The sequence below is a fragment of the Primulina eburnea genome, unplaced genomic scaffold (genome assembly GCF_022965805.1).
Source record: "Primulina eburnea isolate SZY01 unplaced genomic scaffold, ASM2296580v1 ctg1167_ERROPOS3272328+, whole genome shotgun sequence".
NCBI lineage: Eukaryota > Viridiplantae > Streptophyta > Magnoliopsida > Lamiales > Gesneriaceae > Primulina > Primulina eburnea.
In genome coordinates this window covers 25,079-97,167 of record NW_027330706.1, presented here as the reverse complement: position 1 = coordinate 97,167, position 72,089 = coordinate 25,079, and the positions used below count along the sequence as shown (strand labels likewise).

At 36.5% G+C, this 72,089-nt stretch overlaps 1 protein-coding gene across 4 annotated transcripts; it reads right to left on the bottom strand.

Moving 5' to 3' along the window:
* Positions 1 to 33,294: 33,294 nt before the first annotated feature.
* On the bottom strand, positions 33,295 to 40,077 carry LOC140820535 (exosome complex component RRP45A-like). 4 transcript variants are annotated; one of them, XM_073180828.1, is made up of 10 exons: positions 39,920 to 40,077; positions 38,927 to 39,036; positions 37,891 to 38,100; positions 37,319 to 37,414; positions 37,102 to 37,216; positions 35,696 to 35,776; positions 35,395 to 35,583; positions 35,058 to 35,311; positions 34,110 to 34,168; positions 33,295 to 33,817 (listed from the first exon to the last, which is right to left on the bottom strand). In XM_073180828.1, the coding sequence occupies exons 2-10, from the start codon at positions 39,031 to 39,033 to the stop codon at positions 33,618 to 33,620; spliced, it is 1,311 nt and encodes a 436-aa protein (XP_073036929.1). In that variant the 5' UTR covers positions 39,034 to 39,036; positions 39,920 to 40,077; the 3' UTR covers positions 33,295 to 33,617. The 4 variants fall into 4 exon arrangements, with proteins under 4 accessions (XP_073036929.1, XP_073036928.1, XP_073036930.1 ...); XM_073180827.1 differs by having other exon boundaries at positions 33,296 to 33,817; positions 38,927 to 39,033; XM_073180829.1 differs by having other exon boundaries at positions 33,301 to 33,817; positions 35,106 to 35,311; positions 38,927 to 39,033.
* Positions 40,078 to 72,089: the final 32,012 nt, after the last annotated feature.

The following is a 72,089-nucleotide window of genomic DNA, read 5'->3' as shown; positions in this document are numbered from 1 at the left end:
ACCTATCAACTGAACAATCAGTGAAATTGCTCTTGATACATCAGTTGGACTGATTCAGTTTGATCAGTCAGTTGGCACTTTCAGTTTGCTTCTCGATAGCTTCAGTTTTGGCTTGATAACTGATCATTTCGAATCCTGATCAGTTCGAGTATTTGCGCACTTAGGTAAAATCATTAGAAACAAAATAACAAGTTTTGTTATCATCAAAATCAAGATTGCGAACATGAAATGTTCCAACAGGATCCATACGAGGCACTCTACAGAAGAAAATATAGATCGCCCATCCATTGGTACGAGGTAGGAGAAAGAGCTACAATGGGACCCGAGATAGTTAAGCACACCGCAGATATAGTCGCCAAGATTTGACAGGATGAAAACTGCTCAAAGTCGACTGAAAAGTTACGTGGATAAAAAAAGACGAGATTTCGAGTTTGCAGTCGATGACCATGTATTTATAAAGATAGCACTTATAAAAGTTGTTATGAAATTTGACAAGAAAAACAAACTCAGTGATTCATCGGACTATTTGAGATACTCGATAGGGTGGGAGCATTAGCATATTGAGTGGCATTGTCGCCCAATCTTGCAAGAGTTCACAATGTCTTCCACGTATCGATACCCCGCAAGTACATGTCAAACCTTTCACATGTACTAAATTTTGAGTCACTGGCCAACTAAAAGCTTGTGCAGATATGAGAGAAGGCTGCGAAACAAGGTGATAAAAATGGTCAAGGTCAAGTGGCTGAATCACTCGAAGGAATAAGCTGCTTGGGAGACCGAGACAGAGATTAGGAGTCACTACCCTGAATTATTTGGTAGGCCTTAATTTCAAGGACAAAATTTTATTTGCCGTGGGGGGGATTTGTGACGTTCAAAAATCAGTCCACGCAAACCACATGCATACAAGTTATTTAAATTGCATAATTACTTTATTTAATTGATTTTAAATACTTAAATGATACATATAACATGATTAAATGTTTAGATTTTCATGGTTTCAAGAAATTAAAGATTTTAACCGGATTATCGATAATAGGCTGGGGAAAAGAGACCAAAAACGACCAATATGAAAATATTTTTTTATAAATGTTTTAAGCTCGATAATTTGATTAAATAGGATCAAAATTTTCTAAAAATTCTGGAGTCCAAATTATTTTATGAGTCGAGCCCTAATTATCTGAGCAGCCGGTTTTAGTCAAACAAATGACTTTTTAATGCCCAAAAATTATTATTTTTGAAAAGGAATTTTTGTAAACTTTTATTTTACAATTAAATATGTCTTAATGAGATTTATTTACCAAAGATTATTGAGCCTAATTATTCCTAAACTTAAAGCCTAAAACACTAACTTATTAAACACTAAATTCGAAAAGTATAAAATCAAAACTAGGGATTTTTAAGACTCCTAGCAGCCGAAAATCACACACAACACACACACACACTAAATTTCAAAAATTTGAGAGCAAAAAATTCAAGGATTATCGTCGCCTATTCGTTCTTCTTCCGAAACCATACCGACGATTGAGTATTCGAGGGTTCTAGATGCAAAGACACGCTTTGAAACCTTTCTTTTGCACCATTCAAATCATATTATGCGTGATTTTTGTTTTAAAACATGAAAAATTATTTAGATCAAATTATTTAACGTTATACGTATATTTTTCAAATTTGCGACGTTTCTATACGTATATGAATTTTGTTAGATGTTCTAAGGGACATGCTGCCAATAAGTGACGTTTAAGTGTCTTAAAAGAGTCGTTTAACGGAGGAACATAGGCTGGAAACGTGCATGGTTAAGAAAAAATCGGAACCTAGGGATTGTAAAGTCTTCCATGGAACCTTTCGACACATGGGAGTCTCGGTTAAGGAGGGGCATCACCAGGGCTCGGACCAGGCCATGTGCGACTGTTGCTGGACGGTTAGGAAGGGATCACGGTGGCTGGGCAGAGGGTAGATGAAGGATGGCATCAACCGCGAGCCCTGGGGCTCACTTGGCACACACGGCTTGATGGAAAATGAGAGAGAGGGGCCGTGCGTTATTCAGTTATGGTTCAATGGTTTCCAAAAAAGGTCCTAGGGGTGTGTCTATGGGTCTGGTCGGACTGACTAGGGTTTGGACGCGGCTGGTGCGGAAGAAAGGTCGAGGCGCACGTTTGCAAAAGGGAAAGAGTGATCCCACGGCTCGAGGCTGGTGCATGGCTAGCCATGGCGAGTCCAGGAGGGTAGGCTCGTGGTTAGGTCGAGGTCTGGTCAAGGTGGGCTCGAGGGCGGCTCGAGTTTTGAGGGGTGTTGTTTGGTTTTGGGGAAAAAAAGGCTCAATCATGGATAGAGGAGGTTAGGGCTTGAACCATGGTTTATAGGGGTTGGTTCGTGGCTCACGGGAGTATTTTAGGTATGAAAAACTTAAGTTTAAAGTTTGAGAAGAAAATATTAATTTTTAAATTTATAAACGCTTCACGGTTTAGCTAATAAATCAATAAATCGAAAGACTCTGATTTACGTATGATTAAAATGTTAAAAGTGAAATTTAAGCTTATAAGATGATTTGGATATGCTCGAGTCAATAAAAGTGAGACAAATTCAAAATCGAGAATTTTGGTGTTCTTAAATGGTCATTTTACGACCTGGGTAATATGAAAGATCTGGCGGTGTCTCGAGGAATCATAATACATGATAAATGATATTTTAAACGGTTAAGATTAAAATATGGTATTTTACGATATATGCCAAAGCTGTTCGATTTTTCCTCAAAAATGTTATTTTACGAATTTGAAAGATACGATATTTTATAAAATAAAAGGAAAGAAAAATATTTTGAAGGATGTGCGTTGAATTTGACAAATATGATATGATATGATATGCTTGGGGATATTGTGAGGAATGATGTGAATTGATTGTGATAAATATGATATGATATGATTGGGGATATCGTGAGGGAAAAAGCCCCGGAAAGAGTCCGTTTATGGGAGAAGGCTCCATAGGGAGCCTGACGATCGTATTTCCATATATGGTGACGGCCCAGTGACAAGAGTTGCTGACGCCCCGCCTCCATCTACTTGGTGAGCTAAGACTGACTAGTCGACCACATGATGATAAGATTACAGCTAGTCTTTTTCAAGTATCGAACTTCACCCAAAATTATATACGATGATGGAAAACTTTACGATTTAATGATTATTATTATTTACACTTAAAAATTTATTTTAGCTTATTTTAAATAAAAATATGATTTTAAGGCATGCGTCTGTATATGTATTATTTGCTACGTATAGTTAGAACATGCTGAGTCATTAGACTCACTAGATTTGCATGGTTGTAGGTGAAGACGATTTTGAGAGAGGCGCTGACGCTTGAGTAGATTGAGTCCGGTAGTACTCTCCTGAGGAACTTTATTTTCCGCACTTACTTAGTATTTAAAGTTTTTACGTAAAGATTTGGATAATTATTTATTTAGAGATTTTATGCTTTATTTTTAAATCTAGTTTTGGATTATTCTAAAAACTGACATATGATTTTGGTGGCTGACGATTTATAGATTTTTATTCATTTAAGATTTTTTAAGGTTGGGTTATTTTAAACGAGTGTTTCGAATTTTACGATTACAAAAAAATTAGGATTTTAAAGTTAAAAAGTAAAGAACGTTTCACATGAAAATTTAGTTATTTCAATTCCAGTATTTAACGAGCCCACTCAAATTTTCGTTTGCTAAAGAAATACATAACTGGAATTAACAGTTGTGTAATACAATCTCGTGGTACCTATTATATATTCAATGACTTTATTTATGTTGCTTGATTGTGTATATAGATAAAGTAAATATAATAAATAAAAAATATAAAATATTATTAAAATAAAAATATATAATCAATAAAACAGAAGTCTTCTGAAATTAGTTAATTAAACACCTATTCTAACACGTGTGTCTCGTTCCCTCAGAATTTATGAGCAGGGCGAACGACGGAAGTGATGAGGTGTGGTAGGTATCTCACGTGAAAATGACTTGTCATGGGAATCTGTATCGGGAATACATTATTCAGAGAACGGAGTGGCTCGAGGGGTAATTTTGGGAAATCGTGAATTTTCAATGAGCTGTCATCGAATGCATGGAGATGAGTGGACAGCTAATGCCGACACCCCACTAACTACCAATTATACCCAAACCCTTTTAATTAATTTTAATTTAAATCACAATTAATACCCAATTCCGAAAATATAAATATTAAATTATGGGGAAGAATGATGTTGTCCGAGAAACGCAGAGGTGAGAGCTACCTGGAATCGAAGAAGTTGAAGCAACTGCCATCTTTTGAACTTTTGGTCTATCACTGAATATCAGAAACAATAATCTTTCAAAAATTAAAAGTTATGTGTGGATTTTGTCAGACAACAAAATTTCAAATTTAAAATGAGATATTCATATTTGATTTGAGATCAAATTGTAACAAACTCTTCTTTCAAAAATAAAAAGGAAATTATAGTTATCTCACAAAAGCAGTTAGATACTCCATTTCTAGTAGAAGCAGTGTTCTAAAAATCCCGGGCTTAAGCACGCTTATAGCTTGAAGCTCAACAAAAACACCCTACTTGAGAGAAAAGTAGGAAAAAACGGTCAAACCATATTTTGACCAAACTTAAATTTATCATATTTATGTATTATTTTATCTATTTATTAGTTTGAGATAATTACAATTATACTAAAGATAAAAAAACGTTTCTCCACGCTTAAGCATGTGCTAATCTCGCTTAAGCTTGAAAAGCTTGGAGCTTGACATCCTTGTTTCGGGACGCTTCACGCTTTTTAGAACATTAAGTAGAAGAATATTGATGACATACTGTTTTTTTTTCCTTTAAGACAAGAATCAGTCACTAGTAGAATTTTTAGTTTTTACTTCGTCACTGATTACTTCGACAATAGAAAAATTTCATAGAAAAAACAACGTTGGATTTGGATGTCATAGCCATCAAATTATCATAATAAATTTTATTACTATCTAATGGGGCCGCAACTCAACCAAAAATAAAATCCTCACAAATCACACAGATGTTTTTTTGTATTAAAGTCATTGATGATTCTAGACATATTTGGTTCTCTAATTACCAAGTTAAAAATATCTATAAAGATAAATTAACGTGATATATATAAAAAAGTAGACAATTCCATATTTTTGTGCGGGTTGAGTATTTAGTAAAGATAGATTTATTTTAATTATAATATTTTCAGAGGCTCGGAAATTCCATTTATATAATTATTTTGAAAATCCTATTATCTTCATGCATTGTTAAAAAGACGAATAATTGAATGATCGAATTAAAATCTTGAATTTTTCCAAATCGAGGATTAGAGGAATCGACTTGTGGTTGGACATATATACATGTAAAAGTCGACAGTAGCCCTAGCATTTGTAAATTGAATCCAAGTCCATGCTTAAAAAGCAGTAAATTTCAACCATTGGATACATAAAAAAATTAATTATAGATTGGTCCTGATGGATTAATTATGGCCACTTGACCCACAAGGCTGTCTAGGGACATCAACTTGACAACGTTAGCATCCCATGTAAGATTTTTTGTTCTGTAACGCTTATGTTATTCGAAAGCTATCCTTCGCTTTTACATCCTTCGAATAGTCGTAATTCACCCTACTTATAATTGTTCGTGTCAAATTACTATTCATATTTAGGGGTGAAAAGAATATCGAAATTTTAGCATTTTGAGGTTATCGTAATGAAAAATACTAAATTTACATAAATTTTCGGTATACCGAAGATTTTGGTACGGTATGATAAAGACACCGAAATTTTCGATATGATAACGCTATGAAATTTGAAAAAATTTGGAATATACCTAAATACACAAACAATATATAGAAATTAAAAATATATAATTTTTATAAATAATAAATTAACAAATTTAAAAAAATATATAAAACGGTATATATCGATATCGTACTGAAATTTCGATATAATTAGTATATTAGTTATACGTGTCGAAAATTTCGATCTACCAAAACTCGACGTACTGAAAGTAATTTGACACGAAGAATTATAAGTAGGTATGTTGTTTTTCTCCATCCAGTCTTTCTAGGGAGAAATAATGATCTTTAATTCTTCTTCTTTTCCTATATATGCAAGTTATTTAATGACTTTTCTCAAGCTTTTATTTAACGTAGAATATTCAAAATTTAAATGGTTCCCAAGTCTCATAATATGATATCTAATAATCATTGGCACGCCACGAGGTATGGTTATTTGACCTTGATGTTGTTTCACTATCACACAATTTATAAACAACAAGCTTCGAAGTAACCAAATATACAACCCGTCTATTTCATAAATCATATCAATATTTTTACAAAACTTGAACGAAATGGAGAAGTGTAAAAAAATAATAAAAATGAAATAAAATAATTGCTCTCCTTATGAATTAACATCTTCACCACTCCCAAAAATATTTTTGTTCTTCTTTCTCAATTTGTTAATTGTTCTTATCTGAGAGGAGGAAGTAAGGGCCGGATGAGTATTTAAGTGTGTGTCTATATATATATATATATATATATATATATATATATATATATATATATCGTATATCATTCGAATATAGACAATATGTTCAAATCATATCATATCACATTAAATCAAACAAAGGGCATTGAAATTCATCTTATTTTACATGGCTAACTGATTAGTTCACTAAGTTATATCTTCTAAGGGGGTGAGGCAATAACATCGATTATTATATTCCATCGCATCAGAGTCAAATCAAATCAAATCAAATGTCAGAATTTCTTGACTATTTCAAATACAAATCATACCAATGCCTTCAAAAATATTTTTCTCAAACATGTTTTCAAATATCATTTAGTAAATCGAAAAAATAACATATGTCGATCGAATTTCAAGAAACATGCATAATATATATATATATATATATATATATATATATATATATATATATATATATATATATATATATATATCAAATAGTACACTTATGAATAACAAGCGTATATAAAAGTATAACAAAATCCACTTACGAAGAAAAATATACACAGAAAAAGTTCACTTACAAAGAACAAGTGTATCAACCTTTATATATATAGAAAAACTCACTTACGAAGAGCTATATATAGCAAAAGTCCACTCATCGAACAAAATAAGTGCGCAAAACTTTATCGAATATACATATATAAAAGCACACTTACAAAAAACAAGTGCGCCAAACTTTATATATACAAAAACCCACTTACGAAGAAATATATATAGAAAAAGCACACGTTCAGTTTATAAATATTTAAGATTACGAGAAGGAATATTGCTCGATTATTACTTCGAAAACAGCTGCTGCAATGCTTCGAATTTGTACAAGAATTAGCTCAAACTTGCCAGTATCTTGGATCGTAAAATGGACAACAACTTAGATTGGATAGAGCTCCAAGATGCTGCTAAAATATTGTTGCTAAGGGGCTCGAAAATTTGCTGCAGATGCTTCTAAAGTTGGAAAACTTTTGTGCTTGGTTTATGGTGTGACTTCTCTAGCCTCTGGCCACTGACCACTATTTATTAGCTAATATGAGCAGCTGAAAGGTGCAACCTTCACAACTCATTCAAGCTGTTAATGTTCATTGAATTTATTGTTTCAACTCACTCTTAGCAGTTGCATATACCCTTTTGAATTTCAAATTTTGAGCTGTATTTCTGGATCCTTCTTTCATAATTTTTATAGCTATTGCAAGCTTGGTCAAAACTCTTATTTAATGGATATCAATCTTGGTTTTAACGAAATTTAGTGGCTACTAATGGTGGTCAAATGCTCATTAAATCGGCTGTTACAACTCGTTTCAATTTAGTGGCTATTAATGGTGGTCAAATTCTCATTAAACCAGCTCTTACAAATCGTCTCACAATAGCAAATATTGGGTCTTCACATCACTCCCTCCTTGTTGGAAGTTTTATCCTCGAAAATTGAGTTTTTTTTCTCATCCAAAGAGATAAGGATATGTTTACCTCATCTTTGCTTCCAACTCCAAAGTATTTTATATTTTTGTGTGATTAGACCACTGTACTTTGACATAAGGAATACTCCTTCGTCTCAATACATGGTCTTTGATATCCACAATTTTAAGAGGAACTTCTTCAGATCTTCATTCTTTGTTCAAGTTCACTTCGATTAGTAGCGGTCCTGCTTCAAGAACGTGGCTCGGATCAGAGACATATTTTCTTAATTGCAAAATGTGGAAGACATTGTGGATTCTTGACATATCGGGTGCTAGCGTTAATCAGTAAGCAAGTGTTCCCTTTTTCTCTAGAATTTCAAAGGTCCAACATATCTGGGCTTCAATTTTCCAACCTTATTGAATCAGATCACACCTTTCATGGGTGACATTTTCACATATGCTTTTTCGACTACTTCAAATTCCACGATCTTCTTTTCAAGTCAACCCAGCTTTTTTGTCGATCTTGTGCAGTCTTTTTTCTCTCTTTGATCATAGTAAATTTATATACAATCTCTCAGATTAGTTCGGGTCTTGTGATGGATTTTTCTCCCACTTCATCTCAATATAGTGGTGATTGACATTTCCGCCCATACAGAGCTTCGTATGGTGTCATTCCAATAATGTTGTGATAAATATTTTTGTAAGCGAACTCAATCAAAAGAAGAAGTTCACTCCAGTTACTATTGAAATCTAAAGCACATGCTCTCAGCATGTCCTCAAAAGTTTGTATTGTCCTCTCAGTTTGACCATCAGTTTGGGGGTGATAAGTCGTACTAAGAGTGACTTTCATTCCCATAGCTTGTTGAAAACTCTTACAAAAATGAGATACAAACCTTTAGTCTCTATCTGATAGTATGCTAGCTGGAACTCCATGTAATCGTACAATATTATTCATGTATATGGTAGCCAGCTTTTTCAAATTATAGTTCATGCGGATGGGTAGAAAGTGTGCAGATTTTGTGAGTCTATCTATAATTACCCATATACCATCATGACTTTGTCTAAACTTTGGTAAACCGACTACAAAGTTAACGAAAATATGTTCTCCTTTCCATTTCGGGATTTCCAGTGGTTGAAGAAGTCATCAAGGTCTTTGGTGCTCAACTTTGACTTGTTGGCACCAGTGACACTTAGAGACAAACACTGCAATTTCCCTTTTCATTCCACTCCATGAGAAGTTTTTCTTCAAGTCCCTATACATCTTTTTACTACTAGGATGGTGTGAGGGCATGTACTCCTGATTAATTTTTAGTTATCAAACAAACATGATTATTAGCGTAAATAGGAAAAACGAGTAAAAAAATTTCATTTTAGGCCTACAGAAATTTCGATATGACCTCCCCATAAATAGGACATACCAAAAAAATCAAAACAATTAAAGCATTTACACTCAAAAATAGAGTCTAATAAACCAAACAGAATATCAATCGCGTGTAGAGCCAGTCAGGCTCAATCACACCAAATAAAATACAACCTCAAGAATACAACCATACAAATATACGAGGCATCACCTCGGAAAATGACTCAATATACAGTATAAATATCTAGGGACTCCCAACTCAAATCGACTCACTGGGCTCCACTGGCAGATGCTCCGTCAGCAGCATTAGAACCATATGTATAACCTGAAAGGATCGGTTGGTAAGATGATAAGTGTTTAGAAATGGGGTTGAATAAACACTTACTGATTTTTTAAATTCTTTCCGAATAATGGGTGCAGTTTCGTTACAAACTGACACTCGGTATCTTGTCAGTCGATATCAATCAATTCAACTGAAATACAGTTGCGGAAGTGAACTGACTGAAAGATAGAATAACTCAAAGTAACTGAATATGAAAAACCACGCGATATGTTTCTGGATGTTCGGAGAATAGAATAACTCCTACGTCACCCCTTCTATCACAAGGATATGATTTTTACTAAAAGACTTTGATAAAATACAAACATTGTACTGACCCACTTCAGTTTGGACTTAACACTGCCAAACTGAAACTCTTAGTTAACAACACTTTTACAGTATAACACAACTGAATGAATCTTAACGAAGATCTCAAAATGCTAACAAGCTCGTAAGGTAGCCTTGATAGCTACTGATAAATCTGATAAGAGTGAGCTTTGAAATCTGAATGTGAGTTGTGATTTTAGTAGAGTAACAGCAAGCTTGAATATAATAGTAGTTCGCGTGATTTTTAAGAGTTGTTTCTCAGCTGTTCTCTTTACTTATTTATAGGCTTTCCTCTCAATGGTAATATTAAATATCATTTGAATCTTTATATCCGTTGATTGCCACGTCTATATCTTCTGACATACGTACACTGCAATCTCTGAAATGCGGCGTCCCACTACTAGTTGCAGTCTGTTGTACTTTTTGTCGGTTGTCGTTGTCAACTGATGATATGTATAGTTGAGGGATCATCTGAAAGATACATTGTTGGAAAGTTCATAAATGATTTGTTTCATCTAATCAGTTCCCAAACTGATCAGTCAGTTATAATGTTGCTTCAGCTGATTATACACGTCAACTGATCAGTTCCCAAACTGATCAGTCAGTTATAATGTTGCTTCAGCTGATGACGTGTATAATTTATAGCTGGTACGCATTAATCTTCAGCTATTGGCAAATAGATCAGTTAGCTCGTTGCTTCGTTTCCTTTGATCAATTATACAGATACGTTTCGAAGCTTATTTTGTCAAATCACTGAAATTTAGTTTCCAACAATTTCTCCCTTTTTGGTGATTGACAAAAGTTAGAATGTAATAAGACGATTTGTAGATAAAATAATTTCTAATGTACATATTCGTACAAAGAAAACAAATAATCTTCAAGCAATAACTGATAAAAGAATGTCTCTTCTCTTCAGCTGTATCCTCTCTTATTTTTTCATTGACCTAGCTGCTTCCCCCTTTTTGTCAAGCACATCGACCTTGAGAGAAAGAATCATAACATCAGCTGCAATGTCTTTGACAACAGTCAATACAGTAGTCTGCAGCAAATCGATATTCTTGGACACAGATAGTTCCATGGAATCAACTCTCTTGCTGATTGAGTCTTGAGTAATAGAAAGACTTTCAGATCTATTATTTTTGATTTCGTCAATGGCAAAGATGATGGAAGTCGCAGCTGTTTGAATGGATTTCAGTTTGTCTGAGTTAAATTCACTGGAGGAGTTCAACTGCAGAGAATGAGAAAACAGAGTGTGTTGAATCTGCTTTATTTCTTGTATTATTTTGGACATTTTGAGTTGAATGTCCTGAATTTCTTCCAGAACCAAATCCATGTCTGAAGGTGGAGGAGGTGATATGGGTTCAGATGGCCCTGGTTCCTGTTCCTTGGATGATTGATCAAATATTACCAAAGTTCGGTCAGAAACCTATGTTGCTTCAGCTGATTATACACGTCAACTGATCAATTCCGAAACTGATCAGTCAGTTATAATGTTGCTTCAGCTGATTACGTGTATAATTTATAGCTGGTAGGCAATAATCTTCAGCTAGTGGCAAATAGATCAGTTAGCTCGTTGCTTCGTTTCCTTTGATCAGTTATAAAAATACGTTTCGAAGCTTATTTTGTCAAATCACTGAAATTTAGTTTCCAAAAATTTCCTCCTTTTTGGTGATTGACAAAACTTAGAATGTAATAAGACGATTTGTAGATAAAATAATTTCTAATGTACAGATTATTCACCTGAAATCTAGCACACATACAGACAGAAAATACAATATCAGGACGACTAGCAGTTAGGTACAGTAATGAACCTATTAAACCTCTGTAAAGTGTCGTCTCAACTGATAATCCCCCTTGATCAGTGTCTAATTTTACTGATGAGCTCATGGGAGTACTTGCAGCTGAACACGATTCCATGCCAAATTTCTTCAGCAATTCCTTAGTGTATTTAGTTTGACTGATTAAAGTGTCTGTCTCCAATTGCTTCACTTGTAATCCAAGAAAGAATGTCAGTTCACCCATCATGCTCATTTCAAATTTCTCCTACATCATCTTAGCAAATTTCTCGCATAATTTGGGGTTAGTTGACCCAAATATGATGTCATCAATATAAATTTGAACAAGTAAGTTAGGGATGTAAACGATCCAAACCAAGCCGAACAGTATCAGGCTTGAGCTTGGCTCATTTAAGATTAATTCAAGCTCGAGCTCGAGCTCGAGCTGGATTCGAGCTTTTATTATCTGGCTTGAGTTTGGCTCGTTTAAGATTGATAGAGCTCGAGCTCGAGCTTTATTCGAGCTTTTATCATCAGGCTAGAATTCGAATTGTTTTGAAATTACTAAGCTTGTGAAAAGCTCGAGTTCGACTCGTTAAAAGCTCGTTTATCATGTTAATCAAGCCAGGCTCGAGCTTGGTTTATTAATAGCTCGTTTATCATATTTAACAAGCCTGACTTGAGCTCGGCTCGTTTTCGAGATCGTAAAACATACAATTGTGCTCGAATTTGAGCTTGATTCGAGCTTGTTAAAATTAAATATATATATGAACTAATTTTATATTAGACATAAAAGTTTAACTTTTATTAGTACTAATATTTTTATTTGTCAACTCAACAAATGAGTGAAGCTCGAGCTGACGAGCCACCTAAACGAGCCGAGTTCGAGCTCGCGAGCCTATTAACGAACATGTTTGCGAGCTCACGAGCCGAATACGCTTAGGCTTGAGCTTGGTTTGATTAAGTTGTCGAGCTCAAAATCGAGCTTGAGCTTGGTTTGATATGATTAACAAACGAGCTCAAACAAGTTTTTTATCGAGCCGAGCTCCGAATAGCTCACGAACGGTTTGGTTTGTTTACATCCATAAGTAAGATGTGATCATTCTTTGAAATTTGAACAATGTCTTATCAACTGATCCAACAGAAAAATCGTGATCAGTTAGGAATTTTGAAAGAGTCTCATACCAAGCTCTTGGAGCTTGTTTAAGACCATACAATGCTTTGTTCAAATAGTAGAGACATGATTAGGGAAGTGATGATTGACAAAACCTGGATGTTTTCAACGTAAACTTCCTCTTGCAATTGGCCATTTAGGAATGCGATTTTTACATCCATCTGGTAAACTTTGAAATTTTTGAATGAGGCGTCGGCAAGGAATATTCTGATAGCTTTCAATCTTGCGACTGGTGCATATGTATCATCGTAATCAATTCCTTCTTCTTGCCTATATCCTTGTGCTGCCAATCTCGCCTTGTTGCACACAACTGAACCATCTTCGTTCAATTTGTTCATGTACACCCATTTTGTACCTATAATAGTTCTTGAAACTGGTCTTGTAACTAGGTTCCAGACATTGTTATGGGTAAACTGATTTAGCTCTTCTTGCATTGCATTTGTCCAGTTTGGATCAGCAAGAGCTTCATCAGTTTTCTTCGGTTCCAATTTCAATACAAAAGCTGAATGAATGAATAGATTAAGCATTTGGTTTCTTGTTCTTACCGGATCAGATGGGTTACCTATCACTAGTTCTGGAGGATGTGATTTCTTCCATCTGAGTTCGGCGTTAGTTTATTCTATATCAGCAATTTCTTCAGTAGGTGGCTGAATATTTTCAGTTTTAGTTGGAGCTATTTCAGTTGGTAACTGAATATCATTTCTTTGCTCTTCCAAGTGATTGTCAGGAACTACTTCTTGTTCAACTGATTGATCTACAATTTCAGGTTCTGGTGTTTGAAGGATGTTTTGATTGATATGATTTTCTTCTTCATGATCATCCTCCAAACTGATATCTGTAAATCTATCAACTAGCTCAGCTGGATCAGTTGGCTTATCAGTTAAAACAGTTTCATCAAAAACAACATTTATAGACTCTTCGATATTTAGAGTGCTCCTGTTAAAGACTCTATATTCTTTGCTAACTGAAGAATATCCTAAAAATATCCCCTCTGCAGATTTAGCATCAAAGGCTTTTAAATACTTTTTGCCATTGCCAAGAATAAAACATCTGCAGCCGAATATTTTGAAGAAAGAAACCACACTTTTTCGTCCATGCCAGATCTCATACGGTGTTTTCAAATGATTCTTATTAATCATTGATCTGTTCTGAGTATAGCACGTAGTGTTTACTGCCTCTGCCCAAAACATTTGAGAAATACCAGAATCAGCCAGCATTGTTCTAGCAGCCTCTTTAAGCATTCGATTTCTCCTCCCAGCTACACCATTTTGCTGAGGATTTCTAGCTGCTGAGAGCTCATGCTTAATTCCAGCATTTTCTAAAACATTTGAAAGAATTTGATTGATAATTCAATTCCTCGATCGGATCTGGTTCTATCAATTCCAACTGATTTCTCATTTAATATTCTTTTGAAAAGCTTGATCAGTTGAGCAGCAGTTTGTCTTTTGATTTGAGAAAAATAACCCAAGTAAATCTTGAAAAATCATCTACAACCACCAAGGTGTATTTCATCCCCCCTAAGCTCATGACTGGTATTGGACCAAATAGATCCATATGCAACAGTTCTAAGCATCGGGAAGAAGATTTACTGCCCTTGTTTTCAAAAGAAGATTTAACTTGTTTACCAAATTGACATGCTGGGTAAATTTTATCTTATCCATTTTGGGCAAACCAATGACAAGATCGTGATTACTCAGATATGCAATAGATTTGAAGTTCATGTGGTTTAATCTCTTATGCCAGAACCATTTTTTAGAAGATTTTGAAGCTATAAAACATACTGGTGCATAAGGTTGATCATTCCAACTGACTTTGTCAGTGTTTCCACATCGTTTTCCAGTTAGTATGACCTCATCAGTTGCATCTTTGACTGAACAAGAATGTTTGTCAAACTGAACTGAAAATCCATTATCGCATAACTGACTAATGCTAATCAGATTATACTTGAGATTCTCAACTAATAGAACATAATTGATGATAAAGTTACCATGAATAAGCTTAACCTTACCCACAGTTTTACCTCTGGAATTATCTCCAAAACTGATGTTTGGACCATTGAATTTGATCAATTGAGATAGCAAGTTTGCATCTCCTATCATGTGTCGTGAGCATCCACTATCCAAGTACCAGATAGATTCTTTGCTTGTACCTGTTACATGTAATCACACAAAATATAACATTGGTACCCTTTTCTATTTGCGTCCAAAATTGATTAGTCCTTTAGAAATCCAGACTTGGATCAGTCTAACTGACTATCCCGTTGCCGTATTCCAGATGGTCTTTCTCGATCTGTTTGTGCTCGTCGTGTGGTGCGCAGGTGAGACAACATGTGATTTAGCTCTGTTCAACTGATTGTTCACCCGATATCTTTTCTGAACCGGCTTGTTGTTATAGTAATTGGAATAGCCATTTTAATGATTCCTGATGAATCTTTTTGACTTTTGACTGTGTGAGTTAGTTGAAACTTTTGGACTATAACCAATACCATATCTTTTAGCTTTGTTCGTTCTTTCAGTAGGATGTTCAACCAGTTTACTTGGCTCAATTTGTTCTTGTACCGCAACTGATTTGACAAAGTGAATGTATTTCCCTTTATCCATATTCAGTTTCGATCGAGTATCATTTGAAGACATTTCATCTTGGTTACTGAACCCTAATACAGTTTTATCAGTAACTGATTTTTGTCAGTTTTGTATTTTAGTTAATGCAACAGATGATTTGTTCCAAGCCTGAATAAGCTCAGTTTACTTTGAATTGTCAAGCATCAACTTTTGAATCATTGATTGATTCATGCTTCTTTCAGCGTTGAGCCCAGCAATTTCCCTTTTAAGACTCAACACATCAACTGATACATCAGTTGTAGTTTTATTGTTCATAGGATCATTTGCTTTGCTACAGCCTTTTCAAATGATAAGGCAAGCTTATGATACTCACTAACCATGTCATGCAGAGTTAAAATAAGTTCTTCTTTGGTGAAATCAGTTGAACTAAAGTCAAATACCTGTTGCCTGCTTGACTCCAGTTCTGTATCACCAGCCATCAGACATTTCACTTCTTCTTCACTATCACCAGAACTGAATGAGGTCTCTGGCTATGACTCTTCACTGTCAGTTTCAGCCCATTTTGATTTGCTTTCTTCAGCTAAGAGCACCTCATGCTTCTTTCGGAAGGACTTCTTATCATCTCTGGGTCTCCTCTTGTGCTCGTAAGACTTCTTCTTTCTTTCAGTTGAGCCTTGAATGTTCTTCTTGGGTTTGGTACAGTCAGCAATGAAGTGTTCGGGTTTTCCATAGTTGTAGCAAGCGTTTGATTCCTCCCTGGAATTGCCTCTCTGATAGTGATTCTGGAAGTTTCCATGATTTTTCCTCATAAATCTTCCGAACTTTTTGATGAACAATGACGTAGCATCATTGCTCAATTGATTAGCAACCAGATGGTTCTGTTCTAACAACAGCTAAGACAGTTGTGACTACTGGAATAGAGGGTTCTCCTTCTCGAGTTTGCAACTCGAACTCATATGCCCTTCACAAAGCTGGATTAGCTTCTCCCAAATCTCTTTGGCTGTCTTGCACATTTTGATTTTACTGAATGTTACTTTGTCCAGTGTTTTGTACAGTATGTCTTTTTCTACGTTTTCCAGATTTGCTTTTCGTTTGTCCTTAGTAGTCCACTCATCTATGGGTTTTTCAATCCTGCGAGGTGCCCCATCTGTGATTGCGACTGCTGTATTGGCTTTCAGAATCTTCATTGGTCCGTCAATGATGACGTACCACATATCATCGTCTTGTGCAGCTAAGTGAGCATGCATCCTGATTTTCCAATCATCAAAGTCCTCTCTGGAGAACATAGGGATCTTGTTGAAAGAAGACATGATTGATAATTTGAGTAAAGATATTCTTAGACAATATACAACCGCTCTGGTACCATTTGAAAGGATCGGTTGGTAAGATGATAAGTGTTTAGAAGGGGGATTGAATAAACACTTACTGATTTTTTAAATTATTTCCGAATAATGGGTGCAGTTTCGTTACAAACTGACACTCGGTATCTCGTCAGTCGATATCAATCAGTTCAACTGAAATACAGTTGCGGAAGTGAACTGACTGAAAGATAGAATAACTCAAGGTAACTGAATATGAAAAAACACGCGATATGTTTCTGGATGTTCGGAGAATAGAATAACTCCTACGTCACCCCTTCTATAACAATGATAAGATTTTTACTAAAAGACTTTGATCAAATACAAACGTTGTACTAACCCACTTCAGTTTGGACTTAACACTGCCAAACTGAAACTCTTAGTTAACAACACTTTTACAGTATAACACAACTGAATGAATCTTAACGAAGATCTCAAAATGCTAACAAGCTCGTAAGGTAGCTTTGATTGATACTGATAAATCTGATAAGAGTGAGCTTTGAAATCTGAATGTGAGTTGTGATTTTAGCAGAGTAACAACAAGCTTGAATAGAATAGTAGTTCGCGTGATTTTTAATAGTTGTTTTTCAGCTGCTCTCTTTACTTATTTATAGGCTTCCATCTCAACGGTAATATTAAATATCATTTGAATCTTTATATCCGTTGATTGCCACGTCTATATCTTCTGACATTCGTATACTACAATCTCTGAAATGCGGCGTCCCACTACTAGTTGCAGTTTGTTGTACTATTTGTCGGTTGTCATTGTCAACTGATGATATGTACAGTTGAGGGATCAACTGAAAGATACATTGCTGGATAACTGATTTGTTTCAACTGATCAGTTCCCAAATTGATCAGTCAGTTATAATGTTGCTTCATCTCATTATACACGTCAACTGATCAGTTACCAAACTGATCAGTCAGTTATAATGTTGCTTCAGCTGATGACGTGTATAATTTATAGCTGGTACGCATTAATCTTCAGCTAGTGGCAAATAGATCAGTTCGCTCGTTGCTTCGTTTCCTTTGATCAGTTATACAAATACGTTTCGAAGCTTATTTTGTCAAATCACTGAAATATCACTGAAATTTAGTTTCCAACATAACCTGTTATGGAATCACATAACAAATCACAGCAGACCCGAGGGACAGGGTTCAAACCCAGTATGAAGATCAAATAAATTACCTTATATATAAATGACATGTAATAAAATCAATGCTATGCAATGCATGTAGGATACTAAACAATCTCGGGTATCAAACTGGATCCAAAGAAATGATAGCAACAACTGTGGCCACATGTGTCATGGTTGTGACGTGTCAAATATGCCCTCGGCCCTACACATTTGCGTCAGGAGTGTCAGTATGCAGAACTGCTCCGCCCTTCCGCTAGTCATCATAGGTGTGACGCTTAAACGCCTTCGGCTCTGATCTCTAAATAACACATCCAAGAGTAAACAGAAATCTCGGAAACAACGGAGTCATGGAACGATATAAATACATGTTCAATAATGTATATAAGTCCACATATTATTCCAATATATTTAAAATCATATTTCTTTTAAGAAATGATGAATAATTTAAAAAATATATATATGAATAGTACAGAGAGCACATAAACACATAATTCATATGGAACCAATCAATTCACATCAATTAAATTACATGTCGTTATAGATGCTGCACAGAATCGATCAATCTGTACCTTAACCTTCAGATTAAATTGCCAAAATAATTTATGAACTCCTTGGCACTTCCTGGCTACTAAAACCTGTGGCAAATAATTTATTTCCATCAAATAAATATTCAACTCTTAGCCAAATAAAAGTTACTAATTCCAGTTTGTACCTAAACTCGGTTTTAAGGTCATAACTCAACCAAAACGTAACCAAATACACTTATCATACATGGCTGGAATCCTAACTTAAAATATCATATTTCATCAGAAGACATAAGAAATAAATTCGATAATCTCGACACTGAAAAACGTCCAAAACCAGAAACCATGAAAAATAAATTTTGTAACATATCCAGGTTCGACACTTATGAGTATAAAATTCATATCTAACTCATTTTTTACTCAAATCAGTATCCACCAATTGGAAATGAAAGAAACTCAGCTATCTAAGTTTTCCTAGAAAAAACCATTTTCACAATCTCAGTAGATTAATCCAAAAATTAACAAGAATACACTACTACATATGCAATTCGTAGGCAGAAGTATGTAACTAAGCAGCTTCAGTAAAACGGGCATAACTATTTCAATTCTTAATGTAATTTAATGATTCATGTTTCATTTTGAAGGTAATACATAGCTCTACAACTTTTATTTGAACCAAGTCTAGAGTTCGAATGCATAAAGGGCATAACCTCGAATTACAGTATCTATTCTACATAGCTCAAACACAGAGTTTGATTGTGACATCTTTTGGTAGAAAAATCATATTAAATCCATTTCTAATTGGAATTCTATTTTTCCAGTGGCTACAGTAAGCTAACAAATAGATATACAAGTTCAATTCGAAGCAAAAGTCGAGAATCTTAGTCCACAATATACATAAACCCGAAAATCAGAAGCAAAAGCTGTAAACTCATAACAGAACCCAAAATCTACTTCCATGAACGAAATTGAAACCCTAGGCTTAGAGATTACCTTCAATCAACACCTATAAATGAAATAGAGTTGAAAATGAGATCTTCAAGCGCTTAAATACACGATGGAAGCGAGGAAGTAGGATGGAAATGGGGCATATGCTCGCACACAGCAGGTAGGAAGAAATGGAACAGCTTAGAAGAGCTCGGTTTATACTTTTCAGACTGAAATCGAACAAAGGACCACTTGGAATAGCTTGAGAAGATCTAGGAGAAGCTTTTCCAGTCGGATTTGATCAGCAACAACAACTGAGAAGACAAGCACGAAAAAGAATAAAATGGCGCATGGTTGGAGGTGTGAAGCTTGGGGAGGAAAAAAGAATTGGGCTCCTATAAAAAAAAGCCCACACATATATACATGTATTTTATTATTTAGCCCAAAATGCTAGAATGTGGCCCTGTTAAAAAATTACAACACCCATAGCAACTTCCACAACTGAAATAGAATATCTAGCTGTTGGAAGCTGCTGCACCCAACTGCTCTAGATTCAGCAACAATTGAAAGATTATAGAGTCATCGTAGAAGAATCACCAATCTTTTGTGACAACACTAGCATAATTGCGATTACATACATTCTAGTTCTTTACTCTAGGACTAAGCATATCGATTTCAGACATCACTTCATCTGAGATCATGCTTTCAAGAAGGAGATCAGAGTGGAATACGTCTCAATTAAACAACAGGCAACAGACATATTCACCAAGCCACTAGCCGAGACTAAGTTTTCTTATTTCCGAAATATTCTTGGATTGATTGATTTATCTTAACTTATTTAATATTTTTATATATTGATTCTTTGCCAATATTTGGTGCAAGAAATAATAAAGCATTAGAGGGAAAACAACATTGAACTAAATAAATTTTTATTGATAGAGTTGAAATTTTACGATATATATTTCTCTATCTACTGCCTCTCTCTAGTTGGTCAACCAAGTAGTTAATGCACAAGTAGAGGTCTTCAGAAAGTCCTCTGAGAAGGCGATCCTTCTCAGAACCTTCAGCTCTTTGAGGAGCATCGAGAGATAGACACCTTCATCCTTGAAGATTTCAGCAGCGTGGGCAACATAGAATCGCCGCTGATACTTATTTTCTGTTGCTACTCGTTTTTTCGTGGCAACAAGTCTTTCCTCATGGAAAGACTGCAGATCTTGGATCTTGTTCCATGTAGACAACGTCTTCTCAAAGACATTGTCCTCTATCTTGAGCGTCCTCACAACCACTATGGATTATATGAACTCTTCTGCCATGTCCGGTTGCTGAGAACTGCTTGCTTTATCTATTTGTTAATGCTTTGATAAGTATTATCTGATTAACTAGTTTGTTCTTATTTATAGACTCGATACCATACGAAGAGTCGCAATCTTTACTTTTGACAGGAGCATATGAAGAGATTTCTGTCAACCAACGACGGTTCATTCTCCAAGGATGAGATCTTTTAATATTATTTAAATATTTAATGCATATATTTATGGGGAACGTCAAATTAGAATTTGTTAACTAATAAGACAGCTATCAGTTGGTCTTAAACTGAACTGATTAAGTTTCCAACTGATCATTCAGTTCTCGACCTAACTTATCTTATCACATATGTTAAATGATTATCGATTCAGTTGAAGTTCCATAATAAGTGTTGTGACTTTAAGAATTACGTCATTAATTGTGTTATTCACTTTTAGTCTCATTAATTGAGTTATTCATTTTTAGTGATTGGAAACTTGGTCACAAGTAGTTCAATAGACTCATTTTCACATTTACATATGAAGTACACACGTCTTTATTCAAATTATTCTCGGACTGTAACGTGTCCTAAATTTGAACAGTCACAAAAATAAATAATTGTGCCGCCCTCTTTCAATTCACTCTACTCAGTTCTAATCTCTCAAAGAATTCAAACTCTCAAAGCAATCTTCTTTGCATAAATATCTAAGAAAATGGCAAGACATAACCTAGCATTCTTTCTCAACGCCATGGCCATCGACTTCGACTAAGTCCTATCTGTTTCTGATGAAGCTCTGAGGAGCATATTTCAGAAGCTTGACTCTGCTAGACTGAAGAAATTCTCGGGATTGGCAACCGAAGTCATCTACCCGAAGGAAATTCAAGAAATATATGCCAACAGTAAGATTTTGGATGACGGAAAAATTATCATGACCATCAACAATCAACTGCTGATTGTGGACGAAGAATCTTTCAGCAGTCTCTTTCAACTTCTAACTGATGGTTTATCTCAATTATCTGAGATTAAACTAGACGATATCGAAGAGATGCAGACTCTGTGTCTGCTGATGGGAAGAAGATTAAAGTGTTAGATCTCAAGAAAGAGCTGAAGCCAGAAATCCAACTGCTGGCAGATATTGTTGCCAAGGGCGTTCTCGCAAAGGCAGGTTCATTTGTTACCCTCACTCTTGAGAAATTCCAAGTCATGAAAACAATCATGTACGACAAAATATTGAACTGGTCAACCATAATTTTCAATATTTTGAAGAATATGGTTCAATCTTCAAATCAGTCCAATGGCTTCACTCTGCAGCTCAGCTATTTGCTGAAAAGCTCGGCCTCGTTGATGACTCAGCTGAAAAGTTATCCAAGTTCAAGGTCTTCAAAGCCAAAAATGTTCAGCCATCCAGAACCAAGCTGGACATCTCCCCAGAGAAATTTGTGTAAGGCCCTGGGCCTGCCACTTATGGACCCTGCAATCACAGTTCCTGGACCGGTCCAGCTTGCACTTATTCACATAACTCACCACCCCTAGGAGTGGTGTACGTGCCTCCCCAGATTTCGATCCCATGACCTCTAGGCTAAGTACATGGATCATTGAAACCTGGTACCAATTGAGCTACTACTTGCCTCCCCAGGTTTTGATCCCATGAGCTCCATGCTAAGTACATGGATCATTGAAACCTGGTACCAATTGAGCTAGGGCATCGAAACCTAAGGAGCCACATACACCACTGCCAGGGGTTGTGAGTTTTGTGAGTAAGTGCAAGCTGGGCCAGGTCCAGGAACTGTTATTGCAGGGTCCATAAGTAGCAGGCTCAGAGCCTTACAATTTGTAAAACTCAAAACAGAGATTGGGACGTTGTCTGCTCCAAAATCTATGAAGGTATCCCCAACGCCAAGGATATGGATAAGAAACTGATAATCAAAATAAATTTATTGTCAAGTGAAAGTGATTCAGAGAAGACACCATCTCCAAAGATTTTGAAGAAACCTAGGTCACAGAAGACCAAGCCTACAATTCTTTAAGCAATACCAGCTGCTCGACTGATGTCTACTGGAGCTGAAACACCAATAACTGCTATTCCTATTCGGTCAGCTCCAGTTGCAACATCAGCTGAAGAGACTCGGCTGAAGAAGCCAGCTGATCATCCAAAGAAGATCGACACCGAATATGGTGAAAGATTAAAGCTTGTTGGAGTCCGCGTACCACCTATCACTATCATTCACATCAATCCTTGTAAGTTTCTAATTCCTCAGGAGTGCAGCTAGTCGGAGCCTCAAGAAGGGGCGACTCAGTCAGTGTATATGCTATCCTTTCCGAATTCAAGACGATTTTTAGGTTTTTTAGCCAATTGAGGTAATTATGTCCAGTTAAAGCGTGTTTGTCGAGTATTGCAGATAACGAATTGTGAATCGAAGACATTGTCAAAATTTGTACTGAAAAGTAAAAAATAGATAAATGTTAATAATTATTTAAAAATATTTAGTAAGATATAAAGTATGGACTTTTACTTCATAAATTTTTGCTCCCACTGTTTTGACATTATTCACTACCCTCTAGTGAAAACGGAAAACTCCTTTCCTCAGTAGGTATGTAAGGTCCAATTAAAAAATTATGATCCCGAATAATATCAGCCAATAATAATTCCTAAAAGGTAGTTTCCAATTGCATCTCAATGCAACCCTCTACGTAAAATTTTGTCTCACGTTTGATTAGGACCCAATAATATGAAGTTGTTCATCTTTATGTGTCAAGCCTTACTCATCGATATTTAACCTTAATGGACGGTCGCCATGAGTTCCTTCAATAATATGAGCCGAAATCATGAGAGTTCCATGTAGTTCACATCACCATGTCAATGGATGTCACAGCTTTCCGGTGTCCAGGGCTCCCCAATAATACGAGCCGAGCCCCGAGCACGGCTAGCGTTCATCATGCACCCATTGTCAATGGAAGACATAGAAATTATAAATACTTTTATAATTTCTATTTTCGGGCTTGATATTAATTTTGAATCTTATTCAAAATTAGGGTTTTTAATTTTTGAAAGGTCTCATCATTAATTTTGTTTAAAAGCTTGCCACGTTTGATCGTATGTTTGTTGGATTTATGCAACTTTGTTGTTATCATAATAATAACACACATACTCATTATTTATAATATATCACACATATATTATAAACAGTAAACTAAACAAGGATGATCAATCACCCCAAAAATTAATGGTCTGTGTGAGCCAAACACGGGCCTAGGTCCAATCCTAGGGAATGCATGAGAAGCAAACGCATGATTACATAAGCTTTCAATATTTACGTGTGTTCGATCTTCATAATCATCATGACCACCATCTTCCAATCTTGATCTTCCACTATACTAATATTTACAAATAAATATCCATGGCAAATAGGGATACATCTCATGGGATGAGAACAGGCTATAAACTAAGCTCACTTATAAATTAAAAATTATTACAGTCATTCAACACAAAATATCCTAGCATACAACTAGCAAATTGGGCTTGGACTTTTGGTCAACCTTCTTGCATAATATCACATATCATACACTATCAATTAATTATCACAATAATTAACTGATAACAATATTATATATCTTGATCCAATCACTAACCGCCATGATTATAAATTAAATCAACAAAGTAAACAAACTCTTTTGCCTACTTTTTAATTAATTTATTTACAACCGAATTTCTCGTAAATCACAATTTACTATAAATAATTGAAGTCCAACTTCAATTATTTATTTAATGAGAAATATATACAAATTTTGTGGATTTAAACTTAAGAGTCTAATAAGACATTTGTCACTAAAAATATTTTGGCACATTTATATTTCACAAATTATGTTAGCCATTTAATGGCCCAACAACTCAAGGTCCATGACATTTTGATATTCCAAAACACTTTTGGAAATCCTAGTCTTTATCGTCGTTGTTGGAGCTGCGTCGCCGGATTCCGACCAACATGCACAAAATATTACTTTTTTTAAAGTTGGGGGAGGGCGGAGAGGGGGGGTTCGGGCGGCCCCAAGGGCAGCCTCTAAATGAGCAGCAACATGCTGCCCGAAATATCCCCAAAAATGGTCTCGGTTTGCTGCGATAAATTATCTGATGCGGTTAGAAATTGTTCTCAATATAATATCATGTATTTACTACACAAAATAGTAATCATAGCCTGATATCACTTGAAAGCGGATCGGTCACGGTGCCCGGATACACAAAAGAAGTTTCAAAAAATATTTTACAAGAAAAACCGAGCAACCCAACTTATTGTGTGTAACAAATACCATAAAACACAAAAATGTCATACATAGAGTGTTTTAGAATTTTACCTATCAATCACAAATGATTGATGATTTGGCTCCAACTAAGTTGTAAACAACTTAGCTTTTGAAGGATCGACAATCTACAAGCCTCCTATGAGCACTCCTTGCTCAAAAATCAAGCCCACCACCAACAAAGAAAATCCCCTCTAATTTTGCACTAGAAAAATTAGATGATTTTTCTTTGAGAAGGATAAGCTTCCATCTACAATTTAAGAAGCAAATATTGAGGGAAAAATGAAGAGGATATTTCGGCCATCTCATGGAGGAGAGAAGGGGAGGATATTTTTTTGGCTGTGTAAAAAGTAAAATGTTGCATGAGCATGACATGCATTGTTTGTTGAAAAAGTTCCCTCCAACCCTTCACCTTCCAAGCATGTAATTTTATTTGGGCTTGTAAATATTACAAAGCCCATGAATTTTAATTTAAATGTCTCAAACAAATTAGAGACCAATTAAACCTTGCTTGAATTTACTCAAGCCCTCTGGTTGAATAATCATTTCTAATTTGGCTCTACAAGACCCAATGCTATTTAATAATTCAACACCTGAATTAATTTAATTATTTGGACTTTACTAGGTCCACTATTGTTTAATTAATTCAACACTTGAATTAATTTAATTTAGTCCAAAACAATGTTTATGAAAATCACAATTTTCAAATACATTATTCACTTGGCCAACTTTTAATTTAGGAGCACTTCCACAAATTAAAAGTTACATTCCCCTTATAAAAGTCATACTTTTAATTTTCCTCCTTTATAAGCTGTTCAACACATTGAACTATTTTCTTCTTAACGGGATCTAGAAACTTAGCACTTGTATGACCCTCAATGATTCAATGATACAACTAGCAATGGGTTCACATCTCAATGTGATTCGGGACTAAACATGTCCTTATATGAGAAAACCGCAGTTGCTCCATTCTTACTTATCAACTCCTTGATAATAAGAACGCCATAACTCAAGTCCAATAGTACCCAACCAATCATGTTAAACGCCTAGCAGCATCGCTTATATGATTCCCTAGGTATCAAATAATAGTGCGTGCAAGAACCAATCTATTATGGTTAGCGTACAGTACGGTCCCTTCATCTCATATATCCCGCCCGATTCGAAAAATATTGGTATATCGAGAGCTGTCAAATAATCGATACTATGTGTCATGTCGTAGTTGCATCAATGGTGTAATATAAGAAACCCATTTCTTAATTACCACCAACACTCTGATAAGAGATTTGAAACTACATACACATGAGATCGTATAGGATATCCATACCCGAAGGTAAGCGGTGAATCCCCGACTACAATGCATCGAATCCTACATGTTTAGACAGAACACGCAACCTTGCCACCTGATGACCCCATATGAGTCGGTAACAAATCAAAGTGCAATGCTAGCATATAGAGTCACAATGTTGTCCCAGGTCATAAGAACTAATGGTGTACAACCATAAACTAGGACGTTTTCACTCGATAAGTGAGAACCACTTGGAAAGTCCTTTATGGAGGGTTGTTCAGTGCACTCTACAAGAAGAACCTATCTGTATGCTCGGACATCACAATGTCCCCTACCAACAAAACATGGTACTCACATAACAGATACTAGTCTCAAACTAGATCGGCATTTATCCTTCTTAATAGCGGCTAAATCGACTAGGAACTGTTTAGAATATACATTATTCCAAATATGAGTTTCATGATACTCATCATATGAGCATCTCATATTCTTTCTACTATTCGTATATTCAAGGACTTGATATATGCAAATAGCATGGGTATACAGATAAAGTTGTGTCAAAACAATAATTTCAAATATAATTAAAATAAAGATTGTTTATACATATAGTTTCAACATGAACCCTCGGCCAACACTTGGCTCGACGGGCACCTACTCTAACATATCATCCTCTCGTTTTTTCTTTATTTTTAAGAATTCTTGTACTTATAATTTATCTGTTAATTGTATTGTCATTTTAATAAATTTATAACTTAACTAATAAAATGCATTGTTTTTTATAGTACCACCATGTCAAATTTGGTAAAGCTCGAATTTGTTCCGCTCAACATGACTGGAAAAAATTATATGTCATGGACTCTCGATGTAAAAATGCATCTTGAGTCATTGGATCTAAGTGAGACCATTAAAGAAAATAGTATCTCATTATCACAAGAAAAAACAAAAACTATGATATTTTTGCCTCGACATCTTGATGAAGGATTAAAATGTGAATGTATAATTGAATCATGGAATTATGGAAAGAATTTAAAAAAAGATTTGAACATATAAAAGAAGTTATACTTTCGACCGCTCGTGATGAATAGAATACGTTAAGATTATAACATTTTAAGAAAGTCAGTTATTACAATTTGGCGATTTATCGAATAATCTCGCAATTGAAATTTTGTGGACATGAGGTTACAGAATCGGAAATTCTTGAGAAAATATTTTTCATTTTCCACACATCAAATATAACTTTACAGCAACAATATAGAGCGCGTGGATTTGCGAGATATTCTGAATTATCGCATGTCTTCTTGTGGCGGAAAAAAACAACGAGCTGCTAATGAGAAATCATTGGTCTCGACTCATTGGATCAACAATATTTCCAGAAGTAAATGCTGTAAGTAAAAATGAATTTAAACCTGGAAACCCAAATCAAATTCAGAGACAAGGTTAAGGTTTTGGTCGTGGTCGTGGACGTGGAAGTTGTCTTGGTCGTGGTTGCGGCCGTGGTTTTTAAAATAATCGAGATAGTTACTTCTATAACTCATCTCAAAAAGACGTCACGAATCTCCCACTGAAAAGACATCATGCGAACATGAGTGTTAATGAAAATAACTCAAAACGATTTAAAAGTTCTTGTTTTGGATGCGGCACTCCAGGACATTTGTCTCGTATTTGTCGAACTCCTGATCAACTTTTTAAGTTCTATAAAGAATCGATAAAGAGGAAACAAAAAAAAAAGACCAACTTCACGGAACATAGTGGTCGTTTGAGTGATTCAACTCATTTTGATTCTGCAGATTTTCTGAATGATTTCTCTGAAAATGATCAATATTTTGGTGGAATTGAAATGTAAAATATTTTTTTTCATGTGCTCATATGCTAATGTTTTATTATGTAATTATGATATGCCTTATATTTTTCAATAAATTACATATGTATTGTAAGTAATTTTTTTCATTGCATACTTTTTTTAAGTTCAAATATGTAAACTGCTATGAACAAAGCTAAACAAGGAATTAATCTCATGGAAGTTTGTATACTTGATAGTGATACAACACACAATATTCTCCGAGATAAAAGATATTTCTTGGAACAAAAATCAACAAAAACAATGGTGAATACAATATCATGTCTTGTAGACTTGATAAAAGCTTGTGGTAAAGCACGTTTTTTGTTACCTAATGGTAAAATTTTTTGATAAATAATGCTTTATATTCACCACAATCGAAAAAAAATTGTTGAGTTTTAATGGCATATATTCTCATGGATATGATACTCAGACAATAAATGAAGAAAATGAGAAATATATGTGTCTACAACTGATTGTTAGACCAATGATTATAAAAACAAAATTCTCTGTTTCTATATGGGGACATGCAATTTTACATGATGTTGCTTTAATTCGCATCAGACCAAGTGCATATAATAAATACTCCCCATTGCAGCTTGCCTTTGGTAAAAAAAAAAAACAAGACATTTCTCATCTAAGAATTTTTGGATGTATGGTATATGTGTCTATTGCACAGCCTCAATGAACAAAAATGGGACCTCAAAGAAAGATCAAAATTTATGTTGGTTATGATAGTCCATCAATCATTCAATATCTCGAGCTTCAGACAGGCGACGTGTTTACAGCACAATTTGTTGATTTTCATTTTAGTGAGGAAATCTTCTCAATGTTAGAGGAAAAAAGAAACATATCGAAAAATAAATTACATGATATACATCATCATTGTTACATCTGGATCCAAGAACTAAACAATGTGAGAAAAATGTACAAAAAATTGTGCACTTGCAAAGAATAGCAAATCAAATGCTAGATGCATTTGCAGATACAAAAAGGGTCATTAATCATATATACATGCTGTAAATGCCCTTGCTCGAATTGAAATTCCAAAGAAACAAATAAAGACACTCATGATGTATTAAACGCTTGAAGCGTGGAAGGTCAATCAGTTCCAAGGATAAAAATCATCGAAAAAGAAAAAGCATAGAGAAACACGATGATCACAAAATAGAGAATGATATTCCGGCAGAAATACATGATGATGAAAATGTTCCGTCAGAATCACAAACTGATGAGAATAATGAAATCTCTATCAATTATATTAATACTGTAAAATATGGAACCGAAAATATATATAAAAAATTGATGATATATTTTCTTACAATATGACATTTGACATCATAAATGACAATGAAAATCATGAACCAAAATCTTTTGGTGAATGTAAAAATCAACATGACTAGATAAAATGAAAAGATATCATCCAGGTTGAATTGGATTCGCTAAATAAACATAACGTTTTTTGGCCTATAGTCCTTACACCTGAAGGTGTAAAATCTGTTGGGTACAAATGTGTTTTTATTCGAAAGAGAAATGAGAAAAATAAAATAGAAAGATATAAAGCTCGACTTGTTGCACAAGATTTTTCTCAAATGTCTGAAATTGACTATGAAGAAACGTATTCTCCTGTTGTGGATGCAATTATATTTCAGTATTTGATTAGCTTGGAGGTATTTGAAAATTTAGAGATACGTCTTATGAATGTTGTCACAACTTACTTTTACGGATCAAAACCCAGAGAATGTTATTATGTGAAATTGCAAAGATCGTTATATAGGTAAAGCAATCAGGCCGAATATGGTATAATCGGCTAAGTGAACACTTCATGAAAAAGGGATATGTAAACAATTCAATATGTCATTGCGTTTTCACTAAGAAAACATCCGGATGCGTAATTATTGTTGTATATGTTGATGATTTAAACATCATTAAAACGAATAAGGAAATTCAAGAAGTTGTGTCGTACTTGAAGGAAGAATTTGAAATGAATGACTTTGTTGAACAAAAAGAATGTGAAATATTTGTTCACGGTCACATTACACAGAAAAGATCCTTAAACATTTTAATATGGATAAAATCAAATTCTTTAAGTACTCCAATGGTTGTTAGATCATTAAACATAGAAAATGATCCATTCCGTCCATGTGAAGATGATGAAGTTATTCTTGGTCCAGAAGTACCATATCTAAGTGCTATTGGTGCACTTATGTATCTCGCAAATTGCACAAGACCTGATATATCTTTTTCTGTAAATTTATTGGCAAGATTTAGCTCATATCCAACAAAAAGACACGGGAATGGAATTAAACATATATTCCGTTATCTACGAGGAACGACAAACTTGGGACTTTTGTATTCAAAAGATACCAATCAAAGTATAATTGGTTATGCTGATGCTGGGTATTTATTTGATCCACACAAGGCACGTTCCCAAACCGGATAAGTATTTACTCGTGGAGGCACTGCAAATTTCTTGGCGTTCACAGAAACAAACACTTGTGACAACTTTATCAAATCATGCTGAGATTATTACACTACATGAAGCAAGCCGTGAATGTGTGTGGCTAAAATCAATGACGAACATATCCAAATCTCATGCGGATTATCATTCGACAAGAAGCCTGTGATACTATATGAAGATAATGCTGCATGTGTTACTCAAATGAAAGGGGAATACATAAAAAACGACAGAACTAAACATATTCCCTCTATTCTTCGTATTCACCCAAGAGCTTGAAAAGAATAAATATATTGATATCCGTCACATTCAATCAAGTAAAAACTCATCAGATTTATTCACAAAGTCACTTCATATGACAATATTCAGAAATCATATATATAACATTGAGATGTGCAATCTACAAAATTTGTGAAAAATCGTTCGAGTTAACATGAGGGGGAGTTTACGTGACTGCATTATTTTTCCCTTACTATGGTTTTTATCCCAAAGGGTTTTTCTTAATAAGGTTTTTAACGAGACAATATAAAAACACTTAATGAAAACAATCATTATATCAGGATCATCATCACAAAGGAGAGTGTTAAAAATTATAAATATTAAAAATTAATGTGTGATGATGTATATAATTATATATTTATTTTTGGATTATTTCAAAGAAATTCTATAAATAAGTCTCTCAATTTGTGAAGAAAAATACAATTGAGTAGACAAAATTTTATAAAACATGTAATTTAATATATTTTGTGAGTTTGAGATTTTTATTTTTTACCGTAAATTTTTACTTTTAACAATGAACCCATATATAGAAATAAATATTAAATATGGATTATCAGATACACTCAAAACAATATCATAACAGTGTGTTTGACAACCAGTATTTGGGAAGATTTCATGAGATTTAGATCTCAAAATCCTATTTTTACTGTTTAACAATATGATTCAATAAAAAAGATTCAGATTTGTTTAGAATTTTATAGGATTTCAATAAGTGTATCCAAATCCCATCAAATTTGATAAGATTTGGTGGGATTTGGATTTTAAAAACATGCAATTACTTTTTTATCCAACACATCATTCTCCACCAAAAGTTTTCACATGGTTAGACTTTTTTTTCCTTTAAATTTTTTAGAAGTTGAAAGATTTCGTTTAAATTTTATAAGTTTCATGTGTTATTTACTGATTAATATAATAAAAAATATAATAATTACTAAAGCCTCTTTTTACGTTTAATAATTAATTTCATGTTAAAGTTTGAAGTTGTTTGATGATTTTTTAATTATTATTTTATGTGCACTATGATTAATAAATAATAATTAATTTTTGAATTTACAAATACAAATAATAGAGAAGAATTATTAATTTCTAAACTTCTTTGAGTTATTTATGTTTATAAGATTTCTAAGGGTAGCTTAGTAAAATTTTAAAATTCAAATTCGAATCTTTTTTTTTCCAAACAAGAAATGGATTTGTAAATACTATTTTTAAATTTTAAACCAAACACCAAATGGAATTTCAAATACTTAATTTTCAAATCCAATTCCAAATTTCATGAAATCCTCTCAAATCCTGATTGCCAAACACACCGTAAAAAAGAGGGTTTACACGAGCCTTTGGATTAAAAAGAATCCAGTGTCATGAAACATGGGAAAAATATATTCAAATAAACTTTACGAGAGCAATTTAGAAGTAAACCATTTAAAAAATTATTAGACAAAACAGACGATTTAAACAACAATTTCATATATCATTTCAGCAAGCTCTCTGTCTCTCTGTCTACACGCCAAAAACGTGTATCATACCAAGACATTGTTTGGTGTGCATGATAAGAGGGATTGATTTTTAATCATTTATTTATCATGTGTTTGGTGTGAATGATTAAGATTGTGATAGACCAGTTCAACTCGCACCCAACCCGCACTATATGCATTATTATCATCTTTTGAGTTATTATATAATCTTTTGGGGGAGAAAGGATTATGTTTGATTCATTTAAATTTTTCTTTAATATTCTAAAATTTATAATAATTATAAATTAAAAAAATTTAATAATATTTAAATATAATTTTTAATTTGACTAATATTATAAATAATTTAATTATTATTATATTATTTTTAACTATAATATTATAATTGTTATTAACCATTATTTATTATTCAAATTTATATTAATATTTTAATTATCACAATAAATACATATTTATGTTATTATCAAAATTTAATTATTTTTTATAATATTAATTGATTTTTTAGTTTTCTTCGGAAATTGGAATTAATAAAAATTTAATAATTAATAGAATATTTTAATTTTATTTATAATTTTTTAAATCAATTAATTCTAAAAATTTTATTTATTTATTCAATCATTTTAAGAATATATTACTAACTAATATATGATAATGACATTTTAGTAAATAATTAAGAAAAATAATCAAGCAAGTTAAACTCAGATCAAACATCATATAATTTATCATAATGTGTTGTTTATCCTTACTTTTTATTTTATAATCACTTTTATTATATATCATTTACTTATCTTATCACACGAACCAAGCGGTGTCTAATGTAATTCGAATCCAGTATATATAATAAGCCCTCCAAAACAAAGCGCCGGTTTAAGGTCAGTAATGGGGGATCTTGCAAGTAAAAGCCTACTGAATAATTTCATATGGCGTACAAATGAACATAAGATTACCAATTCAAATCTGGCGATTCTATGGATTTAAACGTTGATTCACAGTAGGAACCAACATAGTGAGGAGGTGCAACCTTCTCAGAATTGTTTCTCAGCAAAACCTTAAATTTGAATTAAAATAATATTTGCCGTTTGGGTCCAAAATTTTGGTAGCAGATGCCTGTCGACGAAACTAAGGAGAGAGCCAGAACAGAGCAGCTCTGCACTGTTACACGATTAGTTTTATTCTCCCACAGGCTAATTTAAGAAACTATCTCAACTTTCCCAACATATAGAATTAAAAAGAAAATTTTATTGGAGAATAGAAAAGATGCTGAATAGATAAAACTTACAAGCTCTCAGAGATCTTATATAATGAAATTTTTTAACTTAAATCATGATTTGGATAGGTTTTCTTTTTCCGTCTGTGCTTCGGCTTGACTGCATCCATCAAAGTCTTTACTTTGATTGTCTGTTCTCCTGCCTCAATAGTCTGTTGCAATGATGGTGTGGAATCCATTTCAGTAGTGAACTGTGTCTTCACAGATGGTAACACATCCATCTTCTCAACAGAGGTTGCTGCAGCTGCACCACACATAATGATTTACTAGAATATGCTATGCTAGTTCTAAAATCTGAACCATATGGCTTCAGCAATACAATTATCAAATAAAATACATATTTGTTTTGAGACATCAAATGTTTATGATGTTGCTAGGAATATTTTGAAAAGACCAGAGAATCAACAGCTTGGGATATTTCTTAATTGGAGAAATATGGCTAGAATGGTGTTTAGACGCAGACACACTCCTTAAAGGAAAAGGTGCAGTTGTGCTCATGCAATATATATATATAAAAGGATAGACAACTAAAATACCTCGTGATGCGAGAGATGCTTTCAGTTCATCACCATTTATACCTTTAAAATATGGATCCCTGCAGGGGAATGATAAAACCCAGAATCAAATAGCTAATAAATGAAAATTCACTGAAGTTGATGTCTCAAAATCAGACAGGACAAGGAAATTTGTTTCCATAGGACCAGGATCTTGACGAAGCAAGGTGACCTAGACCAAAAATCCCAGAAGACAAGTGAGTATCAGTTAACCCCAATTTAGCAATTATAGTGAATTACACAAGGCTACTACTTAGAACATCTGAATCCATGGCGTTGATGATGGTTAAAGAACCTATCAAATCCTGTATTATTTCAAAGATTTTCAACAAAGTATAATCCTATCTTCTTGTCATTAATAATTGCTATTTAAAAGAAAAATAGCAATTTTGAAACAGCAGATGCAATCACAGAGAAAGTTCTGGTCTCTGAATATTCCTGGGCACTTTTGATCATTGAATTTATATCCCACAGAACTCAGTCTATTTAGCACTAGGGGAAACTTCTGATCACTGAATATTCCTGGAAAGCTTTGACCTTCTTTCACTTGTCACGTAACCTAAATTCTCCCAGCTTCCCACTCCAAATCAAAGAATGTACGGTTCCCTTCACTTTCGTTTAAAATAATACTCTCTCCATCTTTGTTTTCTACAATTTTTCTTCCCAGCATGTCAAATCATCTCAAAAGTTCCCGACTTAACGTTCCTCCAATTTGCCTTTCACTTTCTCGTCATCCCAAAACTCAAATCTATATTTCCAGCAATTTTCAATATTCGGAATTTGTTTCAAAATTATCAAAGGGTGACGCAAAAAGCACAGTGAAACAAATGCACCACCTTAACTGGCACAAAACTATTGACTGACTGATTTGCATCTCAATAAAATCCAAGAAATACAAATAAGACAAGCGGAAACAGAACAAGACTCTACCAACTGGATGGACCACCAATGAAACTTTTAAATTTCGCATCACCCAACCTGCTTCCAGTTTTCTTCGATGAGTGGGTTTCAATTTCCATGTCATCACTTCGATTGACCTTTCGATCCTCAATTTTCAATCTTGTTCTTTCCATTTCTATTGACAAACTACGAACTCCCGTTCCGGCACCTTTGCTAACATCTACAACTGGGTCAGGGTGTCGTTTGATTTTTCTCAATGCTCTTTCTGTATTATACGACTCAACCTGTACAAAAGAAATGATAACTTTCAAATAACAGAAAAGATCTTTGAAGACTTGTGTACACATGAATTATGCAGACCACTAACAGCTTTCTTTATTTTGTTAGTTATATCAGCAGCCTTTACAGATGCAATTCGCAAGCATTGCATAATAACACTTTGTATGACTCCATCTCCTCCAGCTTTTTGAATAGCACACACGTCACCGTTTGTATTAAGAGTAGCAGTCAATTTTCCTCCCATAACAGCTTCTTCAAAGTTTGATGGATCAATTACCTACAAACACGAGTCAGAGCATAAACAATGCATAGAGGATGCAATTGATTTCAGAAGAGACAAGAAAAAGGAAAGTCAAGGAAAAATATACTACCAGTTAATGTATTCTTACCACTGTACTCTCACTACCGATAAATGCAAAGGTTATTGCTACAGGGAGGTGGTGCACAATTAATGGAAGTGGTTCCCTCACCTGTCAGAGTCAACAGTCATATTCAAGCTCAAATAATTTCAAGGCAAGTGCAAGAAAAATATTCCTGCTAAGGAAATTAAAATCCACCAGAACCCCTTTAAAATCAGTAGACACCGTGATAAAAACCCCTTTAAAATCAGTAGACACCGTAATAAAGCAGTGAAACATAGAATTAAAAATAAGAAACAGGCAAAAAAAGTAAAACACACTTGCTCTTCCAATCTACAATGGTCTATTAAGCCAATAAAACAGAAAGATGTGCAACTTTGAAACTCTAACCGTCAGATTGTTACTTAAATATTCTCTCCTGTTCTTCAATTCCATAGAAAAGAAAGAGACCAGGAACCCGAACAAAGCTGGGGGACAATAAATTATCCCAGAAACATTACCTCCAAAATCCCATGTACGTGTCTCTACCCTAACATAATTCTCTTTTATGTAATATAAAGCTATTTTATAAATTATGGAAAAATACATGTAAAATATATATTTAAAGACCTAGAATATATATCACATGTACCAAATTTACAGCAGCAAGCAGATATCAAGTCAACAAACAACTAACTCATTTTTTTCCCAAGTCCATGCCCAGAAAAATCAATGATCCTAAAAATGGTTCGTGGGAGCCCATCAATGATATGTGACTCGATTACATAGTTGTCAAGGACTCAATGCGCACCTAGGCCATGGAGCCTGAGGCGCAAGGCGGGGCACGCGCTTTACCGAAGCAAGGCGCACATTTTTTAATTTTTTAAAAAAATATATTTACGTTAGAATAAATATATTAAATTATGAAAAAATTGAGTCACAATATCACACAAAACAAAATATAATTAATAAGTTCATAATAATCAGTAGCATGATTAGAATTCATCAATCATCCAAATCAAGTTCATCTTCTTCCATCGAATCATCAGAGACTCCACTTGTGTTCTTCTTGGACTTCATCATTTTTTTTATCAACATTAACTTTTTCCTCTTCATCAAAAAAACGTGAAATCAGTCTTTTTCTGGTTGTTTTGGATGTAGATGCGCTCACCTCATTCTTCTGTTCAGAGCTCTCTTCTTCTGATTCAGATATTGGGGCGTTGGGTTGCTAGGGTTTGGGTTTAGGCTATTTGTTTTAAAAAAGTAATTAAAAAAATTCACTCGGACGTGCTTAACTTCAAAGGCTAGTCCAGGCGAGTGCCTGGACTCGGTTTAGTGAATCGCTACGCCTGGGACTCGCCTGGGACTTCCCTGGGGGCGTCTCTCGCCCTTTGACAACTATGCTCGATTACAATGCAACAATATCTTTAAAAATAATTTATAAAGAATTAGCTGACCTCAGGAGAATGTATGATAACTTCTTGATCGTTATCTCCTCCCAATGTGCACTCCGGCCTTCGAAATGTCAAAAGAGCTACTAAAGCAGCAATATTGGCAGCATCAACAAGATTTCTATTGTAAAGTTGAAAAAAAACACAAATTAGACAAGGTTAAGAGTTGCAGAAAAACAAATAATCATGCAATGGGAATTCAAAGGTACCATGTCCAACTCACCCCCCATTGTCTAGAATGTGGAGATCAATACGAATTGCCCAAACCCATTTTCCGGCAACAACACAAAGTGATTCTGTATCCACAGCTCTGCTTTCCCTATAACACACTTTTCATGATTCATTTGTGACAATAACATTTTTTTAATGTAAACCATGATTGCATTAATAATTCAACAAATAAAGGTTTACAACATTTTGCAAGAAAAGAGGAATGAAATCCATGAAAACAAAGTTGCTATTACTGTAGGAGCTTCTATGAGCTAAGAAATGAGTAACTTGATTTTCTGTCCTCTTCCAATGCTGGATACAAGTCAATGGAAATAGAGGGCAGACTTTTCAAACAAAATCAACAGGTCAAGTTTTACAACATTTTAAGCTACATTTCAACCACAAAATTTTAAACGGATGCAATGGCCTGAAACTCTTTATGTGCTATCACAATTTACTCCAGATTTTCAAACAACTAGATAAAAGTTCAAACTTCAAACCCAGTGTTTGATAAGCAGTCCGCATAACATTATGCACCAACACATAGCACTGATCTGTAATTTTAAAAAAAGAGGCGGAAATTACCTCAATCCACGATCAACTATACGACCTAACTCCACCGCAAATACCCCAGGACGGCCTATTTCGAATGAAGGATCTGCCATTGGAGAGAACTCGGTGTATATTGAAAGCGTTCCTTCATTAGGGCGATCCCTGTAAGGTTGAACAAGTTGGGAGGTCACAAACCCCATCACATGTGTTTGACCCAACTGCACCTCCGATGAACCATCTTCCCTGTGCACATACAAATCCTTCAAGCCCATTTACACACCCATATAGCTGAGCCATAAGTTGGAAAAAATATCATACTGAAAGGTAATATAATTTTTAGTTGTTCATTTGAATTAAAAAGATGCAACCGTTGTCAGTAACAGGTTGAAGCATAGCAGATATTGACAAAAATAATATTACATTTAATTTTTAGACCATGTGATGAGAAATTGTGCTTCGTTCTGTATACTCATATGGTAAAGTGTTCATCAATTTCATTTAAAAAATAGACAAAACTACCATCATGATCTTCCAACTTCCACCTGCATAAGCACTTAAATTTTATACAAATAGAAAGCGGCAAGATGATCGACAGCAAATCAGCAATCATCATACGGAAGCCATAAGGATACGTGCAAAAGAACTCATTTTCAAGAAATTCTTTCATTCCATAGAAATAAAAATTCGAGACTCGAGCACCAATGAAAATCAAAATGGCAACAGAAAGGACTTTATTGGGAAAATGTTTAGGCCTAGCATGTACCTTAGAGTTTTAAGAGCTAAGCACATCAAACCAAAGGTTCAGGAAACTTCACAAGGGACAGACTTTCAAGAAGCCAATTGCATCGCAGAATATATTTTGATGCGGACAATCAGTCCATAAAGTATAATCATTTTGATTCAATAAAGAAGCTGTATTTTCTTTAATAATTTATAACCGAACCCATATCACCATTAATTTAATGTCCCAGAAATCATTAAAAACATAATGATGGAAGTCTAGAGTATTACGAGCACAAGTAAGTGGAGCTAAATGAATGTTTGAGAAAATGGTGTAGTAGATCCTCACCTGCCAAACTTGATAGTCACATTCCGGTAATCAAATGGTCCACGCCCATCAATTCTAAGATCAGAAAGCAGCGCTGTTTCAATAAACTTCTTCTCATTAAGCGTCATCTGCTATGTATTGAGAAAAAAACACCAACAAGTCAGTGGTAACCACAAACATAATACAAAGTTATTACAAACTCGAAGAACTATAGAATTAGGAGAGAACAGACGCCAAATATGGTTAGGGTTATGCTGGGCCGAGTGTAAAAAAAAACTTGTTCACTACTTATCAGGAAGTTGAAGTGGGAACACAAAAGTAAAGTTAGCGGAAAGATGCATGCTCGTGGAGATTATACGAAAATGGAATGGAAGTTGGGACATATTCGAGATGCTTTATAAAATTGGAGGATTTAATCAACACAAGAGAAATTAGAGAGAAAAAATCTGGAAAACGACAAATTATGATAGATATAATTATTTTATCCCAATTAGTTGAATTTTGCCTCTCGTATTATTGTAAATCTAATTAATAAACGTATATAAATATTAAAAATACGATTAATGATGTGTGATTAAATGCTTTTTTAGCCATTGTAGATAATTGCCAACATAATGGTATTGTCGTTTGGCCGTCCATGTCCTTGTGCTTCCTATATATCTTGTTAAAAAATTGAAATTAAAATACAAACAATTAAATTTTGTGATTTTTAATAAGCTTTAGATTCGCAAAATAAAAATATCGGGGGCTAAAAAACAGAAAATTTAAACATTTTCGAGTCTTTATTTGTGCAGAAAATTAAGCATACAAGGAACATGTCTTCTCAATACATATTCATGTCAATTAGAGTCTCGCGTCCTAGGCAGATTGTTTATAGCCCATCTGTATAAAATTTTTGACGAATTCTCGGGTTCAAGTGTAATTTGTCAAACCACCGCTAAAAAAATATAGGGTTTTAGAGTAAAACAAACAAATTGCAAACGAACTAAATAGAAACGATCAGAGTTAGCGTACCTCATCTTCAGGAGTCAAAAGCTTCAAAATTCAAAGAACAACTGCAAGAAGTACGAACTTTTGGTTAAAATCACTGAAAACAACGCTAGGGTTTAAGAGATGAAGCGAGAATGAGAGAATTTTTAAATCGTAGACATGGCTCGTTAAACCAAAGAAATGCCGCACTGTGTTAGGTTAGTCGACCAAACGGTTTAAATTCTAAACTATAAGTGGACTTGGTAACTGGGCTTTGATTTGAGTTATTCCAAAACTATGAGCCCAAACAAGTAAAATCTTAATTGGGCCGACTTCATATATTATTTTATCATTTATTATTTTCAACTATTATCTACCCATGCTGTGAACATGATGTTATTTTATATAATTGATGATTAAAATTATAAATATGAGCATTTAAATAATTAATTAAAAAATAAATAAAATAATTTTTTTATAGATCGAACAATTAGAAAACAATAAAATCAATTTACAAATTTTGAAAAACTTTCTTAAATACAACGTTTGTTATTGAATTTTCCAGGTTGTTGTCATTATCACATATCAAAATTTTTAGACTCTTGAGATTTGTTATTCTAGATAGATACATTGACATATATCTGATCATGACTAAAACCGAGGTTCTTCAAAAAAGCCTAAACGAGACCATCATTGATTATGATTTTTGTTGATTGTCATTTTGTATTATTCAATTAAATGCTGCAACAGGATCATTTCACTATTTCATCAAAATTTCATCAAAAATACCAATTTTCTCATAACCGTCATTTGGTTATCTAATTTTTCCCATCTCCTAAATTAACAATCCAAACCGAAAATTGATGCGCTATAACACATTCTTCGTCTGCAATCGTATATTTTCGTGAATATCAAAATTGTACAACGTCTCCGTGAAACTTTACATGTTGAATTCGAAATTATGAGAAAATTTTGTTTTATGGGTATTAGTTAGATTTACAGGCTCATGATTTTTGAGTTTGGACATGCATTTATTTTTTTTAAGTCATGGAAATGCTACCTTAGTCATTGTATGTAAATAAATTTATATTAAATATCAATTACTATCATTTCGGCGACATGAAAAGTATTTGAAACAAATACTTCACACTTAATTTTTTTTGCACGACATGTTTGAAGAAAGCAACAACCCAGGGCTTCATCAATCTTATCCAAACTATTAGTCCGAATACTTTGAAATTGTGACTTTCATTGCTCCGATCACACAAGAAACTATTAGTTTCAAGAACTCCAATTATAATTGTTGTTTTAATTTCTTAGCCGTCTAAGATAATTTCTTTCATTATCTCATTTGATAAGTCAGATGCACCTGTGGGCTCAAAGCTCAGAATATGCACATGCTACTGCTACAGAGAAAGATGCAAGAACAACATAAACCACCCCAGAGCCAAACCTCTTTAGGATTTTATGTAAGAGATTGTAATTGATGAACATTAAATCATAAAAGTGTCAAACCAACTGTTATACCTCAATCAAACAAGCTATAAGAGATTATAATATACATCGATATATTATGATTAATGCGACGAAAATGAATTAAACTCGAACGAACAAAATTCTCGATATACCTCAATCAAACAAGCTGTAATTGAGAACTAGTAGATGTAATCGGGCTTAAAAATGTCAAACCTTGAAGCTACAGTTTATCTGGAACGGAACAGTAGCTATACTCGCCAGAAAATGTTCTAGTGGAAGCCGGGAAGTGACTAAGAAAGAGCTGGAAGAACACAACTGAATCAGTGAATATTCTTGGTTCGAAAAACAAGCTTCAACAAATAGAAATAGTTAGAAATTAGAAGAAATCGCGAGTACAAAACATGCAAAACTGAGTCGCGACGAAGTTTTGATAGCGATTTTGAGCTCGAATCTTTGGGCTTCCAGAGCTTAGACCGAATCTCTAGGTCGTATGCTATCACGTACGGTGGTCGTCGGGTTGTTTGTGGTGGTGTACGATGGCATCAGCGCGAAATCGAAGAAGAATCGATTTGAGACCTAGGCTAAGACGGGAAATGGAATTTGGGAATTGGGCTTCCAGAGCTTAGACCGAATCTCTAGGTTGAATTTGGAATTTGGGAATTTGGGAATTGGGCTTGTGTAATCGGAGAAGACATCGTTGACCCTCTTTAAAAAACATTTCTTTCAAAATCATTGCCTTTGATTAAAAAAAATCGTTCAAACACAATGATTTCTGTAAAATCGCCTTTTGTGTGTTATTTTAAAACTTTTTCTTCGAATGAAAAGACAATGGTTTAAACAATTGTCTTATACTCTTAAAAAAACACACAGATAATGATTTATAATGATTGACAAAAAAATTGTTGTAGCTAACAAAAAATACGCTCATAGATAATGATTTTTGAAAAATTGTCGTCTTTTACCAAAAAAAAAACACATTTGTCTTTGATCAGAAAAACACTAAAAAAACAATGTTTTTTCATTAAAATCATTGTTAAAAGGAGGAAAAAATAGCCATAATCTCTTGATTATGGTTGAATCCACATTTTCTAGTAGTGTCATCATTAATATTAGCTTCTATCAGAATTATAAGACTTATAAATTTTTAAAATAGTTACAGAACGTACTGTTGATCCATGATTCTTTAATTAATCTTCAAATTAAAGCACTAGGTTTGATAAAAACTCTAAACTAATTAAGTATGATTCCTTAGGCTTATCTCCTTCACCTGTCTCGTTCTTCTTTCACTCTCCTTTCTCTCTCGCCTTCGAAAATTCTCCCTCCCTCACTCTCTTTGTCAGTCCATAATTTCACAATATGTTATAGAAAATTCACACCGAGTTCATATTTGAAAAGCATTCAAGAAGAGTTATGTTTTGATACAAAAAAATCGCAAAGAACTCACAACTTGGTCGATCTGTATTTTGCGTCGGATATGCTCCGATTCTCACGCCACCTGTAACCACCGCACCATCTTGAACTGTCGTGCTTAGAAAGTCGTGAATCACAGTACAACCGTGAACCGATTCTGATTGGATCGATTCCTAATATTTTATGCACAGATTCAACCAACTCCAACAAATTAATAGATCGTAATGCTCGTATCGGTCTAATACATGGAATACTATATTCGACTGATCCATTATCGATAACTACATCACCACTAAAATATAAGTGTACATCGATATTAGACATGCCGAAGAAATTTGGGAGAAAATTTAAGCAGAATGCTCGAAAAAAATATCTTTCAGGAAAAAAAATTAGAAGAAAAATCATCAGCGTTCACAATATTTTATAGATTTTAATATGCGTCTATTAAATTAATGTTCAAAATGAAAAATTATTCAATTATATTCTACGCGTGATTTATCCGACATAATTCAGAAAGCACATGAAAATTTTGACAAACGATTCAAATATTCAAGGAAAAGAACAAAATGAATTAATTATCACGAACTTCCATATCCAATTTGTGTAATTATTGAACAAAAACGAACAAATTTTTGGAATTATTGAACGGAAACAAACAATATAATTAATTGACGTGACGGATCATCCGTGCTTACGAAGCACGAATTTGGTGGTGAGTTGGCGGAGCATTCGTGCTTACCGCTTGGTAAGCACGGATGGGAGGCGCGTATGGGTGCCACGACACTGTCACGTAATGAGCGTCCGTTGTTTTCGATCACGTTTTGACGCATTTTCTAAAATTAATTTATTTTGAAGTATTTTTGAAATATTTTTTATTTTTAAATTAGTAATTAAAAACACCTGAGTTTTGTATATGAAACGTCCACTACTTTTTTACTTTAAAATCCTACTAATTTTTTTTACACACTTTCAAAATTCTCCTTTAAAAATAAATTAGCATTTTCATAAATCAAAATAATTTAACATTTAAATCTCACATGCATAAAAAAAAACCCCTAACTATTCCATTAACAAAATTCAACTTCCACCTTTTAGCATGATCAAAACTAACTTCAAAATAAAGCATAAAAATCTCTAATTTAATTATTAACAAAATCCTTTAAAATTTTAACTATCAAGCTAAAGAACCTGCCTCGATCCACTCAAGCATCAGCGCCTCCCTCAATAACATCATCACATGTATCATAAAAATCTAGTGAATCTAATGACTCGGCACGTCCTAAACATGAGTAACAAATAATACATATACAAGCACATGCATTAAAATCATATTTTTATTCAAAATAATCTTGTGATCATAAATAAATTATAAATTGTAAAATCCTGAAGCTGTCAATCATTTATCATTTTGGGTGAAGTTTGATCCTTGAAAGTGACTAGATTTTATCCTCTGGTCGACTGATCAGTCTTAGATCACATTGCGAATGGGGATGGGCACTAGGCACTGACGTAAATAGAAATACGGTCGTTGGGCTCCCTCTAGGACCAGTTCCCGTAAATGGGCTCCCTTTGATGCCTTTTCCCTCACTATATTCCCAAAAATCATATATCATATCATTTATGTCACAGTCAATTCACATCTTTCAAAATATTTTTCCTTTTCTTTTTAATCATAAAATATCGTATTCATTCTACGATCGAAAAATAACATTTTAACAGTAAAAATTACACAACTTTACCATAAATCATAAAATCTCATATTTTCATCATTCACATTTTAAAATATGATTTAGCATGTATTATGATTCCTCGGGACACTGCCAACCTTTTTCGTACTATCCGGGTGTAAAATAACCGTTTTACCTCTGGACTTAAAATTTCTCGATTTTGACTTTTTCTTACTTTTATTGACTCGAGATTATTTGACTTAAAATATTTTTATTTAACGTAACCTCGAGGATTTCGAATTAATTCAGTAATTACTAATTCATTAAGCGTTTTAATTCTGAATTAATCCCAACTTTAATATTTTCTTCCCAAACTTTAAACATAAACTTTTTACTCCTAAAATACCCTCATGAACCATTAATCCCCCCTCCCCTCGTGGACCATGGTTCGATACTTATTCCTAGTCCATTCGAACCCTAGCATAAATACCAAGCCATGGCTCCCCCTAAATCCGAGCCACCCTCGAGCCACAGTGGACCACACCTTGCCCTGACCCTCCTAGACTTCCCCTTGGACAACACACGAGCCCCCAGCCCATGCGAGAGGTCCCTGTGCACGACCCCGAGCCCTATTCACTTATTCTTTCGAATCGCTGCCCTCTACCTATCGAGATACCATGAGCCATGCTGCAACAGCCTCTGTCGCAACCCTTAACCATCCTTCCTAGACCATACTGGACTATCCTAGACCATCCAACCAAGCCAATCCTAGACCATCCAACCAAGCCACAAGCCGCCCCCTCCGCGATCGCACTTAGCGTGCGTGGGAAGAGTCCATGCGATTGTGGACTCTTTCCTCAACAGCCCTTCCGTCTTAGCCATGCTAGGACTCTTCCTAGCCCTTAGTCACGTCCAACACGACCCCTTGTCCAAGTCCAGGTCGAGCCACACGCCCCCTATCCTTTAGCCGAACCCTTACATGCAATTTTTCCATGAAAATCCTAGCCCCTAACCATCAGCCATGCACGAATCCCTTCTAGCTCTTTTCCAACCCTCGTCTCTTGCCTAAAAAACACTTGTTCCATCCCTTAAACGTCATATGTTTGCAGCGTACTCGTTGGAAATCATAACACTTTCATATATGCATAAGAATCTTCAAAACTTTGAAAATAATCGTCAAACGATAAGCAATTTGAACTCCAATATTTTTCATGAAAAAATAAACAAAACATGCATAATATGGATTGAATGATGCGTCAACTGAATTTAGAAATGTGCCTTTGCGTTTTAAAACGCTCAAATCTACGATCATTGGCGTGGGGCGTGAAGAAGATCGAATGGGCGATGAAGTCTAATTGTTTCCTCCCCTAGGAATTTTTGAAATTGTGTGTTGTGTGTGTGTGTTTTCGGCTTTGCATACTCAAAAAAATAATAGGAATATTTTTTTATAGATTTTAAGTTGCATGTTAATGGGCTGAGGTTTTGGGCCTTTTAATTTTGGAGCAATTGGGCCTACTAATACTAGATAAATTAGGCTCAATAATATCTATTTAATTGAAAAATAAAAGTTTATAAAAACTAGTTTTCGAAAATAATAATTTCGATCTATTAAAGTTCCTTCGTTTGCCGAAACTGGCTTCCCGGATAAAATCGAGCTCGTCTCGTAAAAATAATTTGAACTCTACCATTTTAGGAAACTTTTATCATATTTAGTCATATTAATAAGCTCTGAAAAATTATTTGAAAAATATTTATTTTATCTCGGTCGTCCTCAATGCCTATTATCGAATATTCGGGTAAAATCTACAGTTTTCATAAAATCATTCAATTAGACCTTTAATCATATTGTATGCATCATGCAAGCATTTAAAATCAAATGAATAAAAAATTATGCGATTTAATTCATTTGCATGCATGTGCTTTACACAGGTTGGCTTTTGGAGATTACAAATACTCACCCCTTAAATAAAATTTCGACCTCGAAATTAAGATGTACCAAATAATTTGGGATAAAGACTCCTTATCTCTGACTCAGTCTCCCAAATGGCTTCTTCCTCCGAGTGATTCAGCTACTTGACTTTGACCATTTTTATCACATTGTTCCGCAATTTTCTCTCTTGTCACTCCAAGATTTGAGTAGGCTTGTCCTCATATGATAAATTTGGTGTGAGTTGTAGTGGTTCAAAGTTCAGTACATATGAAGAATTTGAAATTTACTTGCGGGCATCGATATGTGGAAGACATTATGGACTCCTGCGAGCTTAGGTGGCAACGCCACTCGATATGCTAATACTCTCACTATTTTGAGTATCTCGAATGGTCCAATTAATCTTGGACTAAGTTTGTCTTTCTTGCCAAATCGCATAACACCCTTCATATGTGCTATATTTATAAACATGTGATCACCCACTGAAAATTCGGGATCTCATCTTCTTTTGTCCGTGTAGCTCTTCTGTCGACTCTGAGCAGTTTTCATTCTTTCTCGAATCTTCGCGACCATTTCTGCGGTGTGCTGAACTATCTCGGGTCTTAATGTAGCTCTTTCTCCTACCTCGTCCCAATTATTGGAACATTTCATGTTCGCAATCTTGATTTTTATGTTTAAAAAAACTTTTTATTTTGTTTCTAATAACTTTACCTAAGTGCGCAGAAAGCTATCGAGCCAAAACTGAAGCTATCGAGATGCAAACTGAAAGCGCCAACTGATTGCCTAAAACTGAACCAGTTCATCTGATTGACTAAAACTGATAGGTTGTTCAGAAGAAGACCTTCAGAAGCTCGGCCAGCTGATGAAGAGCTCAGCTGACCAGTTCAACGTAAGCAGTGAAATCAGTTCAACTGACGAGTCAACTGATTTCACCAAACTAGTTCTAGAACAGTTCAAATGACCAATTCAAAGCATCAGTTAGGAACCGACCAATTTTCCAGAACACGACAAGCTTATCTAAGTGGAATTTAGTTGTGCGCATTTAAGAAAGGCAATTGTCCAGTCAAAGAACAATAATGGACGTTGAAGCAGAGTTTAAAGTCAAGATGTTCCAGAATGACTGTCAGAAAGGACAAGACACAAATATCGAGGAACTGATTCAAACTGCAACAAACACATTTTATAGTCTTGATGAACGGCCTCGAAGCATCTATAAATACAAGACCAAGACCATCAACAAAGAAAAGTGAAGAAATATAGAGAAGTGTGTGAAGAAGAAGGGCACACTCAACTCTTATCATATTTCAATAAGCAATCAGCCCAAATTTGAGGGAACATTTCAAAGTGTTATCAGCTTAGATTAGAAGCACTTTTCCCTCAGTGTATGAGAACACTTTCATATCAGTTCTCACACATGCACACACAACATCACTCATATACATATAGAAAGTAGAGCGTATTGAAAAGCTGAGTGAGTCTTGTACAAAGATGTTAAACTTGTATATATAGTATTTAACACATAGACGTTAAACAAGTGTTGGCTGGAAGGTGTTGCCTTCAGTATAGACTAGGAGTTAAGTTAGGCAGTAGGGTAAGTCTTAAGTTGAGTGGGTCTGTACAAGGCATTGTATAAATCAAACTCTTTTAGTTGATCATACCCGAGGTGGTAGAAGGGGTGACGTACGAGTAATTGAAGTCTCCGAACATCCATAAACATATCTTGTGCACTTTACTGTTTAACTATTGTTTTTAAATTGATTTGATTAGTTCGAGCCGTTATCAGTTCAGTTCATTCCATAAAACTGAACTAATATATGCAAGAAATGATTCCCTTTATTTCAATTATTCAGTTTACACAAGTTAAAAGACTTTTTAATTAGTCAGCTTTCTTAACGAAGGATTATTTCGAGTGTATTCCGCTTGGTTTAAAACTAAACTTGATTTAATTCATTGGTGTTTACATTCTTAGAACACGAGCTATTGAAGCTCATTGAGAATATTGTGTTTGAAGCACCCTCACAGGTGTCAGAACCGATCCATCAATTGGTATCAGAGCTAGTTGTTCTAAGAAGAACATTTGAAAACTGATATTTTAAATTTGTTTCAAAATGTTATTTTAAATGGTTTCCAAAACCTTCTTAAAATTTTTATATGAATTTACCGTTGGAAAAGAGAAGATTTTTGGATCTGGAACTAACATTGTAGCCACTTCTCTTGACTCCGTATTTTGTTGTTTTAGCAACTTGCAGGGTTTTGAGTTCAACAGACAAGATTTCAGTTGCAAGCCTACCAGTTTAGCTGATCAACAGACGGAACCCAACTATGCTGAAATGCTGAATGATTAGGAGCTTAATCATCAGCGGTATATTGCCGCTTCGTTGTCATATTAGATCAAAGTAGATGATCAATGCAGTTCAGTATAAGTTGAGTCCAATTTAAGTCAGCTCGACCAGTTAAATAGCACATAAATCAAGTCCAAGGCAAATTAGCTGCTTTTCTGGCAAAGAAAACTCAAGATCGATTCAGCATCTCAAAGTATTCAAGGCAACCAATTATCGGTATATTCAGTTCTACAATGTATGAACTAATTGATACTTGATTGAAACGTCCACTACTCATTTTTCTTTAAAATATACTAGAATTTTTTTTCTTCCTATACTATCCTCGACCAAATGTATATATATAAATATATAATATTTATACATCATTTTAAAAGTAAAGCAACCAACTATATTTGAAAATCCAAAAGAAATTAATTCAAAACATAAAAAAATCATCAATCGTTTACCAAACTCAACCTAGAAATATTTCAAAATAAACCTAACTCTAGCATCCTCTCAAAAACATCTCAAAAAAGCATCATAAAATTCATAAAATCCTTAACGTAAACTCAAATCATAAACTAAATTTGAATGTGGAAAACTAGCGCTAGTCATCAGGTTGTGTGCACCTTCAGTCCAGCAAGATCACCTATCAAGTCTCTCAACAATATCAATATCATGCTCACCTGCATCGATCACACCTAATGATTTTATTGACTCATCAAACTTTAACCACGATAACAAATAATACATATACATCCACATGTAACCGTGAAAATACTTTGAGTTAAAATAACTTTTCATGAACATGCATAACCTTAAACATTTTTCTTTAATCATATCATATCATATTTAATTCCATTTTATACGTATACATTTTCTTTTTATTGAATTTGGATCGTTAATTTTGACTTTCGTATCAGCTGAAGGTCGATGGATCCATCTACGTGTAACCACAGTACTGGACGGCAGGGACATCAACGATACTCTCACCCGTTCACTGAGCCTTGGCCTTACATATCATCGTAATCATCGTATTAGTCACAATTATTTCACCTCCTTCAACTTTTCATATTTTCATCACTTATAAAAATTCATGCATATATATCATTTTTCTATTAAACTAATCAAGCAACACATCTTTTAGCTTTAACGTTTCATCATAAATTTTTGTAAAAATTTAAAATAAACATATTACCATATTTTACAGCATTCAGGGAACTTCCAGGACGTCTACCATTTTTCAGGCGTAAAATGATAGTTTTCCCCTAGAAGCATAACTTTTCTTATTTATCTTTAGACCTCGAAACGACATCCCAAATCAATCCAAAATTAACATATAACCTTAAAATACTCCCATATATATATTCCTTAGGATTTAAAACATAGCTTTTTGATAGATTCCTCATTTCGTTTTTAAACTTAGACTTACATCCCGGTTTTGACTCGTATGGACTCGAAACTTAACCAAACTTACGAAACTTGAACCCAAGCTTCATAACACCTAACTAAACCATATTCAACCCAATTAAAGCCCACTAAGTCCTTGAGCACTTCCCTACCAGCTTTTTAAGTTTCTGCATAGGTGTCCTAGTTCTAGTAGGATCCGAACTCCTCCTATTTCGTCTCCAACCCCTAATCACTTGGTCCAGACCCTGGTTGTAGTGCCCAAATTCAATACACGTATAACCCATGCATTTATTTAATTCGTTAAATCATTTATTTAAATGAGCTTAGCCATGCATAAGTTATGAAAATGCATTATTTTAAATTATTCACGTTCATTGTGATACACGTTAAAATGTCTTTTTCAAGCTTCATGTTTCAGGCGATTATTCGAGGCGGGATCGAGGAAGAGACCGGTGACGATTGTGACAATTTAAAACATGGTATTTTATTCCTAGTTGGGGATGGGACATTTTTAATAAGTTATTAAGTTTTAATATTTTAAAGCATTGTTATGTATTTAGTGATTTAAGAGTTTAAAATTTAAAAAAATTGGTGTGAGATCATTTTAATTGGAGAGTTTTGAGTGAATTATTAAGTGTTAACCTTTAAGTAGTATTTTAAATAGTTAATTTAGCTAGAATCTCTCCTAATTAAAACACACACACACGTTCCACACACTCACACACACTTACACGTTTTTACACATACTAAAACACACAACACACCCTACACATCTCATTTTCAGATTTTAAAAGAAATAAAAAACCTAGGGTTCTAAGGTAGAAAGCAGCCGCCCCCTTCCCCTTACCTTTCCAGCAAATTTCGGTGGATTTTTATTGCAAGAAAACGGTGCCACGTTCGTCCCAGACCAAGCCTCGCTCCATCTCCGCTTCGGTGTCGTCGTTACGGTATCTTTAAATATCAAAAGGCACGTATATTCTGTTCTTTCTGCACCGATCTTGTCATAGTATGCGTTGTGTATTTTTATGCGTGAAAATCCATGTGTGACGTTCGTCGTTTGAGCGGAAAATGGTTTGAATGCGTTTGAAATACTTTTTAGATATGAAATCTCGTAACTCACTGTTCTGTTGAAAACTGCGATTTTTCTGTCGCGATTTTGAGAAAACTTTCAACTAGAAAATTGTAGAACTTTTTGATGCCTTCGATTTGATATGAAATTCGATATTTTTGGATGAAAATTTAGTGAGTTATGATGTTTTTCGTGGGACTGCTCAAACTGTGTTTTCAGAAAAGTTATGATATTGATGTATCCTTGAAGTTTAATTGTTGCAGGCTTCGTTGGGGATCGACGGGTGATCGTTGCTGCATATAGGTACCTTGTTTATGTTATTTGGACGGTCACTAATGGTTCATTCGGGTCGATAGGTACTAAGTTGAATCAAGAGTCGTAGGAAGTAACATTGTAACGAATTTTGAGTTGTGTCATTGTTGTTGATGGTTTGTTACTCTTGGGGTAATGATAATGTTTACTTGGGTTTGGTATAATGCCTTAGTGTTCTAGGAACGACTCATGGTGTCGTTTCATAGTCCGTGTAATCGAGTCTAGGATGTTCAGCAAAGCATGTACAGAATTTTCGTAAGTTCGCGATCACAGTGGGTACACGGACCCTGACACGGGGTCCGTGCCTTTGTTTTCTTCTCGGCTTCTTTTTCCAGTATCTACACGGACCCCTACACGGATGAGGGCACGGGGTCCGTGCCTTTGGGTTTCACTTAGTGTATTCTTCCAGTGCCTACACGGATGTCCACCCGGACCCTGACACGGGGTCCGTGCCTTTGCTTCCTTTCGGTGTCTACTTCCAGAGTCTACACGGACCCCTACACAGATGTAGGTACGGGGTCCGTGTCCTTCGTTTTTGGGAAAAATAATTTAGTATGCTTTGAGGTTAGACATCATGGTTTAGTGCAAGGATTGTCAGGGTCGCATCGTGGGAAATTTTAGAATGTCCTAAGTAATGATTGAACCCGAGAGTAAGTATGATTTCTACGTTAAGTTATGCAAGTTAAGTATGCAATTTCATGCTAGTATGTGCAGCAACGGCCCCAGTCGAAGTCCAACGAATCCCTCAACGCCAAGTAAGTATGTATGACGTGCAAAGAAAATATTTTAAGTTTTTGAGGTATGCTAAATGACATATGACCAAATTATGAATGGGTTTGGAAGTCGGTGAACGTGGCCGAGGACCTCTCCGCCCTGTTAAATTATGAACGGGTTAGATCGTGGTTGGAAAGCGTTAAATTATGAACGGGGACCAACCAACCCGTTAAATTATGAACGGGGATCTCATGTATGCGACAGTGGATACGTCCCTGTCAGCCCAGTACTGTGGTGTGTCTGATCAGGCGTTTATTATGCTATGGGTCACTTGCTTTGAAACATCCTCTACGCAAAAATGAAGTCATGTACGTTTTAGTATGCTCAAGTATGCAGTTATGATTATGAAGGTTTCACGTTATGGCACGTCTATGTATGTATGCAAGTCCAAGTTTATTATGCAAATTTCAAGTTTCAAGTTATGTACGTTCTATTTTTAAGATGCATGCGATTTTATTATGTAGTACTCGTTATCCCAGTTTATACGTGTTGAGTCTTTAGACTCACTAGACTTGATCGATGGAGGTGACTATGTTGTTGAGGAGACAGGAGGTGGCGACCAAGGGCCAAGCTTGGACTGAGCGGGAGGCTAGACCCGAGGACCGCCCACGTTATTTTAAGATTTTAAGCATGAAAACAATTATACTCTGATTTTATGATTTGGATGTGAGACATTTTGAGACAGCTTTTCTTTTTGCAAATTTTAGTTGGTGATGTTGATTTCAAATATTATTTTGATGAATGATGAGTGACGATCGTATGGAAGTTTTTATTTAATAAAATTTTAAATTTTTCCGCAAATTTTAAGTATGAAATGTACGGTTCGTTACACTGGTTGACCGTCATAGGTCCTTAACCAAACCCTCTAGGACCCTCTTAGCCCAGTCCCCTTAGCCCATGCAGGATTTATTCCACGCGCACAGCCGCAGCTAGGAAGCGTCCAAGCTGCGCACAACTCTCCTCCAGCCCCTTCCAGCTTCACGTGGTCCGTCTTGCCTCAAGGCTAGGACCGCAACAAGCGCAGCCATTCACCAAGAAAGAGCCCCATGCCTCCTTTCCTGAATCACCAAAGGTCGAGCCCTAGCCCACCTTAAGTTCTCGACCATGCGCTGCGTGCAACTCTCCTGATCTAGCCCTTGTTCCAGCCTTTGTGCAACCTGTCTAAGACCCTGGCACGACCCTCCTAAGCCCTCTAGACGTGCCCTTGACAGCAGTAATCCTCCACATGCCCTAGGAAGCCCTAGCCAAAGAGTCCTCGTTCACAAGGAGCCTATTTTCGTCCCTCCTGTCACTCGGTGATGTTCAGCCCTTATGTCAGCTTTTATAGGCCCTCAAACCATCCTAAACTCATCCCTTCCCATAGCCATTTGATGGCAGCCCCTTTATGCATCATTAGGAAGAGTTTTACATCAACAAAGCATGAGATATATGCATGTATATTCAATAAACAAAAATACAACTTTTGCAACATATTTTTCATGCAAAGTTAAACAAATATAAATAATATGGTGTGAAAGATGTTTGAAAGAAATTTAATGCGTTCCTTTGCGTATTTTACGCACAAAAACGTTTTGGCGATGCGAAGAACGGCGACGTAGAAACCCTAGGCTGAATTACCTTCAAAACTGTGGCTATTTTCCTCTTCAAATCTCGTGTGTGTGCATATGTTTGCTGGTGAACGAGAGTCATAATTTTTGTGAGGGGTGGGGGCGTGCGCTTTGGTTATGGGGGTAGCGTTTAAGCTTTTATTTTGTTAGATAAATCATGTGTTCAAGCTTAGACCCATTAACATAGTATAATAAACCCATTAATCCCATTAACTGATATTTAAAATATTTTTTTTAGGAAGGTTTGTGAAATTATTAGGCGGGTTCTCAAAAAGTTCATATTTTTTTCGAAAACCAAATACCGTTTAAAATTACGTCTTGGGATATAAAATCACATCAAAACACCTCGTTTTTAGAATTACCATATAACATGCACCATATTTTTAATAATTAAAAATAATTATTCAATAAAAATATTTTTCCTTTTTCACCATCGGTCGCTGTTCTTCGATCGCGTCCCGAATAACTTTTAAAAATACAGTTTTATGCATTCTAGCAGTAACATCTATTTTAAACATGTAATCATGCATATCATATTTAGTTCGTGACATTAAAAGCATTTAATTAGTAATTTTCTATTTTCCCTAAATTTGCATGCAGTTGGATTACGTTATCTTATTTTTGGACCTTATAATCCCTCCCTCCCTTAAATGAAATTTCGTCCTCGAAATTATAACTTATCGAATAACTCCGGGTAGCGACTCCTCATGTCTCTCTCAGTTTCCCAAGTAGCTTCTTCCTCTGAGTGATTTAGTCATTTGACTTTAACCATTGGAATAACCTTGTTTCGTAGTCTTCTTTTTTTCTACCTAAGGTTTGTGTGGGTCTTTCTTCATATGACATATTGGGGGTCAACTGCAGAGTCCCATAATTCAGTACATGTGAATGGTTCGACATGTACTTCCGCAGCATCGAGATATGGAACACATTATGTACTCCGGCTAGCATAGGTGGCAATGCCACTATATAGGCTAGTGTTCCAACCCTTTCCAAGATTTCAAATGGTCCTATGAATCTCGGACTGAGCTTGACTTTCTTGCTAAATCTCGTAACACCTTTCAGGGGTGCTACTTTCACAAATACGTGGTCACCCACTGCAAAATCCAAATCTCTCCGACGCTTGTTGGCACAGCTCTTTTGTCGGCTTTGTGTAGTCTTCATCCTATCCCGTATCTTGACTTCTAAGTCGGCATTGTGCTTGATCAAGTCCAGTCCAAACTCTCCTCTCTCACCAACCTCGTCAAATGTATGGGTGATCTACACTTCTTCCTGTACAATGCCTCGTAAGGAGCCATCTCTATTGATAATTGATAGCTATTATTGTAGGTAATCTCCACTAGAGGTAACTTAGGCTCCCAACTTCCTTGAAAATCGATCACACAAGCTCGAAGTAGATCTTCCAAGATTTGAATCACCCTTTCCGACTGACCATCTGTTTGAGGATGTAATGCTATACTGAATAAAAACTTTGTCCCCATTGCTGCATGTAGGCTCTTCCAAAAAGATGATGTGAACCTCATAGCTCTGTCAAAAACAATGGATACTGAAATCCCATGCAGTCGAACTATCTCTCGAATATACAGCTCGACATACTATGTCATGGTGAAATTCGTCTTAAAAGGTAGAAAATGTGTCGAATTCGTAAGACGATCAAATATTATCCATATAGCATTAAACCCCTTGATAGTTATTGGTAATCCCACAACAAAATCCGTAGTGATATTCTCACATTTCCACTCGGGAATAGGGAGTGGCTTAAGTTTTCCCGCTGGGCTTTGATGCTATGCTTTAACTTGTTGACATGTCAAACATTCAGATACGAATCGTAGGATATCTCGCTTCATACCTGGCCACAAATATAATAACTACAAATCATTGTACATCTTCGTACTTCCAGGATGAATGGAGTACAGAGTATCATGAGATTCTTTCATAATGACCTCCTTCAAAGAATCTCCACTAGGAACCCAAAGTCGATCCCGATATCGAAATATACCATCAACTTCAGAATACAGCTTCCGGCCTTTAGCTTCATCTCTCAATCTCCACTTTTGCAATTGCTCATCAGTAGACTGTCCCTCACGGATTCTATTCCTCAAAATCAACTGTACTGTCATGGTGGCAAGATTAGGGGCCTCTCCCCTAGCATATACTGCTAGCTCAAATCGATGTATCTTGAACTGCAATGGTCGCTGAAGTGATATTTGAGTAATGACTGCTGTCTTCCTACTCAATTTATCTGCTACTACATTACTTTTCTCGGATGGTAGCTAATATCACAATCGTAGTCCTTTACCAACTCTAGCCATCTTCGTTGCCTCATATTCAACTCTTTTTGGGTGAAGAAGTACTTCAAACTTTTATGATTGGTGAAAATCTTGCATTTCTCCCCATATAAGTAAAGTCTTCAAATCTTTAGTGCAAAAACTGCTGCTACGAGCTCGAGATCATGTGTGGGGTAATTTTTCTTGAGTACTTTCAACTGTCTAGATGCATAAGCTATAACTCGATCATTTTACATGAAAACTGCGCCCAAACCAATCGAAGCGTCTGTATAAAAAACATACTCTCCTTGCCCCAATGGCATCGATAATACTGGCGTTGAAATCAGAGTTTGCTTCAACTTGTCAAAACTTTGTAGGCACTCAGATCACCATATAAACTTTGCATTCTTCTTTGTCAAGCCGGTCAAGGGTACCAAAATATATCATAATCCATATATGAATTTTTGGTAATAGCCAGCTAGTCTCAAGAAACTACGTATCTCGGTTACGCTCTTAGGTATGGTCAATTCTTTCACTGCCTCGACTTTACTCGGATCAACCTCAACTCCATCTTTGGAAATGAGATGGCCTAAGAACGCCACTCACTCAAGCCAAAACTCGCATTTTCTGAACTTAGAGTATAACTTCCTATCTTGCAGTATAGGCACTGCCGTCCTCAAATGCTGACCATGCTTCTCTTTGCTCTTTCAGTAGATTAAAATATCATCGATGAAGACTGTCACAAATTGATCAAGATACAGCTGAAATACGCGATTCATGAGATCTATGAAGATCATTGGCGCATTGGTCAACCCAAAAGACATGACCATAAACTCATAATGACTATATCGAGTCCTAAACGTCGTCTTATGAACATCCGACTCTTTTACCTTTAATTGATGGTATCCAGAACGAAGATCTATCTTCGAGAATATCGATGCTCGTTGTAATTGATCAAATAAGTCTTCAATTCTTGGTAGAAGATATTTATTCTTAATGGTGACCCTATTCAACTCTCTATTTTTATGCAAAGTCGCATGCTACCATCCTTTTTCTTCACAAACAATACTGACGCGCCCCACGGAGAATAACTAGGGTGAATGAAACCCTTGTCCAATAATTCTTGAATTTGATTCTTTAACTCTTTCATTTCAGCGGACGTTGGACGGTAGGGTTCCTTGGAAATCTGTACAGTGCTCGGCATCAACTCAATAGAAAATTATACCTCACGGTCCAGTGGAATGCTAGAAACGTCCTCAGGAAAGATGCTAGGAGAGTCTCTGACGACTTCAACATCCTCTAGCTTCTGACTGTCAGGAACACGTTTGGAAGTAACACATGCTAGAAAAGCTTGGCATCCTCATCTCATAAGTTTCCACACACACATACAAGATAATGTGCGGCATTTGCTTGTTTCTCGCTGCCTCAAAGATAAAAGACTTCCCACTAAGCGTTCGAATATACACTGTCCTCAGCCAAAAATATATCGAAGCTCCATTCAATGATAACCAATACATGCCAAGTATGATGTCAAATTCATATATTGGGAGTACAATAAGATCTGCCCAAACCACATCTTTTTGCAAATGAAGCTCCAGATTCTTCACAATGCTCGACGTGATCATTTGATCACTGGAAGTAATAGAAACTTTGAAGCTCAATCCTGTAATAGCCAAGCCTGGTGAACGGTTCGGTTTAAGTTTTCGTGTGTTTTTGGATTATTTGGTTTAGATGTTAAGAGTTGTGATTATGGGTCATAGTATTGTTGGTTATTATTGTTTTGTGACATGGTTGTTATTAGTTGATGGTAGTTGTATTGTATCAGTGTTGTGATTCGATTTTAGTTGCATAAGAGTTTGTTTTGGCCGAGACCAGACTGCACCTGCGGTAATTTGAGCAGCGCCCCCGCGGTATTTATTGCAGCATTTTTGGTGGATTGCCGAACAGACACCGCACCCGCGGTGTGATAGTTACCGCACCCGCGGTGGAGGCACCGCACCCGCGGTAAGTTTTGTACCGCATCTGCGTTCGTCAGTTTCAGAATTTTGGTTGTGTTGTCGAGGGCACACCGCACCCGCGGTGCATGTTGGAGCGCACCCGCGGTGCATGAACAGTAGAAGCGTGTTTTCGGATTTTAAGTGATATAATGCAAGAGTTGGTCTCATTTTTCTCATTCTTTCTTCTAACTTCTCGATTCTTCTTCTCTTGGGAGACTAGGGTTCCAATTTCTCTCCTTTATTTTCTTAAATCCAAGCTTCTTGGTGGTTATTTGTTGAGAGAACAAGGTTATTTTGGGATCAAAGAAGCTAAGGTAAGCTTATGGTGTAATTTATTCTTGGTTTAGTGTTGGAAGAAATCATGGGTTTGGTGTTGGTGTTGGTTTTATGGATTAATTGATATGAGTCTATGATTATTGAGATGTTGATGGTGTAATTTATGGTTTATTGTTGTAGGAATTCAACCAAAGGTTTAGAACCAAGTGTTCCAAGTGTTGTAAGTGGAATTTCATTCCTTGTGCTCACATGATATTATATGTATGGTGTTTCAATGATTTTAAAGTTTTATTCCCTTCATTTGATTCATGATTATCTATTGATACACTTGTTTTATATACTGGAGGAATTTTATGTCTCAATTGTGAAAAAGGGAATAAGAGAGATAAGAGTTTTCAAAGTGTTTGTTGAAATGCCAAAGAGAGAGTTCAAAATGATTTATTGGATTGATAGATACATAGTCAGAGATTGCATGCAATTAGTTGATCAACGACCATAGGCTTATATCCCTCAGAGTTATCGATTTATATCGATGGGATATAGGTACAGAGACAGAGATACTATATAGATATCAATCCAACAGAGAAAAGAGAAATAAAATCGTTATTATTATTCATGCTATGATATTCATGTTTCAGAGTTGATGGTATTTAATGTTTTCAAAGTCATGATTTTCAGAGTATGCTATGTATATTGCTATGTAAGAGTTCCACTTGCTGAGTTTTATACTCATTTCAGTTATTTCATGTGATGCAGATCTGAGCGACAGGTCGGGACGTTGATTGTGGGCCGGAGTCATATGCATATAGAGAAGGAAGGAAGAAGGCTACTTTTGCTAGCATTTTGGACATGATCATAAAAATGATATTTTGTATTTTTGTTGTATCATTTCATTGATCATGTATATACATTTTGATTGTAAATGTTTTTATATCAAGAATTTTTTAATCCTTCCTTGCCTTCAAAGAGAATTTTTAATTCCACTGCTATTTTATTAAAACGGGTCAGGTGTCACATTTAGTGGTATCAGAGCACCGTTCTTTGGACCAATGCTTATGACTTCGTCTACTTTCAACAGTCCGGGTATGTCTTCTTCTACATCTATTCATTGTTATATATTGAATTGTATTGTGTGAGCACATTGTAGGAGTATGCCTCCTAAGAGAAAGGCCGCAGAGGGTGAGGATAGTTCTTCCTCTAGAGTTGTCGATGAGTTCCGCAAGTTGTTGAAAGAGCAAGCCAAGGTCCATAGTGAGCAGATCCAACAGTTGCTACGTTTGCAAGGAACAGGCCAAGGTAGAGGTCAAGTGAGAGGCCAAGTGGCTCAAGCAGTTGGTATTGATGGGATCTTTACTGCTTTCAAGAGGATGGATCCGCCTGAATTTGCAGGAAGCACTGAGCCATTGATGGCCGTAGAGTGGATCAAGGCACTTGAGGCTATTTTTGATCATATCAACTATGAAGACAAGGACAGAATCAGTTGTGCAGTGTTCATGTTAGTTAAAGCTGCACGTATTTGGTGGAATGCTATCAAGGTTAGTGTGGATGTTCCATCATTGAAGTGGCAAGAGTTCACTGATCTGTTTTATGACAAGTACTTCCCAGATGCACTTCGGGCTCGGAAGGTGACTGAGTTTTTGGAGTTTCGTCAAGAAGGTATGAATGTTGATGAGTATATTCTGAAGTTTGAGGAGAGCTGTCTGTTTGCCCCGTATATTGCTTCCAATGACAAAGACAAGGGTGCCCATTTCATTCGAGGCCTTCGATCAGAAATCAGAAGGGACATCAATATGTCGAAGTCTGTGACATTCAAAGAGATTGTGGCTAAGGCTTTGTTAGCCGAGCAAGATGAGAAAGACATTTCCAGGGAAAGACAAGCGAGACAGCAGACCATTGCTCAGAGAGGCCAGGGTTCGAATCAAAGAGGAAAGGATCGTTTCAAGGAGAAAGACAAGATAGAGCCGAGTCCTAAACCACCGGCAGTTCCATTTGATCCCGAGAAGCCTTTGTGTCCCAAGTGCAGTAGACATCATCGGGGAGAGTGTATATTTGGTACTCATACTTGCTATCGATGTGGCACTGCAGGCCATATTGCCAAAGACTGTCCAAGAGGAGCGAGTAAAGAGAAGGTGCAGGGTCGCATCTTTACCATGACGAAGGATGGTATAAACCATGATTCTTCTGTGATCTCTAGCACTATTTTAATTTCAGGCATAGTAGCTACGACATTGATGGATACATGTGCTACTCATTCTTTTATGTCTGAACTATTTTTGAGATTTTTGGGTATAGTTCCTTCTGTTATTCCCCTCCAGTTTAATGTTGTATTGCCTTCGGGGGATGTGTTGTGCCCGACATCTATTGTGTATGCGTGCTCTGTTCAAATTGATGAGCGAGTGGTTTATGCTGATTTGATTGTTATTCCAATGGCCGCATTTGATATTATACTTGGCATGGATTGGATATCAACCTATCGTGCAGTGATTGATTGCATTGCTAAGACGGTGAAATTTGCAGATGATGGCAATAGGGAAGGTATGCTCGCCAGTGCAGGTACTTCGCCGGTCCATCCTTTTATTTCGTGTCTTGAGGCTAAGAAGTTGTTGTTTAGAGGTTGAGATGGGTTTTTGGCTTCGATTGTAGATGTGGATAGAATTGTGAAATTGAATATTGATGATATTGATGTGGTGAAAGAGTTCTCTGATGTTTTTGAGGATGATGTTCCGGGTTTACCGCCGGACAGAGATGTGGAATTTGTGATTGATCTAGTTCCAGGTACGGTTCCTATTTCTAAGGCTCCGTACAGAATGGCCCCAACAGAGATGAAAGAGTTGAAGACGCAGTTGCAGGATCTATTGGATAAAGATTTCATTCGGCCGAGTTCTTCGCCTTGGGGAGCTCCGGTTCTCTTTGTCAAGAAGAAGGATGGGTCTTTGCGGCTGTGTATTGATTACAGAGAGATCAACAAAGTGACTGTCAAGAATAAATATCCGTTGCCACGGATAGATGATTTGTTTGATCAGCTGCAGGGGGCTACCGTGTTTTCGAAGATTGATCTGCGATCTGGCTATTATCAGTTGAAGGTTAGGGAGTCTGATATCCCTAAGACGGCTTCTCGGACCAGGTACGGTCATTATGAATTTCTTGTGATGTCTTTTGGTCTGACTAATGCTCCTTCAGTCTTCATGGATCTGATGAACCGTGTGTTCAAGCCGTATTTGGATAGCTTCGTCATTGTTTTCATCGATGACATTTTGATCTATTCCAAGACCAAAGAGCTTCATGCAGAGCACCTCAGAGTTGTTCTTCAATTGTTGAGAGAGAAGCGGTTGTATGCTAAGTTGAAGAAATATGAGTTCTGGTTGGAGCAGATTTCTTTCTTAGGTCATGTTGTCTCGAAGGATGGTTAACTGTTGATCCAACGAAGATTGAGGCGATTCAGAAATGGCCTATCCCTACCACGGTATCAAAGGTACGCAGTTTTCTTGGTTTGGCGGGTTATTATCGTCGTTTCATTTCAAATTTTTCCAAGATTGCCCTGCCGTTAACCAATCTGATGAGGAAGACTGTGAAGTTTGAGTGGTCCAATGAATGTCAGAGTGGATTTCAAGAGTTGAAGATAAGTTGACGACAGCTCCGATACTTGCATTGCCCAGTGGTTCAGAGGATTTTGTTGTTTTTACTGATGCGTCGAAGAAAGGTCTTGGTGCAGTGCTGATGCAACGTGGGAAATTTATAGCCTATGCTTCACACCAGTCGAAGGACTATGAGAAGAATTATACTACGCATGATTTGGAGCTGGCAGCTGTGGTATTCGTCCTGAAAATCTGGAGACATTATTTGTATGGCGAAAAGTGTGAAATTTTCACGGACCACAAGAGTTTGAAGTATTTGTTTTCCCAGAAAGAACTCAATATGCGTCAGAGACGGTGGTTAGAGCTTGTCAAAGACTATGATGTGACGATCAGTTACCACCCAGGGAAAGCGAATGTTGTGGCAGATGCATTGAGCCATAAGTCGAGTTCTTCTTTGAGTTCGATGATTCAGCAGCCGTTGTTGTTAGACTTGCAGAGAAAGGAGATAGCTTTGGTGGTTCCAGGGACCATTGCTCGTTTTTCAGCGTTGGTCATTCGGGCTACATTGACGGACATGATCCGTAGAGAGCAGGCCATTGATGTTCAGTTGATAGAGATGAAAGTTAGAGCAGAGGAGAGAGGTAATTCAGAGTTTGGATTGAATGGAGATGGTTTGGTGACATTCAGAGGCCGTATTTGTGTTCCTACTGGTGATGATATTCGGCGAGATGTCTTGACAGAGGCACATACCGCGCCATGTTCGATACATCCAGGCAGCACAAAGATGTATCAGGATCTTCGTAGTCTCTATTGGTGGCCAGGTATGAAGAAAGATATTGCCATGTTTATTTCTCAGTGCCTAACTTGTCATGTAGTGCCCAAATTCAGTACGCGTATAACCCATGCATTTATTTAACTATTAAAGCATTTATTAAATTTTAGAACAAGTCTTAGTAGTGCATGATCTATTTAAATGCATTATTTTAAATTAATTATGTTTATGCGATGCACGTTAAAAAAGTTTTTTCGAGTTTCATGTTTCAGGCGATTATTCGAGGCGGGATTGAGGAAAAGACCCGTGACGATTTTTGGCAATTTCAAAAGATGGTATTTTATTTTAAGTTGAGTTTGGGGGCATTTTAAATAATTTATTGAGTTTTAGCATTTTAAAGCCTAAAACATGTAGTTAGTAATTTTAAGAGTTCAAACCTTTTAAAAGTAGCATTTTAGTAGGTTAAAGGACAAATTATTAATTTAGAGATTTTAAAGTTTGAAAACTTTTAAAGATGAGAAGTAAGCATTTTATTTAAAATTAGGAGATGTTATTAGGATGTTTAGTGGTGCACTATTTTATTAACTTGTAATTATTAATTAAGCAAATTAGTCTCCTAATTATATTAAAACACACGCCACACACACTCATTACATACTTTTACACACACTAGTATGCGCCTAAACACACACACACACTCTATCATTAAAAATTTTATTATTTTTTTGAGGGCAAAAACTAGGTTTCTTAGCCTAGAAGCAGCCGCCCCCTTCCCCTTTATTTTTCCAGCAAGTTTCGGTGGATTTTATTGCAAGAAAACGGTGCCACGTTCGTCCCGGATCAAGCCTCGCTCCATCTCCGCTTCGGTAACGCCGTTTCGGTAACGTTTGATATCAAAAGGCACGTATATTCTGTTCTTTCTGCATCGATCTTCTCATATTATGCGTTGTGTTATTTTTATGAGTGTAAATTCATGTGTGACGTTCGTCGTTTGAGCGGAAAATGGGTTGAATGCGTTTTGAAATACTTTTAGATCTGAAATCTCGTAACTTACTGTTCTGTTGAAAACTGCGATTTTGCTGTCGGGATTTTGAGAAAACTTTCAACTAAAAATTGTAGAACTTTTCGATGCCTTCGATTTGATATAAAATCAGAGATTTTGGGATGCAAATTGAGTGAGTTATGACATTTTTCGTGGGACCGCTCAAACTGCGACTTTTACGAAAATTTGTGTTCTTGAAGTTTATTGTTGTAGGCTTCGTTGGGGATCGACGGGTGATCGTTGCCGCGTCTAAGTATGATTAGTATGATGTTGGGATGTTATTTGATACGTCGTATAGTGTCGATAGGCACTCGAATGCGTTAGAAGTCGTAGGAAATGAATTGGTGTCAATTGCTATGCTTTGAATTGTATGTGTTGTAGGGTGAACGTCATTGCTTTGGGTGTTTGTACGAATTTGGTTGATGTTATGGCATGCTAAGGTGGGTCTCGGGGTGTCAGTTTATGGTCCGGACAATCGAGTCTAGAGTGATAAGTATCGCGTGTATTGAAATTTCGTGAGTTTGCATTTCTAGTAGGTACACGGACCCCCTCACGGACCAAGGCACGGGTCCGTGCCTTTGTTTCTTTCGCGGTGCCAAATTCCCGAGGCTACACGGACCCCCACACGGACCTAGGCACGGGGTCCGTGCCCCTCCTCCTTTTCGATGTCTTTTTACAGAGTCTACACGGACCCATACACGGACCCAGGCACGGGGTCCGTGTCCTTCTTTTTTGGGAAAAATAATTTAGTATGCTTTGAGGTTCGACGTCATGGTTTGGTGCAAGGGTTATCAAGGTCGTGCCATGGGAAATTGTAGAATGTCCTAAGGAATGATTGGGCTTGAGAGTAAGTTTAATTGCTACGTCTAAGTTATGCAAGTTAAGTATGCAATTTCATGTTAGTATGTCGTAGCAACGGCCCCGATCGAAGTCCAACGAATCCCTCAACGCCAAGTAAGTATGTTTGACGTGCAAGAAAATATTTTAAGTTTTTGGAGGTATGCTAAATGTCTTGTGACCAAATTATGTTAGGATTGGAAAGCGTTAAATTATGAACGGGGACCAATCCGCCCGTTAAATTATGAACGTGTTAGATCGAGGTTGGAAAGCGTTAAATTATGAACGGGGACCAACCAGCCCGTTAAATTATGAACGGGGATCTCATGTATGTTGCAGTGGATACGTCTCTGTAAGCCCAGTATTGTGGTTTGTCTGATCAGGCATTTATTATGTTACGGGTCACTTGCTTTGAAACATGCCTCTACGCAAAATGATGAAGTTATGTATGTTCAAGTATGCAGTATGTTTATGAAAGTTTATGTTGATGGCACGTCTAGTTATGTACGTACGTATGTTCAAGTTTATTATGCAAGTTCAAGTTTCAAGTTATGTATGTCCTATTTCAAAGTTGCATGCTATTTTATTACGTAGTACTCGTTAGTCCAGTTTATACGTGTTGAGTCTTTAGACTCACTAGACTTGATCGATGCAGGTGACTATGTTGAGGAGACATGAGGGGGTGACCAAAAGGCAGGCTTGGACTGATTGGCATGCTAGACCCGAGGACCGCAATGTTTACGTTTTATGCGAATTTCAAAAATACTCTGATTTTTAAATATCTGGATGCGAAATATTTAGAGACAATTTCTTTTAGCAAAATTCTATTGGTGATGGATGATTTTGAGATTTATGAATGTTGAGCGACGACCGTATGGATGTTTACATTTGAGAAATTTTTTAATTTTTCCGAAAATTTTTAAGTATGAAAATACGGTACGTTACAGTTGGTATCAGAGCGGTGTTCTTGTAAAGAGTTATGCCTACTGCCAGTCGCAAGAAGCTCGCGAAGTCACACCTCAAGTCTGTAAGTTTTAAAGTTTCAAAGATTCATGTTATGTAATATGCATTAAGTCATGATTTCAGCATGCCCATATTTCAAATTTCAAATTACGTGCATCTTATGCTATTGATATTATGTTCATGCCTAGTGGGTTACGTGTTGGGTGAATTATTGGAACAGTATGCCTCCTAGACGTTTGGTTGACCGGGAAGCAAGGGATGAGAACAGAGAGCACCGAGTTGAGGATATGGAACATCGAGATGAGGAGAGGGCCAATCCTCCACCACCTCCACCACCAGATATGCAGGCACAGATGCTTGCTGGTATGACGCAGTTCTTCGCACAGTTTGCGGGGAACAATGCTGCAGCAGTAGGTTCAGGGGCGATGCCCCAACCAGAGGCGGTGTATGAACGGTTTAGGAGGATGAGCCCGAAGGAGTTTGCGGGTACCACTGACCCGTTGGTAGCTGAGGGATGGATCAAGTCCATCGAAGTAATTTTCAACTTTATGGAGCAGACAGATGCTGACAGAGTCCGTTGTGCCACTTTCTTATTGACTGGGGACGCTAGGCTATGGTGGGAGAGTGCGTCAGTGGCAGTCAATTTGCAGGTGCTGCCTTGGAATGGTTTCAAGGAGGTCTTCTACTCCAAGTACTTCACTGAGGAAGTACGCTCCCGCCTGACCAAGGAGTTTATGACACTGAGGCAGGGAGACAGCAGTGTGGCAGATTTCGTCAGAAAGTTTGAGAGGGGGTGTTACTTCGTACCCCTAATTGCGAATGATGCCAAAGCAAAACTGAGGCATTTTATGGATGGACTTCGGCCGATCTTGCGCCGTGACGTGAGGGTAGCTGGCCCTACTTCTTATGCAGTTGCCGTTTCTAGAGCTCTGGCGGCAGAGCAAGACCAGCGGGATATTGAGGCGGACAGGCAGGGCAAGAGGCCCTATTAGGCTCCACCGCAGCCACACCAGCAGCAGCAGAATCAGAGACCCCATTTTAAGAAACCGTATCAGGGGCCGCCAGGGAAGAAACTTTTTCAGGAACCGCCGAAGGGCAAGGGTCCCATTCAGCAGCAGGGGGCGCCACAGAGGCCCATTATTTTCCCAGTGTGCCCTAGGTGCAATCGCCAGCATCCAGGGCAGTGTTTGTATGGGTCGGGCAAGTGTTTCAAGTGTGGAGCCAGTGACCACATGCTTAAGCAGTGCCCACAGTGGCAACAGCCAACTCAGGGCAGGGTATTCGCTATGCATGTTCAGGAGGCGGATCCAGACACTACTTTACTGACAGGTGAACCTTTCTACCTAAGCTCAGTATTTCGTTGCCTTGCATGTGCAATTTTATTTGGGATTATTAGCGTGCTAGTAATTTTGTGTGCCTTGAGACGTTGAGTTCTATTATGCTTTAGGTTAATGATAGTATTTTCGGGGATATAAGTTGTTTCGTGCTAACGCATCTCAGAAAATATTTTTATTAAGAGATTATCCACTACTGCACTGATAGACTCAGGAGCCACTCACTTTTTCATATCGGAGACTTTTGCTGAACATTTGGACCTCAAGTCCATTGGCCTAGACGTGAACTTTTCGGTAACAGTCCCGTCAGGGGAAGAGCTGTTGGCTAACAATGTGATCAGAGACATTGATCTAGAACTGCATGGCCACCTGGTATATGCAGATTTAATCCTATTGCCGATGCCAGAATTCGACATTATCTTGGGCATGGACTGGCTGACTAAGAATAGAGTTCTAATAGATTTTCAGAAGAGATCAGTGTTGGTCAGACCGTTGGGCATGGAGCAGTTTCTATTTGAGCCAGCTAGATGGAGGAGTTTCCCTCGCATGATTTCGTGCATGCAGGCGAGGAGGCTAATTTCTAAGGGGTGTCAGGCTTTCTTGGCCAGTGTTATCTCAACACCTGACGTGCCCACTCCTTCTATATCAGAGGTACCTGTAGTCAAAGAATTTCAAGACGTCTTTCCAGATGACGTCACAGGCCTTCCACCAGATAGAGAGGTGGATTTGCGATTGATCTCATGCCAGGCACAGTGTCAATCTCTAAGGCACCATACATATTAGCTCCAGCTGAGATGTTAGAACTCAAACAGCAGAGTCAGGAGCTTCTCGACAAGGAATTCATTCGCCCTAGTTTCTCACCGTGGGGCGCGCACCAGTACTGTTTGTGAAAAAGAAAGACGGGAGCATGAGACTATGCATCGATTACCGTGAGCTGAACAAGGTAACAATAAAGAACAAGTACCCGTTTCCTAGGATCGAAGACTTGTTTGATCAATTTCAGGGAGCTACAGTGTTCTCTAAGATAGATCTTCGATCAGGATATCACCAGCTGAAGGTGAAAGATGCAGATGTTCACAAGACAGCCTTCAGGATCAGATATGGGCATTACGAGTTCTTAGTGATGCCGTTTGGATTGAAGAATGCTCCAGCTATTTTCATAGACCTCATGAACCGAGTATTTAGCCGTTCCTCGACATGTTCGTCATAGTGTTCATTGACGATATTCTTGTATACTCGAAGAGCCATGAGGAGCACAACCAGCACCTGAGGACAGTTTTACAGACCTTGCAGAACCGGAAGTTGTTTGCAAAGTTTAGTAAGTGCGAGTTTTGGTTGCAGAAAGTTGCATTTTTGGGGCATATAGTATCAAGCAGTGGTGTTGAGGTGGACCCAGCGAAGGTAGCAGCCGTTAAGGAATGGGTTGAGCCAAAGAATGCATCAGAAATCCGCAGCTTTTTGGGTTTAGCAGGCTACTACCGTAAGTTCATTAAGGTATTTTCGTCCATAGCAGCGCCACTCACTTCACTGACCAAGAAAAATGCTAAGTTTGTGTGGAGTGAGGAATGCCAGAAGAGCTTCGACACCTTGAAGCAAGCTCTTATTTCAGCGCGAGTGCTAGCCATGCCGTCCGGGCAAGGAGGATTTGTGTTATATACCGATGCATCTAAGCTCGGGTTAGGCGCAGTATTGGTGCAGCAAGGTCGGGTCATAGCTTATGCCTCCAGGCAGTTGAAAGTGCACGAGAAGAACTACCCGACGCATGACCTTGAGTTAGCCGCCGTTGTCTTCGCACTGAAAATTTGGAGACACTATCTATACGGCGAGAAATGTCAGATTTTCACCGACCACAAGAGTCTCAAATATTTCTTCACGCAGAAAGAGCTGAATATGAGACAGAGACGGTGGTTGGAACTTGTGAAAGATTACGACTGCAAAATTAGATACCATCCGGGGAAGGCTAATGTTGTTGCAGACGCTTTGAGCAGAAAAGTGGCAGTTGTCGCTCAGTTGGCAGCTCAGAGACCGCTTCAGTCTGAGATTCAAAAGTTTGATTTAGAGATTTATCGGGAGAGCAGAGCTCCTAGGTTGTCTAATTTGACAGTCAAATCTGGTTTGCTAGACCGTATCCGAGCAGGTCAGTCTTCAGATGAGCAGTTACAAAAATGGAGACTGAAAGATGAAGCCAAGGGCAGTGTGTTGTACACAGTTTCATACGGCATTGTGAGATACAGAGGCAGAATGTGGGTGCCTAGTGTTGGTTCGATCAGACAGGATATTTTGACAGAGGCACACGCATCTCCGTATTCCATTCACCCAGGAAGCACCAAGATGTACAAAGACCTACAGTTATTGTATTGGTGGCCAGGGATGAAGCGAGACATCCATAGATTCGTATCAGAATGTCTCACTTGTCATCAAGTAAAAGCTGAACATCAGAGGCCAGCAGGATTGGTTAAGCCACTCCCCATTCCCGAGTGGAAGTGGGAGAACATTACTATGGATTTTGTGGTTGGGTTGTCGAGATCAGTCAGAGGATCGAATTCTATTTGGGTTATAGTGGACCGACTCACTAAATCAGCGCATTTTCTACCAGTGAAGACGACTTTCTCCATGACGCAGTATGCGGAGCTTTATCTCAGGGAGATAGTTCGTTTACATGGATTTCCAATTTCAATTGTGTCTGACAGGGACCCAAGGTTTACGTCGTCCTTCTGGAAGCTTACATGCAGCCATGGGGACAAAGTTGCTTTTCAGTATAGCTTTTCACCCGCAGACAGATGGTCAGTCTGAGCGAGTGATTCAGATTTTAGAGGATTTGCTGAGAGCCTGCATGATTGATTTTCAAGGAACTTGGGAGTCTAGACTACCTCTAGTGGAGTTCACATACAACAACAGCTTCCAAGCATCTATTGGTATGGCTCCCTATGAGGCGTTGTACGGGAGGAAGTGCAGATCACCAGTTCATTAGGATGAAGTCGGTGAGAGAGCAGAACTTGGTCCAGAGATAGTTCAGCAGACTGCAGACGTGGTGGTCAAGATTCGTGACAGAATGAAGACTGCCCAAAGCCGTCAGAAGAGCTATGCTGATAAGAGGAGGAGAGATCTCGAGTTGCCATTGGTGATCACGTTTTCGTTAAGATAGCACCTATGAAGGGTGTTATGAGATTCGGAAAAAGAGGCAAACTGAGTCCGAGGTTCATTGGGCCTTTTGAGATTTTGGACAGAGTTGGGACACTAGCCTATCGTGTTGCCCTTCCGCCGAATCTGGCCGGGGTGCACAATGTGTTCCATGTCTCAATGCTGAGGAAATATCTGGCTAATCCTTCGCATATTCTGAGTTTTGAGCCGTTGCAGCTGGCTCCGGACCTGTCTGATGAGGAGAAACCGACCCAAATCCTAGACAGGCAAGAGCGTAGGCTTCGGAACAAGGTGACTAAGCTAGTCAAAGTCCGGTGGCTAAACCAATCAGTGGAAGAGGCCACATGGGAGTCCGAAGCAGATATGAGACTTCGTTACCCGAAGTTGTTCGGTAAGATTTAATTTCGAGGACGAAATTTTTATAAGTGGGGGAGGAACTGTAGTGCCCAAATTCAGTACGCGTATAATCCATGAATTTATTTAACTATTAAAGCATTTATTTAATTTTAGAACGAGTCTTAGTAGTGCATGATCTATTTAAATGCATTATTTTAAATTAATTATGTTTTTGCGATGCACGTTAAAAAGGTTTTTTCGAGTTTAATGTTTCAGGCGATTATTCGAGGCGGGATTGAGGAAAAGACCCGTGACGATTTTTGGCAATTTCAAAAGATGGCATTTTATTTTAAGTTGAGTTTGGGGGCATTTTAAATAATTTATTGAGTTTTAGCATTTTTAAGCCTAAAACATGTAGTTAGTAATTTTAAGAGTTCAAACCTTTTAAAAGTAGCATTTTAGTAGGTTAAAGGATAAATTATTAATTTAGAGATTTTAAAGTTTGAAAACTTTTAAAGATGAGAAGTAAGCATTTTATTTAAAGTAAGCATTTTATTTAAAATTAGGAGATGTTATTAGGATGTTTAGTGGTGCACTATTTTATTAACTTGTAATTATTAATTAAGCAAATTAGTCTCCTAATTATATTAAAACACACGCCACACACACTCATTACACACTTTTACACACACTAGTATGCGCCTAAACACACACACACACTCTATCATTCAAAATTTTATTATTTTTTTGAGAGCAAAAACTAGGGTTCTTAGCCTAGAAGCAGCCGCCCCCTTCCCCTTTATTTTTCCAGCAAGTTTCGGTGGATTTTATTGCAAGAAAACGGTGCCACGTTCTTCCCGGATCAAGCCTCGCTCCATCTCCGCTTCGGTAACGCCGTTTCGTTAACGTTTGATATCAAAAGGCACGTATATTCTGTTCTTTCTGCATCGATCTTGTCATATTATGCGTTGTGTTATTTTTATGCGTGTAAATTCATTAGTGTCGTTCGTCGTTTGAGCGGAAAATGGTTTGAATGCGTTTTGAAATACTTTTAGATATGAAATCTCGTAACTTACTGTTCTGTTGAAAACTTCGATTTTTATGTCGGGATTTTGAGAAAACTTTCAACTAGAAAATTATAGAAATTTTTGATGCCTTCGATTTGATATAAAATTCGAGATTTTTGGATGAAAATTGAGTGAGTTATGACATTTTTCGTGGGACCGCACAAACTGCGACTTTTACGAAAATTTGTGTTCTTGAAGTTTATTGTTGCAGGCTTCGTTGGGGATCGACGGGTGATCGTTGCCGCATCTAAGTATGATTAGTATGATGTTGGGATGTTATTTGATATGTCGTATAATGTCGATAGGCACTCGAATGCGTTAGAAGTCGTATGAAATGAATTGGTGTCAATTGCTATGCTTTAAATTGTATGTGTTGTAGGGTGAACGTCATTGCTTTGGGCGTTTGTACGAATTTGGTTGATTCTATGGCATGCTAAGATGGGTCTCGGGGTGTCAGTTTATGGTCCGGACAATCGAGTCTAGAGTGATAAGTATCGTGTGTATTGAAATTTCGTGAGTTTTCATTTCCAGTAGGTACACGGACCCCCTCACGGGCCAAGGCACGGGGTCCGTGCCTTTGTTTCTTTCGCGGTGCCAAATTCATGAGGCTACACGGACCTAGGCACGGGGTCCGTGCC

Excerpts from the sequence above, each read along its gene's own strand:
- LOC140820535 (XM_073180828.1), bottom strand. The coding sequence starts at position 39,033 with ATGACGCTTAATGAGAAGAAGTTTATTGAAACAGCGCTGCTTTCTGAT. Across the intron at positions 35,312-35,394 it reads CTAACAAAATAAAGAAAGCT|GTTGAGTCGTATAATACAGA; the intron begins GTTAGTGGTCTG and ends TCTTTTGTACAG. Across the intron at positions 33,818-34,109 it reads AGCATCTCTCGCATCACGAG|CTGCAGCAACCTCTGTTGAG; the intron begins GTATTTTAGTTG and ends TGTGTGGTGCAG.